Raw genomic sequence first — 72,089 nt, forward strand, 5'->3', positions numbered from 1 at the left:
AAAGTACAATTCCAACTGATGACTTTTTAGGTGATTTAACAAATGAATTGCTCGAATATGGTAAAGAGGCCTATATTTCAGAATACGTCTCAGCTCGACCAAAGAACTACATGTTACGAATTTTTGATCCCAGTACGTAGAAGGAGTTTCAAGTATGAAAGATACTGGGCCTTTCATTAAACTATGAATCATCTAAATACCTAAATTTTGATGTAATGAAGAAAATGATAGTAGAAATGAAGAGGAGACAGAAGAAGAAGAATCTCGTCCCACTGAAGTTAAAATTACCAATGAGAAAAAAATTGCCGCAGGAAGGACCATACTATAGTCAGCATGCCCCAAAACATAAGTTTATAAGATTAGTTATACAAAACGAGGTAGAATAACAAATTCATATGATACTCTTCCTTATGGCTACACTACTTCCAGCAAAAAGAAGAGAAATGTAATAAGGAACTTTATAAATATACGTATGAAGAAAGAATGATCATACTTTTTAGAATGGATACAACGAGGAAACATCCCTTTTCATGTATTGTTGCCGGCCCAAGCGGATGTGGAAAAACTTCCTTTGTAATACGATTCTTGTCCAATTTATCACGTGATTAATACATCGTTTCGTCATATTTATTGGTACTATGGAGAATGGCAAGATGCATATACAGAGAAATTTAGACAAAAGTAAAATTTATTGAAGGATTACCTCGAACAAAAGACTTTTTACCTGAAACTGCACCACATCTTATTATTATTGATGATCAAATGTGTGAAGTGAACCGGAATAAAGTTGATTTCTTTACAAAGGGTTCTCATCATAGAAATCTTAGTGTACTATTTATTACAAAAACATATTTCATCAGGAAAAAGGAAACAGAGATATGAGCTTGAATTGTTCTTATGTCTTGTTATTTAAAAATCCAAGAGATAAATCACAAATTAAAGATTTGAGTTATCAACTAACTCCTGAGAATTCAAAATGTCTTCAAAAAAGTTTCAACGACGTAACAAAATACCATATGGATATTTATTTATTGATTTAAAACAGGATACGCCAGATGAACTTCGTTTTCAAACAAACATCTTTATTGATAATACTTATCACGTTTATGTTCGAACGAAATAGAAGAAGAAGAATGTGTGCTTATAATGATAGTTTTAAACTGTGTTTGTTCATTCTGGTAATATGTCTCCAAGACTAAAACACGAATATCTTCTTTGTACGCTGAGCAAAGGAAATCCTAAATTAGGTAAAGCTATAGTGGCCAATGCAGACTCTTCATTGATTCGTAGTATTTGATAATGTTGTTATAATGTATTAAAAGGGAATGTGCCTCTTACAAAGACACAGAAAGCAAGATTAAAGCGATACAAGAGGACACTCCGATATCTTGAGAAGAAAGGAAACTCCATCCAAAAGAAGAAGAAGCATTTATTTTTGCAGCAGGGTGGATTCCTACCGGTATTATTAGCTCCTATTTTAAGTGGTGCATTATCAAGTTTACTATTCCGCTAGTGCAATGGAACACGCAAAAAAATTATTTTAGTTCCAGCTGAAGTTGTTAATGGTATACAAATACCAGCATCATCATCAACAGCAGCATCCCTGAAGAAACGTGAATCTAGTTTAGATGAAGAAATGCAACATATTTTATATTTATCATCGGTTAGTGATGAAGAAAAGTGGAATCAATATAATAATATTCTTCAAAAATATTTACATTTATTACGAAAACAAGAACCTGTGACACTTTTGATTACGTCAACTAAACCAGAGAAGCCTGAAGTAGGAGAAGAAATATTATTATCTATACCTAAAATGTTTCGTAAAAACCCTGAATTACTACTACATAGAATAAAACATGCTGATAATATCACGTGGGATAATAAAGGAACTGTTTACATCAAAGGCGATAAACTAGAAGGATCTCATATTGTAGATTTAATTTGTGATGTGTCACGACCACGGAAACACAAATCCATCTGGATGGGAAGAATTTTGTAATTATTTATCTTCTAATAACACACCTCAAGAACTAATTGGAAATCCAAAACGTTTGTCATATATTTTACGACAAACTAAAGCATCACCACTAGCATCATCGTCAAAGGAAAAAAATTTAAAACATTTGCAGAAGACGACGAAGAAGAAGAAGAAGAAAAGGAAAAAGTAGTATCTCCTATAAGGAAAAAAACGTACATGTAAACGTCCAGTATGGTCAAGATGGAAACCATAAACAAAGAATTAAGCAAGATTTACTACAACCCTTCACATCCCTCTTCGTTCTCAAGTGCTAAAAACTGTGCTTAGCTACAAAGAAGAACATTCCTATACACTATATAAGAAAGTGGTTAATGAAGAAATAACATATACGTTACACAAACCAGTACGTCGTCGTTTTAAAAGAGATTTCTATGTAGTGAATAATATTGAAGAATAGTGGGAAAGTGATATTAATGATCTTCAATCTCTTCATAAATTTAATGATGGATATCGTTATATTCTTACGGTGATAGATGTGTTCAGTCGATATGCCTGAGCTGTACGATTGAAATCTAAAAGTAAAAATGATGTCTTAAAAGCATTAAAAATTGTTTTCAAAGACAGAAAACCAATTACAGTACGAACAGATAAAAGAAGTGAGTTTACTAATAAAACAATACAAAAGTGTTTAGAAGAAAACAAAATAAAACATATTACAACTAAAAATCATGATATAAAGGCAAGTTTTGTAGAACGTTTTAACAGAACTCTAAAAGAAAAAATGTGGAAGTATTTCACAAAGTATCAAACGTATAATTATTTAAATGTATTATCTCTTGTGAAATCATACAATGATGGTTATTATTCGAGCATTAAGATGTCACCAGCAAATGTTTCTCAAAATAAGCTATTATAAGTATTGCATAATTTGTATGATAATAAAATAAAAAAGAAGAAAAAGAAGAATCAGATTTCTCAAAACATCTTAGGATTGGTGACACAGTGCGAATTAGTAAAACTAAACGTATATTTGATAAAGGATACATGCAAAACTGAACTTGGGAAATATTTAAAGTGAAGAAGATAATATCAAGAGATCCACCTGTTTATGAAATTGAAGATTTAAACAAGTAGCCACTGGATGGATTATTTTATAAAGAGGAATTACAACCTGTGACGTTAGCAAAGACCTATTACATAGATAAATTCATACGTACAAGAAGAAAAGGTAGCAGAAAAGAATATCTTGTTCATTGGAAAGGATATCCTTCTTCTTTCGATTCCTGGATACCTGCATCATCCGTAAACAAGATTGAGAAGTACAATGCAGCCTGACGAAGATTTTTACGTTACGCTTCCCGGTAATAGTTCTATGGAGTATTTTCCTGACAACACCTTAACATCATAAAACTACTAAACTTCATCAAAGAATGGAATGCCGTCAAAAGTAGGAAGTGGCTATTGTTGAGATTCATTATCCTCATCCAATATTAAATATTAATGAAGAAAGTAACAAATTTCTTTGCAAACCTGCAAAAAGTGATGAATGGAAATTTGTATTTATTCCTGTACGTTATTACACTGACATTTCAGAATTGATAAAGCTAATTAGTACGTACAACAGATTCACAAATGTACATATCACTTACACTCGCGAGAGTAATAAATTTTTTACATTACGTCTTCATAAAGACATAGATGTAGACGTTGCATTATCACCAAGTGCGATGTTGTGATTTGATCCAAGCGTTGATTTAAAGGATATGCAACAAGACCAAAGCATTCCAAATTTACGTTTAGGACTTCCATCTACAATGTATATGTATTGTGATGTAATTCAATCCGTATTTGTTGGAGATACAGTAGCACCATTATTACGTATCATAAATATGAATCCTGTGAATCATACATTTGGAAGTAGTGTTATAGAAATTTTTAATCCTCCACATTATGTGCCTATAGAGAAAATGCATCTTGATGACATCAAAATAGATATAAGAGATAGTAAAGGCTCTCCACTGGCATTCAGTTTCGGAACTGTATGCGTTAAACTACATTTTTGACCAGTGCCCCAACATCAACAAATATGAATAACCCATATTTACAATATTATCAACAACAAGCTCTTTCTGGAACTGGAAACGTTTATGTTGGATCACTTTATCAAGTTGGATATGGTATTGGAAGTTTCCTTGGAGGATTATTTCGCTCTGTCATGCCATTAGTAAAACAATGAGATGAAACAATAGGAAAGGAATTATTAAAATCTAGAGCATTAATAATGTTATCATTGATAAACGTTATTAATAATGTCATCATTGATAAACAACCTATTAAGGATTCCTTTCATCAACGAATGGGAGAAGCGAACTCCATCTTACAAGAAAAAGCTAAAAATAAAACGAAATCTATGCTAGGATTTGGATATCAACGAAGGAAAAGAAGAATTACACGTCATTCCATCTTTAACCCTTCATCATTACACATCATCAAGCGCAAGAAGAAGGGCAAGAGGAAACGTACGCAGAGAACGAAGAAAAATCAGTCCTATGAGAAGACGAAAGTATCACACGATATCTTTGATTAAATCATAACCATCATGGCTTTCTTACATCATCAATCCTGCGAGTGTGTAAAAAGTGAACTAGATATTTTTTCTACAAACCCAACGCAAACCAGTATATTCAATAATCATGTTGTTACATATAAACCAATCAGTTTACTAGCTGATAATGCCCCTATAAAATTTGCCATCCCAGGAACAAGTGACGAATACATAGATCTACCACATACTCTTCTTTACACTGAAGCTCAAATCGTTAAGCCTGATGGATCAGCATTTGGTGAAAGTGATAAAGCTGTGGCTCCTATTAATGACTTTAAATTCTATGTTTAGTGAAGTGGAAGTGTATTTAAATAACAAATTGATTTCATTTCCATCTCATAATCGTCCATATCGATCATACATCGAAAAACTGTTAAATTATGATGATACTGCTAAAAATACACATCTTTAATATGCATTCTGGTTTCAAGATACTGCTGGACATATGGATGCAACATCTAGTGGTAATAGAAGATTTCAACAACGTTATGAGTTAACGAAAAGCAGTGCAAAATTCGACATGCTTGGACATCTTCATTGTGATATTTTTAATCAAGATAAATTTTTAATCCAAGGAGTAGAATTGCGCCTCAAGTTATTTCCTGCAAAGCCAAACTTTTGTCTCATCACTAGTCATTCGTCTGTTGAGGCTAAAGTGAATATTTTAGACGCTGTTTTACATATTAAATAGATTAATGTTAGTCCTACAATAAAACTAGCATATAACAAGCTTCTACAATCAACAACAGCCAAATATCCTCTCACAAGAGTGCAAATGAAGTCATTCGTCATTTCAAAGGATCTTCAATCAAAAAAAAATCGATAAAATTATTTATGAGAGTATTACCAACTAGAGGGATTTAGGCGTTTACTCAAAATGATGCCTATACAAGTACGATAACTTCAAATCCATTTCATTTCAAACATTTTGGCGTCAATTTCTTCTCATTATACATTGATAGGAAACCTGTACCTTCAAAACCTTTACAACCAAATTTCGAAAACAACCACTATGTTTCCTCATATCATACCTTATTCTGTGGATCAGGTATTCACTTTTCCAATCATGGCAACAATATTCGTCGCCTTGCCTTTCCTCAAGGATACACTATCTCTGTTTTCGACATTACTCAAGATGGAGAAGCCAGCGCGGTGCAGCATTGGAACCTTATACATCACGGATGTGTTCGTCTGGAAGTTCATTTTAAGAATCCTTTACCAGCACCTGTGTCATGCATCACATATGGCAAGTTCCAATCTCTCTTAGAAGTGGATCATCAGAGGAATATTATCATGGATTTTTAAAGGTACGTTATAATTTTTATTATTATTATTATTATTATTATTATTATTATTATTATTATTATTTAAATACCGTATCATATATGTACATGTCATGTACATGTCATATTTTTATACATGATGTCCTATACACAAGATTTATTGAATACTTTGCAAACAAATTCTTTATTTCACAATCATTTCGTTGGCGTATATGCAGCCAATCAATTACGAACACATGTTCCACTACCTGCAGCTATCATCATAAATACATACCCCTCAAACAAACTTGGCACACACTGGATTTCCGTATATATTCATACTGATGGACATGCCCACTACTTCGATACATTTGGATTTCCTCCATATGTAATGCAACATATTCAATTTCTACGTAGAAATTCCATTTCTTATACATTTAATAATAAATAAATTCAAAGTGTAAAATCGTCCCTGTGGACATTATTCATACCTTTTCCTTTGCTTCAAACCTAAAGGAAAGTCCTTAAACGAATTCCATTACACTTTCTCCAGAATTTCATTACACCTCATTACACATCAACTCCAGAAAAAAATGATCGCCGCTTGCTGTATTCACTTTCAGAGCTAATCATTTCTTTTGTATACATATAATCATGTCCTCATTCTTCTTCTTCTTTTCTTCGTTTCTTTTGAATACTTTTCATTGTAAATAATATTCTAGCTATTGATATTGCAGATAGTCATTTCTTCTTCTTTTTCTTCTTTATTATAATGGGTTTCTATATAATATCATTTGTTTTTTTATTTGTTCATGATTATAGATAAAATACATTTTAAGTTATGTTTTTCATTTTTTTCATTTCAGTGAATAAAAGATCTTTAACGTGTGTATGGACCTTATCATTGTACATAATAACGTTTATCTACGCTTCATCATCATCAACAGCAGTAGTATCATCTGTAAAGTTATCATTAATTGAACAATGAACTGTGTATGTGTAAAAACAACACAACTGTGTACGTGTGTATGGACAGCATCAGTGAACAGTATATTGCAACTGTGAAGTTATCATCAACTGGACAATGAAAAAATCTAACGTACTGTTTTTAAAAATGTACTATACTTATCGTCGTTTTAATTGTGTAAATATCATCATCAACATCAATAAATACTTTGTATTCTTCTTTTTTCTCTTTGAAAACAAATGTATTTCTTATTTTTTTCATTTCCTACTAAATATGTTTTATTATCAATTATATAATTAAATACACATATCATAAAACATATTTTTAAATCATCGAGTTAAAGAATTTCATATTGTTTTTTTTAAAAAAGAATCTAAAACTGATTTTGGATTCAATGATGTAATCACATAACTAAATAATAATAATAATAATAATAATAATAATAATAATAATAATAATAATAATAATATTGAATTCAAATACTTAATCGGTTATTCTTTCGTAAATTAAACCAAGTATGTGAATTCAATATTATCATGGTAGGACTTTGTTTTTAAAAATTTAATATTGAATATTTTAGTTTCTTTTTATAAAAAATAAAAAAGACCTATCATACTTAAGACAGAGTTGTATAACAATAATAATAATAATAATAATAATAATAATAATAATAATAATAATAATAATTTCAAATACTAACTTTTGTTTTAACGTTCATTTCAAGAATTTGTATTCATTATTATTATTATTATTATACATATCACTTGCAGTATACGAGGAAAAATATGTTAGGATTTTTCTTATCATAAAAAAATTAAGACACTAGTTAAAAATCCTATCATATTGAGGTGCATGAAACGAACACAAAACACACACAAATAAAACATTTCATTTTCACTATATATTTTTATTACATTTATTATTACGTTGCTTAGTATACATAAAAAACAAAACAATTTTCTTCTTCTTTATGAAGAGACGTTCACTTCGTTGATACTCTCCGGAGGTTAAGTTTCGGTTTCCCCCCACCATGGCTGTGTCTGTACACTATCAAATAAATCAGTCATAATTGAATCAATGAGTTTTTGTTTACAAAATACTTTCATTTCCAATTTTAATCTATCACCATCAATGTTCACATCATTGTTCTTATCAAGAGAAACACTAGGAAAACTGATGTTCATACCATTAATTATACTCTGTTCATCTACACAGGTATAGATTCCGGCAAGTCCTCTGCATGTAAGACACTGCGATTGTACATGATTGCGAATAGTATCTGTACACAAAGTCAAAATATTCACGTAGCACAACACTACAAACTTTACTGTTTTTCACAACATGTTCAATACACGGTACTATTTCCAAGAAATAAAGCCAATCACTTGAAGTTAAATACACAGTGTTTTAAGGAGCATGAAGTGTTCCTTTCTGCTCTAATATCACTAATTTTTCACCCATTAGTTTTCGCACCACCAGTTCGTTTCTCCGGCCAAGAGATTTTATAAATGTAATTTCCACTTGAGAATTTAAATAGTCCGTAACAAATGGGGTCAAATATACAAGTTTCTCCCACTCAGCCACATTTAACTCAACTCCAAACACAAGTACTTTGCCAACACGAATCACTGGTTCAAATATATCACTATCCAGACCAATACAAATTAATTTGGTTTTCATTGAATTAAGCCCATATTCTACATTTAAAAAGTACTATTTCTTGGTGTCCATAGTTGATGCACAATCACTCAAAGACATGTTACTCCAGTAGCTGATCAACACAGAATAACGGCACTATGCATACAGTTGCCTGTGTATGCATGAAGGGTGGGGAGGACGAAGAGGAAAATTCATGTTTCATCTTGTTTGTACATGTCACCATCAGCGTTACCAATGTGTGTATAATTGCACAAAATGTGTGCAATTTTGTCCTGTTTGTGCATTTTGTGTGTAATGCCAATCTGTGTGCATTTTGTGTGTAATTTGGCACAATTAAAAATTTTGATCATTGATGATTTTTACGAAGTTCCTTTCATTCAAATATTCATTATTTCCACCATTTTTTCCCTGAAAATTGCCTTCTAAAAACTACGAGCTCCAACGCCTGACTCCAGGCCAGCGCAATAAAACCACAGAGAAAATAACAAGTTATTTGTTATTATTGTTAATCTCTTGTTATCTTCTCTATAGTATCATAAAACTTATCTTGCTTCCTTGGTACCTCACTTATTGTTTTTCAGAGGCGGGTGTCATGACATCCCCAAGCAAAGACGGTGCTTTGTTCAAGCAAGCAATGTGAATGAATGTTGACCCTCGATGTTGGCCAAAACATGAGGCAGAGGTGGTAAGAAGTCTTGTCTTCTCACCACTTGTGAAGAAAATGCCATTTTGCAAACCGATGAACGGCAGAGTGGCCGATGTCCAATTAAAAACATTAAGTACGTTGAAAGCAATGGCGCAGACTTTCCAAGATTTATGTGGGTACATATCAATGGCGGGTCATATTAGCCTATATGTTTTCAGGGAAGTCTCGATGTTTGATTTATTTACTTTTAGTTAAATATTTTATGAACATTGTCATAAAGGCCTGTGCTGTGAGAAAGTAAAATATATCGGTACTATAATGATAAATTGGGGCTGCCCTAGCTCAGTCGGTAACACGACTGATTTAAACGCAAGAGAAACTGGTTCAAACCCGGGTTCAAGCTAAAAATCTTATGGGTGCGTCGCACCCTTAAGATTATTTATGTGGGTGCCGGAACCCTGGAGCACCCAAGTAGTCGGCGCGCAGGGTGAGGTGACGGTTTTACAATAATAATAATAATAATAATAATAATAATAATAATAATAATAATAATAATAATAATAAATCAAACGCTGAATCCTTGAACAATGACTGGTCAATGTACACTCATGTTCAAAATGATAACGGTCGGGTTGTGCGAATATAATTGGATAATAAACTCGAAAGATACAGTACTTCTAGTACTGTTACTATGTGTATAATCGGGAAATGTATATTTGTGCTAAATTTCATAGAAAAAATATAAATACGAAAATTAGAATGAGTACATCAAAATGTTGCTAAATGGACAAGAAAAGTTTTTTCGTTATATTGTTCTTATTTACAGATCTTTTGACATGAAATTTACCACATACATGTCTCTGCCGATTATATACATAGTACGTCAAAAGACATAATATACATATACATAGGTAGTTATGTATTGTGTAAAGCTGTGTGCACTGTCTTACAGCTTGTGTGTAAAATTGTGCAATTTGGACGGAAGGTGTGTGTAATTTTGCTTGCAGTGTCTGGCAACATTGGTCACCATACACTTACGATGAGTATACCAGTTCAGTAAATTCAAGGTCGTGCATGTTACGTCCAGATACATTAATCTTCATTCCTTTATATGTTAAACAGACATTTCCACTTTGTAAATACGTTAATAATGCACCATTATCTGCTTCCAATTTTTCAGTACAGCGTCCTGGTAAAATCACTCTTTCGCCTCCTTCAAATGTTGCACATGCCTTCCTACCATATATCGTTCTAATTATCTCACAGTTTACAATGCGAAATGGTACGCCAATCTCCTAATCTCGCATTTTTGTAGAGGGTACCATTGATGGCATATTTAGCTTATCTAATAAATTCATTGTCGATGCCATCTTTAATTTGACGTTTCTTCCTTTGCAACATTTGCTAACGGAATGATCTAAACAAACACATACGTTCCGCTTATGCTCTCCTTCGGAGGGGGTGGGGGTTGGGGATTCAAATTACTAGCCAATACACGACAAGAACACGAAAAAGTCATGTCTCATCTTGTTTCTATAACTGGTAAGCGTCCAAGACTAAAAGCATAGCAAAAGCGGGTTCCCGCAACCAAAATTTTCCCACGGGGCTCCTGGTGGTAGCCCTAAAAGGCTATAAGCATAACAACTAAAGGCCTGTTGAAACTTGCCTTCGAATTCTAGGAAAAAGTATCGAATTCTAAGAACGGGAGGGATCAAATTTCAGCCAAAGTGCCTCATATCTACTACGTGTGGTGTAACTGAGAAAATGCAATCTAAATGCTAAGTGTATGTTCTCTGTGAATCTTTTTGTTGATCTTTTAGAAAATTGACTTAAATATCGATTTTGCAAAACTTCCGTTTGATTTATGCCCAAATCGAAACTTGACAGCAGAAATTTTCGGAAAGTGTTACTATTTTCACTCTTAGCTTCTCACTTTAGGTAGTGTATATTTACAAGGAAGGAGGGTGCTCGTGCACCTTTGCACCGTCTTAAATCTGGCCATATATATATAGTTACCTTGAAATATATATATGTATAATAATAATTATAATAATATATAAGAAACTAACAAGTGACCCTGAAGGGGTCCGTTGCAGTATCTGCCTTATACTTTGAATGTTCATTAGTCCGCAATCGCTAATCATTTAAATGTTTATAATATCTCGCGGTTATCCATCTTATGGTCGAATTTATTTCGTATGTCATGTAGCGGTGCAACCTTAGGATTTTATTGAGCGGGGTAATCAATTTAAAATTGTGAGAAAATTTCAGGAAATTCTATAATTGTAAAGCGTAAATTTGTAATATACCATCCTATGTTTAAACATCATCCTTAGTCTTGTAATGTGATTCACTTCTGTGTGTATATTAACAACTAATATTATCTTATGCGCATGTTGAATGTAAACAAGGCAGGTTATTGTAACTTGTAGCTATCAAGTATATCCTTTATCCTAAGAACCTAAAATCTTCCCATATAGTCTTCCCATTTCACTTGTCATTTACAAACCTTCGAAATCCAAATAATGTTCCATTTTAGTGATTGTGGTCTTGGTGCAAAGTGATCAGCAACATCTGTAATATCATACCAATTATTCTTCAAACGTTATAAGAAACCTCTACGAGTTCATGAAATTGTCATTTTCTTTAAATTGTACTAATATAAATGCAAATGTGTGTGCAATATGGATATAACATGACGATGATTTAAGAGATATTGAGTTTAACGAAATGGCAAACGAAGTAATGAAATGAGTGATTTAGTCACATCGAAGCCAATGACAGAAATTATAGTCTTTCTTCATTTACGATTGGATAAAAATATATAAATAAGTAATGCTGTAAACTGAATGTGTGTTAGTCGTAAATAAATATTAATGCGTGTGTATACTCCAATAAAGACGACTTACCTGCATGGACGCCAAGTAGGTGCAGTATGGACACGTGAAATAAAATGTTATCCGAAACGACATGAGAAGACTTGTTTTACTTTAAAAAAAAAAAAAAAAACTCTTAATATACGAGATACAATTTGGTGTCACCAGTATTTAATCTGTATGTTTTCAATATTTTCCTTTTTAACATTAAATTTAGATTGACATAATTTAACGTCCGATGTATAACAATATACTTATATGTATACTTATTTGCATGTAATTAACAATTTTTTGTGTTTATTCTTGATAGATGTAATAAATGTTATCAAACAGTAAGTAGGTGATAGTTTTCTTCAAAGCGGGGTCGCGGTGGCTCAGTGGTAGAGCTTTCACCTCTGGTGCTTGGGGTCCCAGGTTCAATCCCAGCCTCCGCCAAGTTAACTTTGTGATGGACAAACACCGTGCTCGTGGGTTTCCTCGGGGTTCTCCCGTTTCCTCCCACTTTCTTCATTCCACCATTTCATTCATTACTAATCATCACCGTCTCCTTTAGCCTAACCGGCGTAATCGTGGGACGTAAAACTCAAGGATTTTATTTCATTTTTTCTTCAAAGCAAATCTTAACCTACTTACTTATATCAATACATTGTCCTGTATGTCTGTGTGTGAGAATGAGAGATAACTCTAGCTTTAAATGGTAACTTCTAATGTTAATATAGAATAATAACAATTATTATGTATGTGTATTAGTATAACATGTGGATATCGAATTCATAACCGAGGTCATGAAGGATAACTAATTCTTCCTCCTCCTATAGTGAAGGCATATTCACGATGAATCATGTGATTGACAGATGGATCGTGTGAAAATGCATGACACCTGCAGAATGATTAATCCGATAAACAGGACTGTGCGAAATTGCTCGATAAGGAGCACTGGGTGAAACTGCATCATGAGAAACTCCCCGCTACCGTGCAAAAAGTTTCAAATTTTACCATAATCGTATATACACACAAATACTCTTGATCAAGAGAAAATAGTTGAAAAACACCTGCTGTAGATCTCCAAATAAAAATATTAGCAAACAAAGGTTCATATTACAAGTTAAATAGTTTTTTTTGTGTGTGTGTGTGTGTGTATTTATCTCGAAATGTTGATTTTGTCACATAATCCCTAAAATTGATGTAATGAAATGAAAGATAGGATTTGAAGAATACAGCAGTTCAGTGTACATGAAGTTCTAAGAAACTGACATGGGAGGGCCCCACAACTTGTCGCTAAAATCTGATTGCCACATAGCACATCTAATAGAGCATCATGAGAAATGAACATTAGCAAAATTTAAGGTGCTATGGACCAGAAGGATAGGAGCTAGGGGGCTTCAAAATTTGAGTATCCAAAAAATTATATCAGGGAATTATGTACGTTTAAAGTAAATATTTTGAAAACTGTTAAAGCAATAGAAACAAAAGTTGCACAATATAATAAGAACAAAATGTCCTATCGAAAACCATAAACAGTGTTTTCATATAAGAAACATTGTTGCCAACTCAGCATGAAAATATTTTGTTTGAAATAGCACCATATAGAAATGTACAGACATTTAAAATACACTATTATCACTAAACATAGCAGTGAAGTGTAGTGGTACAGTGTTGCACACTATTGGAGCTACGTGTGCTGAAAATGTACAATAGAGAAGTCTGATATGTGGCAACAAAGGGTAATAAAGGAATGCACTAGAAACAAGTTAGGATTTTGCATTATACTTCGGTAGCTCCGATGAATAAGCAGACAACTCACGATAACAAAATGATACAAGAGAGGAAAGAAACACGTGTTTTCTATTTCTGTAAACTGATTCTCGATTATGTTATCAGTATTTGGAAGAGTAGTTTCTTGGTTTCTGTCTTTCGTGTTAAGTGACATATTCTTTTACTTCCTCTCCTACATACCATATGATTATATTTGTACACTGTAATGTTACCATATTCACATTGGAAATATAATTATTCTATTACTACCTCATTTCGTTTATAGTCGGCCAGGATATCCGTGTTGTCTAGAAGGCTAGACAACCGACATATTAGGCATCGCAGGTTCCAATCCAGCCTCGGACATGTTTTGGTTGTACTTTTCACCTTACATTTCATTGTAATATTACTCTTTCACAGGGATTCGGATCCCACTTTACACTCCTATACCTAGGTATAGATTTGAAGTTGACACAGGACGTAAAAATTGCATCACTCAATTTCATTTTTCAAATACATCAATATTTTGTGACACTGCTGACATTTTGCTATGTTATACTATCTGTGTTATGCATTTAAACTAAATCCATACTATAAGACCCAGATTCCTTTATTACCACCCGTTGCCACATATCAAACTTCTCCATTGTACATTTTCAGCATACGTAGCTCCAATAGTGTGCAACACTGTACCATTAACTTCACTGTTATGTTTAGTGATAATAGTGCATTTTAAATCTGTGCACATGGTAATATTTCAAACAAAATATTTTTATGTTGAGTTGGCAACACTGTTTCTCCTACGCCAAAACTGTTTATGGTTTTCGATAGGGCATTTTGTTCTCATTATATTGTGCAATTTTTGTTTTGATATCTTTATCGGTTTTCAAGATGTTTACTTTAAACTTACATAATTCCATGATATATTTTTTTGGATATTCAAATTTTGAAGCCCCCTAGCTCCTATCCTTCTGGTCCATAGCACCTTAAATTTTACTAATTTTCATTTCTCATGATGCTCTATCAGATGTGCTATGTGGCAATCAGATTTTAGCGACAACTTGTGGGACCCTCTCGTGTGAGTAAAATTCAAAAGTGGATTTAGACCTGAACCTTATGTACCAGAACCTAGAACTTTAAATTTAAGGGGATCACAACTGTATTGTTTGAAGGTCGAAAACTATGTTATCTGTACCCAAACTTAGCAACGCCTGATATCTTTAGCTGCTCTTGCTATTAAACATAAGTTTATTATAAAGCTACGATCTGCATTAAATATACTAAATAAATCTGCAAACCTGTGAGTCCCGCTTGTTACTCCGAATCACAATTTAGCTTATCATGAGGCTTTACAAATTCTACTCGACAGAAATGTGAATCACAAATTAGTATTGCATATTCAACATGATTCGTTTTTCATAATATTCTTAAATAGAATATATAATAGGAGTATAACATATAATAGTTTACTGAATTTCGAAAGGAAGGGCGCAATATTTTAATTCAGCCTATAGGCGCAGAAATTGGAAATCCGGCCTTAGTGATATGAGTTTCAGACATAATAGTTTTATTTGAGAAATATGGAATGATAATGCTATGATGTCATATCTCTGTCATGTTTCTCTTCTGAAAATAACATATCATAAACTCTTCATAAACTGCTCCTTAGTGGTTTCTATGTTCTAGATCGCTATGTTCTATAAATCTGAGTAATGCATTTTGTGTACTTTACAGTTATTCTGAAACCTGTAGAATGTCCACTTCTAGGTCGAATGGTTCCTAAAAGGAAATTTTGTTGATCTCATTATAATCTATCACGTGTTCAAAAACTGAAAGTAAATTTAAATAAACAATTATTATAGTACTTATTTTAGGGGATGAGACAACTATACCCCACCCTTTTATACCTATACATGGTAATGATAACAATAATTGTATATAAAGAGATTTTAAGCATTCACTTAAGCTTATTTCTTTATTTTCAAAGTTTCAGATGCAGCAGAAATCATTATTTCATTATGAAAGCTGTACTATAGTAAGCTGAAAATTTGTTAGAAAGGGGGCCAAGAAATTAGCCTCTAGAAACTATATACATTGAAAGTACCCCTGTCATTCACCCGCTACCACTAACCACTGAAAAAACTGTCCTGGATGCAGGGACGGATACAGAACGGAGTACTGGAGGGGGCGGATAGACTCGAAGGGGGACGTCAGAGCTGGTGGAGGTGAAATATTCGTCTAATGATCTAAAGCCAGGGGCGGATCCATAAACGGACTTCTGGTGGGAAGGTGAGTTGTAATACTCCTACTTAAGAGCTACTTTTAAGAGTTCCAAACTCTGGGATGGGTTTTATTTATATATAAAAGAATAAGGTTTCCTCTTCTGAGGGGGACGATTACATCCCCTGGATCCGCTCCTGCCTGGTGGCTTAACCAGGATGTACGGACTCAAGATTTGAACTCTAAATCTTACGATTAGTAAGTGCAGTGCAAACTGTGTTCCAGATACTATTTGAACGTATTTTCTTCTTAATTAAGATTGAAGGAAATTTTGATAGAACTACTAGTAAGCATTATGTTTAGTACGTAGGATAATAACAAACAGTTTGGCAAACGAACATAACTTTAAATTAAAATTGAACTTCTCTTTCGAATCAATAACAATAACAATAATAATAATAATAATAATAATAATAATAATAATAATAATAATAATAATAATAATAATAATAATAATAATAATAAACCGACTTATTCAGAATATATTTGAAAACTTGGCCCTAACGGCGTCAAACCTCTGGTTCGTGGGGTCCCTGGTTCGATTTCAGCCCGAGCAAAGTAGGCTTTGTTCTGAACACTGTGTGCGTGGGTTTTCTCGGATCCTAGTCTTACCTCCGACTTCCTTTGCTCCAGCATTGTGATCCGTTTCATCCTTCTGTCCTTTAGCCTCGGTGCATAATCATGTTAGGCTAAAAACTAAAATAACGGCGTCAATAGAAACTCGACACTTATCCAATATAACGTCTTGTTTTTGCTTCGTTTTCACCTCGAAATAATTCAGTTAGTACTTTTAGGTTGTGATTTCTTTTTAAAGAAGAGTTGAGTGAATTTATTGTAAAACAGACATTTTATATTGTCAAGTCTTAATTTATGTTTCTTTTTCAGTTGAACTAGTTCAACTATGCTTAGTTTACCATATTTTTAAAAACAACACAATTTTATCTGACCCTGCAACCCTGTGTATCGGGGACATTTCATAATAGCGTGCACCGAAATACCACCCATCCTTTTTCTGGTATTTGCTAGGAATGCAGCAGGTGTCCCTTCTGTTTCGGTTGATGATCATCAGATCAAGAAAGAGGATAACCAATGTAGGAAATGACTCTTGTTTAGAGACTTGAGGAAATAGATGTTGAGCAAATGACCCTATTTCATTTAGAAACACTGGTTATTTTACCAATGGGGTGTACTGAGCCACCGGAACCCCACTAGCAAGAAATGTAAAGTAACATGTGGAATACTAGTTTCTAAGATACTAACAATAATTTCCATCAAGAAATACTTTATTTATTGTCATTATCTTTGTACATACATGATTTAAATCAATACAAATAAATTGTCGTAAATACAATTTTATTCTTTTACCAGCTTTTTCCATTTGATTTATCATGTTTAAACAATAAAATTGACCACTTTTGTCTGGTTTAAAGTTGCATCATTATTGTTAATATTAAAAGAGGTTACAAGCAATAGTAGCAAAAGAATTGTTAATAGTATAGAACAGTACTTTTATTCAATTATATTTTTCATTTTTGCAAGTAATATAATAGAGTTTAATAAGGAAATTTCCAAATAAATTTTACGTATAAATTAATAATTTTAAAGTATAAAATCAAATATGGAGTGAGATTCTAAATTGTCACGCGTTAACCACTTTAAAGTTTAGAATCTTTATTTGAGATTCTTCCCAGAATGAACCGTCATTTGACAAAGCCAGGAACTCAACAGAACTTTTTTTTAACCAAGTGTCTTTGGCTACACTCACGGCCACTGTTGATTACACTCATGACTGCTCGCAAAAAAAAAAAAAAAAAAAAAAAAGCTCTAATCTAGTACTGTCTTACTAACAAGGAGACTTACGGAAGTGTCACTCACCAATTTAAATGAAACTTTGCACACTTGTAGAACATCGAAAAATAATCGACACGTATTTTTTTGTTTCTGCAATGCTGAAGATTTAAGGGTGAAAACCACCCTTTGAATGTTAGAGGTGGTCTCTAAGCATAGACCGAAACAACCACTAAATTTAGAAGAAAACATACTGCCACGGGGATGGATAGGACAGCTGATTCAGAATCTGAAGCCAAAATTACAAACTTCAAAATGGCGGATCCAATATAGTGATTACAATTACAAAATGTCTTCTGGTTTGAAATTCTCTGCACTTAAGCAACAACAATTATAGTAGGCAGGCTTACTACGAGAAGGTTGCAGACCGATTTCAAATCCCTTTCTATTGATTTGAAACCGCTTTATTTTAACGGAATGCTTGGTCGAAATGAGTTTCTGCACCTTTCCCTATTCGCGGTGCTTATTTATAGTGTCCCCTTGTCTCTCACTATGTCAGAACTTCACATATCATCAATTGTTATAATTATGAATTTATTGAGAAAACACTTTACAGTAATGATATTTCGTTAAAAAATGTGTGATGCATAAATATTGTTTACACCAGATTCACCTTATTACAGAAATAACTGTGACAAATCACAAAATGCAGCACAATCTTTTTCCAAATAACTGTTTTTCAAACATGTATATCTAATAAGATTTGTAAATCTGGGAGAAGAAAACTGATTAAGAATCAGTGGTTTGGATTTGGACCTAAATTATATTATTACGGAGATGTAAATTTATGTTATAGTCGTAGAGGATAATATCAATAAAATGTCTCAAGAAGTTATAGCACGGCCAAAAGACGAACACATCAAGAGGCTGAATCCTACCAGTTGTTAGTGCCGAATGGTTTGTATTTTGAGGTACTATTTTGTTCGTAAAATAGGTTGAAAAGCTGATTGTGACCAGTCCACGAATCTAATAAAAAAAAAATGGACTTTGCATTAGAGGCTGGGAGAAATCCTGTTGAAACCATAATCTCACAAACCTTGATGTTAATTTTCCAAAATTTGATGCTTTCAGAAGAATATTTTCAGATTAAAAGAGGTTGTTTCGGACTACAGGGCCAAATGTTCCATTTTTTTCCTGAAAAATAATTAACAACGGTGATAACAGAACACCATTTTTAGAAATTAAAGGCTGTACGATGTAGTTGAATCATAGATTTATTCACTGTGCCACACTTTCTACTGTTTGTGTCTCTGTAAACGCTATAGTGAGAGGTGCAGAGACTCACTTTAATCAAGCATCCCGTTAAAATAAGTACAGAAAGGTCGGCAACCTTCTCGTAGTAAACCCTGCTAACTAATTGTTCTTGGCTACCTGCAGAGAATTTCAAACCATATGACATTTTTGTAATTGTAATCAATATAATGGATCCGCCATTATGAATTTTGTAATTTTGGATTCATATTCGGAATCAGCTGTCCTAGAAAATAACCCAGGCAGTATGTTCTTTTTCTAAATTAAATTGTTGTTTTCGATCTATACTTAGAGACTACCTCTAACATTTAAAGAGCGGATTTTATCCTTAAATCCTCACCATTGCCGAAAGAAAAAAATACGTGTTGATTATTTTTCGATGTTCTACAAGTGTGCAAAGTTCCATTTAAATCGGTGTGCGACACTTCCGTGAGTCTCCTTGTAAGTTGCAGAATCTAAAGAGAAAATCAATAAGATATTAGAAAACTTGAGGAAGGGTTTAGAAGAATATGTGATGAAAATAAACGTTAGAAATACAAAAGCTATGACCGTTGGAAATAAGTGGTCGATGTCTAATATAGAAGTAAGAAGGGAGAAAATGGAACATGTGACTAGTTTTCGATACCTGTGTAGTATTATTAATGATGATATGAAGTGTGAAAGTGAAATGAAAGCAAGGATAGGAATAACGAAAGAAGCCTGTAGGAGGAAAAACATATATTGAGGGACCTTGAACAGAGTTGATTAAAAAACTCATAAAGTGCTTCATATGGAGTATTGTACTGTCTGGGTCAGAAACATGGCCATTACGCAAAAACGACTGGAAGCTTCCGAAATATAGGTATGGAGAAGAATGGAGAGGATAAACTGGCTCGAGCGGAAAACGAATGAGAGCGTGTTACAAATAGTGTGGGAGAAAAGAAATATTTGTGATATTATTAAGATGAAAAAGAGAAACTGGTTGGGACATTGGCTAAGAAAGAACTGTATCATGAAGGGCGTGCTGGACGATATGGTAGCAGGAAAAAGAGAAAGGGGGAGAAGAAGACTATAATTAACAGACGATATCAAAACAGAGAAATGGTATGTCAGGACGAAGAGGCTAGTGGAAGTCCGTGGAGCATGGAAGATTTCATTTGTAGCAAATAACCTGCCAATAATGGCAGAATACCTATGATGATGAAATGTTTGGCTGTAAGAACTTAGATGCAACATTTACTTTGGTGACTGAATAAATGTGATTCATATGTTCTGGCTCAGAATGAAGATGCTTAGATGAAGCATTTGTTCATCCTCAGATGAAAAAAGATGGTTATTGTTAATGAGAATTAGGTAAGTTGTTTGAGAGAATTCCTATACAAAGTGTATTGAATTGAACTGTTTGCAATAAACCGTGGAGATACTTCGACTCTGATAGATGGTTATTAATAAATATTAATCCGTTGGTGCTATTCATGTATTGGAATGTCGTCACTGGAAGTGCGCTGAATTTGCTGATGAAATTTGATTGTTAGTTTAGTCAGAGCAAAACAGTTTTCAATACACAGGCTATATCAGACGTGGACTTAAAGCCTGACGGAGAATCCGAACCACCTGAAATTCGAATCCGGGTCTTTCGGAAGGAAAGCGGACACCCTAACCAAATAGCCACGAGAGAGTTCATGATAATATATGAGTGCCTCGGGTTGTCTCATGCACAGAAACCGTCTATACACATTAGGGTGCATCGAAAAAATCAAAAGTTGTTCAATTAAATAGCACTAGGTCTCAAAGGTTGTGTATTGTCTAGTACAACATTCGTGATTTTTTTCATAATTTTTGTACTTCATCTTCATTCCTCGTAAGGGCCTCAAAATTTTGCATTTTTTAAATGAAAACTTGATTTTTTTGAAAATATTGATTTTTTAAAAAAGTCGCCCAATGAAATCGAACTAGGAGTCAAAAGTTGAATAATGACTAGATTGACTATACCATTAATGATTTTTAAAATAATTTGCATCTTTATTCATTGCAAGGGCTTGAAATTTTACAGTTTTTATGGTATATTCTAAAGCATATTCTACAGCATTTACATGGCTCAACAGTGGGTCCACAGAAGTTCTCGGGAACTATAGGAAAAAGTTTACCCAATTGTGAGGATTTACCAGTCGTTAGTTTTCAAGGAATAAAGGAACTTTCGCGGCCATGGAAGAAAAAACGTCAAACCGTAGCACAGATCAAAGATATATGTGGAATATTTGCCAAGCAATATCTGTTGTTGAGTCTTCACTGAATCTTGCATCAAGAAGTCCTGAAAAATTATCCCATGCAAGATGGATCACTACTACTAACGTAGTGCTTACAGTGTACATAAGAACTACTGACTCATCTTCGAACTTGAAGGAGCTCGTTACATTCATCATGAAAGTGTATGCTTTGATGTGGCTTTATATTAAATGTAACCCTACTATCAAGAATGCTCCTGTGAACTTATATCAAACTCTAGCCTTTTCACGGTACTTAAGCAGTGAACTGAAGCTCATTGTAGATAGGACAATTCATTCAATGTTTTCTTCGCGTATCCGGAGAATCTACTGTTATCTATGCTCGCCGATGATCGACAGCATATTTGAGAACTAGTTATGCGTAGAATCCTTGACACAAGCTCAAAAGCTCAAACCAAATACCTCCTGTAGCAAGTTCAATATTCCAGCAATCCACTTTAGTGCTTAGGCTTACATTGACCTAATGAACTGGCAGGAACGCGAAGTAACCTAGTCACCCCTGACGAGACACTTGTCGGAGGAGTATCTACAGAAATGTGTAACAGAAATCTGTCCTTCCGCCTGTTTTCTATTTGCCGTGTCATACCCAAGCAGTAAAGAGGTGCATTAAAACCGTAACCGAAGCTTCGTCTGAAGTGTTTGGTGTCTTAGCTCGAGATGGATTTATCAGAGCAAGAATTTTGGATATGTCAATTATGCCCAAATTCGAAACAAATTTGAATACAAATGAGTGAGTTAAAGAGATAATTTCCAAAGGTAGGGTGGATGGGATGGGAGGATGGGCGGAACTCTATGTGCAGCCACCTCCTCGTACTGAGTTCTGGGTGCTTCTGGGAACTAGCAAAGAGGTGCATATCAAAAATAATTTCAATGCAAAATTATTAAATTGACATAATGTATCTTAATGTTATGCTCAATGTATTTTTAAATATTAATATGAAACTGCATTTTCAAACTTGTTGAAGGTAACAAAGATGAAGGATTTTTTTTTTTTTTTTTTTTTTTAGAATAATCGAAATCATACTAGTCACGCACCGGGCTTGAAATCTAATAGGATATTGTTTGACAATTCTTAAAAATCGTTAGCGTATTCAATTAATTTTAAAATTTACTGTATAAATTCAAAAATTTTAAGGCTTCTGCAGGTAATAAGATAAAGCACAAAAATTATTTCAAACTAATGGTAGTGGTAGTGAACACAACTCTTTCTTAAGCAAGTGTGAAATGATTTGGCAGATTTTAAAACTTTTTTTAATATTTTAAGTAGAATTTCAAAATTTACCAGAAAAACTGCAAACTTTCAGGACCTTGCGGGGAATGAAGATGCGTAGTCAATCTAGTCATTATCTAACTTTTAACACCTAGTTTGATTTCATTGGGCAGTTTTTTTTAAATTAATATTTTCAAAGAAATTAATATTTTCATAAAAAATTGAAAAATTTTCAGGCCCTTGCGGGGAATGAAGATGAAGTACAAAAATTATGAAAAAATTTACGAAAGTTATACTAGTCAATACACAACTTTTGAGACCTAGTGCTATTTAATTAGACAATTTTTGATTATTTCGATGCACCTTAATACACATATCCTGATCGTCATACAGAGCAAGGTATTGTGGTGGTAACTAAAGAGGGATCGATTTGAGGGATATATAGATGAATGTCTGCAGAAATACAGTAAGTATGACATCGATTTGGGTAGATACATTTTTGAAAATTGTGAATGATTCGTAATGTTCAAGTGCAACAGAGAAATATTAGAAAATTTTACCAACTAGGATTGATAATTGAAAAGCGCATGTATTTGTTGTGAATGATATAGTAACTCTATGACGTCAAGAAGTTTGAGAGAATGACGATTGGCTATTTTTTTATATACTGGCGACATCTCAAGTAAACAAGTATTAAGTACATCAGCAGTTCGGCATTCTCACTCTAAGTTCGGGAATAGCGCATCGCGCGCCCATTGAACTAGGCTAAACGCCAATTTGGCTGCCGTGTCTTTTAATGTCACCGATCAGAAACTGTACATGTTTAACTGAGTGATGCATAACGCATCATTTTACAATGCGATCAATTCTCCCACCACATATCCGCGGGGGTCAGAGGTATAGCGTTCACCTCTGTTGCTTGGGGTCTCGGGTTCGATCCCAGTCCCCGCCAAGTGAACTTTGTGATGGACAAACACTGTGTGGATGGGTTTCCTCGGGGTTGTCCCGTTTCCCCCCACTTTATTCGTTCCACCATTTTATTCATTACTCTTCATCACCGTCTCCTTTAGCCTAACCGGCAATAAACGTGGGACGTAAAACTCAAAGATTTCATTTCATTTTCCGCTAGCTTTTAATTCAGGTAGGATACTAAAAGTCTAAATGATGCCAAAACTTTATTTTGTTTGTTTGTCTGCAGTGAACTGAATGAAAGATTATGCGTATGAAATGCACACACAGCAACCATTCTAAAATACCTGTTGGCAAAGAAGTAACCATGAATTAAAATAATTCTTAAGAAGTTCTCGTGGTACCCTGGGTTTCTGCAGAACGCAAATTGAGAAACGCTACTCTAAGTTTAGCAACATGAGAAGATGAAGTTACATGAATGAGTCACCATAGTTTCGAGTATACTTGTTTTACATCTTTTTAAACATACATACAAAAGGTAAAGCTAAGACTACGAGTAAGGTTAAGAAAGTTCGATATTTATTTTATATTCTAACTCTATCTGGTGACTCAATTCGAAGACTTGTCTCCTCAAAGTTAGCTCCTTGGTTGATGAAGACAGCTCTTCCTTCTTCATGCTGGCTGATCTTGGAGGCTCTCCTCGATTGCCGCGAACCTCTGCGTGACCCCTCTGGGTCAGTGTCCCATGGCTGCCGGGAACCAGAGCCGAATATCAAGTAAAATCCGTTGGCAGCAAAATAGACGCCCGCTGCTATCAGGAATACCTTTCGCCACTGAGCTTGAGTTGGCTGTAAAAGCAAAGATTTTTTTAAAAGAAAACATTATTTGAAATAGGAAATAAAGAAGTTCTAGGTTCAGAATTAAACAACAAATCACTTCGGTATTAGACTTTATAAAGATTATTAAATACAGATAATATATTCTTCTACCTTGCATATTATAATTTGTTAATTCGTATAATCATAATAGCCTTGCTCATAACGTTTCCGTTTTCTCTTAAAAGAATGAAGCCGTATCCGGTGAGTTATTTCTCACCCCTTAAACTGACCTGTTTCTTCTTGACAATTATCGGGAAATTAGTTGAAACTTACATGGAGAAAGCAGACTTTGGTAAATGAACTACGAGTCCATTTTTTGCAAGGTGATAGAGCACATTTAAAGTGTTCATATTACAAACTGGGAGAGTGCAACGGCCTAATATACCAGAGAAAAGGCGTCTTAAAGTTTCCGACTCGCAGCTTATATCGTACGTTGCACAAATTTATCAAGTGCCGGCGTGGGAAAATCAGTAGCATGTGTGACTGAACTGCGACGGGTTTCTGGTTCGATTCCCGCTTGAGTCAACTTCTTTTTTGCTTTTTACGTCTTTTTTCAGTGTCTCATGGCTGCCGGGAACCAGAACCGAATATCAAGTAAAATCCGTTGGCAGCAAAATAGACGCCCGCTGCTATCAGGAATACCTTTCGCCACTGAGCTTGAGTTGGCTGTAAAAGCAAAGACTTTTTTAAAAGAAAACATTATTTGAAATAGGAAATAAAGAAGATCTAGGTTCAGAATTAAACAACAAATCACTTCGATATTAGACTTTATAAAGATTATTAAATACATATAATATTTTCTTCTACCTTGCATATTATAATTTGTTAATTCGTATAATCATAATAGCCTTGCTCATAACGTTTCCGTTTTCTCTTAAAAGAATGAAGCCGTATTCGGTGAGTTATTTCTCACCCCTTAAACTGACCTGTTTCTTCTTGACAATTATCGGGAAATTAGTTGAAACTTACATGGAGAAAGCAGACTTTGGTAAATGAACTTCGAGACCATTTTTTGCAAGGTGATAGAGCACATTTAAAGTGTTCATATTACAAACTGGGAGAGCGCAACGGCCTAATATACCAGAGAAAAGGCGTCTTAAAGTTTCCGACTCGCAGCTTATATCGTACGTTGCGCAAATTTATCAAGTGCCGGCGTGGGAAAATCAGTAGCATGTGTGACTGAACTGCGACGGGTTTCTGGTTCGATTCCCGCTTGAGTCAACTTCTGTTTTGTTTTTACGTCAACCAATAAAGTAGCCACTTGTAGCTAAAAGTAAAATGTTAATTCACCACATGATTATAATTAATTGAAACAATAGAAATATTCAAATCAGTTGTAAAACCCTTCAATGTTAAATGTCAACTAGCAACGAAATATAATATTTTGTTATATATATATACACATTTTTATCTATTCATTTTAATCCAAGCAATATATATATATATATATATATATATATATATATATATATATATATATATATATATATATATATATTTTCAATGTACATAATATTGATGTGAGAGTATAAAACAAAACATAAAATAATTTACAGAAGTGATTATACATATAGATAAAATAGTATTTGAAAGTTAAAGAACATATTAATGTCGGTTCATGGTTGGAAACAAACAAGAAATATTAAATCAGAAATAATTATGTAATTATAACGTCAAAAGAAAAACTATTGTCCAGGAACTGTTATATATAAAATAATTCTTCTCAGAGTATAAACACCTCATCCAGTTCCTTGCCAGGTGGTAAAGTGCCAAGGACCGACGAGACGTTACCACGTTCGATGGAAACGGATATGCGCTGTATTAGATAAGATTTGGAACAGATGTAGACACGTAGCGTCAAGAACATTATTTACACAATGACATTATTTGCACATTATTTACACAATAATATAACTCGTAATATTAATATAGTTACGAAAGAGATTAAATTTCGTTGGTAGTTAACTTGGAACATTCAAAGATTTTAAAACTAATTCAATATTTCTATTGTTTTAATTGATTATAAACATATGGTAAATTAACATTTTACTTGTAGCTACAAGTGGCTATTTTATTGGTTGAAGCAAAAAACAATCAAAAGTGACTCCAGCGGGAATCGAACCCGGAGCCCTTTTCACTTGAGTCACACATAATACTGATTCTGCCACGCCGTCACTTGATAAACTCGTGCAACGTACGACATATGTCGAGTCGAAAACTTTAAGACGCTTTTTCTCTGGTACATTAGGCCGTTGCGCTCTACCAGTTTGTAATATGAACACTTTAAATGTGCACTATCACCTTACAAAACATGTCTCCGAAGTTCATTTACCAAAGTCTATTTTCTCCTTGCTAGATGTTAAGAGGTACGTGCAGTTGTGATTAGAGTTCTCACTTTATCCTTTAAAATACTAGCAAGGTTTGGAAACGTTATGAGCGCAGATAATGGAAAATGAATTCTTTAAAAGATCAAAAGCTGATTTCCTCAACTTCGCTACTCTGTTCTCAAGTTATGGTGCCACAAACCACGACTATGTTTCCACGCTTACTCGTCCTACTATAAAAAAATCAAATGAAATGAAATGTAGGGAAACAATAAGAAGATCTGGTTTATAGATCTGGTGGAAAAATTTGTGACGAAGATTATGCCAAATGAATTAAGTATGGATTTTGTGATGTATGATAGCATTGTTTATGGCAAACTTTATACAATGGCATTACCTTTATGTGTAATGGTTGTGCAAGTGATTGTGACAGCCAATAAAATATCAGATAAATAAATTTTGAACAGATCAAGGACAAACAGAGGTGTCACGGAATAACCAGAGCTGTCACGGAGTAACACAAACTATCACAGAATTATCACGAAATAACCAGAACTGTCACGATATAACCAGAATATTTCATACAACACAAGTTTTATATATTTGTATTCAAATAACTTAGTGTAATTATTGTTCCAGTGTTTGGCCTATTCGTTACAGCCTTGATTCGTTTTTATAAGTAATACATGTTACAATTTCACATTCAAATTGTACAATTATCACGGACTGACTAGAGTTTATCCAATATCGGTTTCAAAACACGTAGGGATATAATGCCGTTTATAGCAATTTGATATCTCAGGCTGTAATGGTGATATTAAAATCATTTGTATAGTTTATCAGTGGCGTATTTAGGGGGGTGCTTCCGGGCTTAAGCCCCCCCCCCCGAAATCTTACTTAGTATAGTAAAGTAAATGAAATATCTTGCAGAATTTTCACATTTCCAGGCAAAGTCTCCCCGAAAGTTAGCAAAGCCCCTCCCGAAACAAAATCGTAAATACGCCACTGTTTGTTATACTTGTTAAAAATAACGTTTTCTGCGGAAAAATTTTAAGATGATTATTGCTTCCTTTCGCTTCTGTAACATCAACACTTCTTGGTAGCTGTTGTTACAACAACTTCTCGCAATTACATACTTAAAGAGGAAACCTATTGACAATTTAGCTATGCTGGAATTGTGTTTGTTGAACTAGTTTCAATATTTAATAATTTTTATTAAATCATACTTACTCTGCCATGAATAATATGTCCCGCTGCCAAGGGCGCCATGAAACCTGCAACATTAGCTGTGAAGTTAGTGAAACTCATTAAAATTCCGGCGAATCTTGGAGATAAATCTAGATGATTAACCTTGAAGCCTGAATAGATACCTCCATTTAGACCCACACCTACGGTTAAAATGGCCACCGTGAGCATCGGATCACAACCTGTATACGCTGCTGCAACAAGAGCAACGGCTGGGCTCCATTGTCCTGTAAATCGAAACCACAGTTGGCATTCAAAACTTCATTTAAACGTAAGTGCAGTTACATATACTTAATAATGTGTCTTATAATATCATTAGCGTACTAAATGATAATTAATGCAATCATTGGCGAGCATCTACTACCCGATTCAACCTGCAATGTTGTAATTGCCTGTTTGTTAATTCCACAAGAACTTACATAAAATTTTCTTCATTTTAATCAGGATTTGATTTCATTGAAGATTAACGGATAACCATATTGATCGTATTTTAAATCCGTGAAGAATTATCAATCACATATTTTAACAGGTCGTTATATCTATATATCAAAAGATGAAAGTAGCTGTGATCGTAAGTTAATAACTCTTGAACCACACGACAGATCTCAATCAAATTTTCAACATAAATGAGATTCGGGCCTGAGATGGCTTTTATCATTTCACTTTGACGCTGCAACTTAAGAGTAGAGGAGGGAGGGTCGCGTTCCCTTTTCCGATGAGAGCATTCTTAGGCCGGTTAGTAATTCTAGATTTACACTCACCTATCCAAAGGTAGGAATATCGAAGGGGTGAATCCAAAATTACTGTCGATGATCATTTTAGTAGTCTAGTGTTCTTATGTAGGGACGTACAATGGTGTATAGTCATATCGATCACCCGATTTTTGAATGCTGTACACTGCTTGGCCATTGTCATTGTGTCGCTGTACACTTTTACATGTGTATTTGGAGGTTCAGTCGGCCACATCTTGTTTATGGATGACAATGCGCGATCGCATCACACAGCGCAAGTGGCGGAGCTCTTGGAAAGAAACGATACTCAGACAGGCCTGCTGTTGCACCAATTAGGATCCTATTGAGCACGTTTACGGTGCTATGGGGAGACGTCTGACAGCACATTTAGATGCAACAACGATCACTAGCCAATGGTCAAAAGGGATGATGAAATAATGGAACTCCATATCACAACAAAGCATTACAAACTTTGTGAGCAGCATGGGAGCACATTGCAGAATATGCATCCATAATGATCACACACACTCCTATAAGGAATATTTGACACCCTCAGTAATGTATGGAGAATATGATGGTCGCAGTGCTTTCAGCGTAAGTTATTGCCTTTGTATAAAAGTGTCATTTTTGTTCATCTAATCCAGTGGTCGCCAAACTTATGAAGCTTTTGAGCTACCGTGCCGTTTTTAAATCCTACTCTGAGCTACCAACCAAAAGAACTACCATTTTTCAAATAAAAAATACATTTGTTTATTGCCTATAAACTTACATTTCTAGTAAAGATGAAATCAACTGATCAAGGTTAGCCAATCGGAGCGTAAACGCGATCTACCGAAAATATCCCCGCGAGGTACTATAGTTCGCGATCGACGGTTTGACTATCACTGGTCTAACCACATGTTTCTTTCTGTTGTTTCATGGATCATACTGTAGCATTACTTGCTATGTGTGATTCTAATTTCATTACTCTAAGCCACTTCGGAGTGGCACAGATTGAGAAACATGCTTTCGTTCTTAAGTTTTGCACACTGAGATAGAAGCTTGTGATCTATCAAGTAGTTTTTGAGACTTGTTGTCTCCGGACGGAGAAAGAATAAAGATATAAAAGTTTTCGGTATACCACATTCCTTAATCACATTTATTTAATAAAAGCAAAAGAAATTACTTACCAATTGTATTGATGATTTTACGAGTTGCTGTGCGGGTGAAATACTGCGTTCTGATCAACCAATCAGCAACGTGGCTTATGGCGTTAGAAAACAACCACATCGCTAGATATGGAAGAGCTGATAAGAAGCCGTTCTGAAAGAAAGAATCACTAATTAGTTCATTAATTCATTAGTTCATTAGAAAAATTAGTTCATTAATTTATCATATATCTAGGTAGCTTAAAGTGGTGAAGGAAACTACAATGCAATTTAGTATAACTAGTTGCCCCCCACCAACTTTTATGCCCGTCTAGGAGTTTCCTGCACGCTAGAGTAGTTTTTGAGGTCAGACAGGAGGCAGGCCAGATAGCGAGAACTACTAGCCTGACTTGAACTATTAGCTTGACTTGGACTGTTAGCTTAACTTCGACTATAAGATTGACTGTGGACTATTAGGTTGACTTGGACTATTAGCTTAACTTGGACTATTCCCTTCACTGTATACTATTACAAGTATGGCTGACAGACTGATGCGTCTTACTTTTATAGTGAAGATATCAAGTGCACAAAAATATTATATATGTAATTATTATTATTAATATTAGTGCCATTTTAAGATAACGGTGAACATGGCGCCTTTCAGGAGCCTTGTTCTCATATTATTAGAATTACGATATACAATAACTCTTGAACCAATGCTAATTTTAAATTTCTGTTTCTTCCAAAAGACAGCTAGAACTAAGTTATTTCGGTCGAGTTTGATTATGAAGACAATCCGTTCACATCATTATGGTAACGAACACTTTAATGATGGCTACGCATACCCCGCTCAAAACCTATAACATTCCTTAGCGTCTATGCAACCTGTATAGTAGCAAAGAGTTGTTGGTTGCCTATATTAAAAGGATATATATATATAGCCTTTTATACTGGAATTATCTTGACCGAGATCCTTGTAGAAGACAATCCGTTAACATCTTCACGGGTAACGATGACTTTAATTATGGCTATCCATATCCCGTTTAACACCTAGAACATTCCTTAGCGTCTATGACACCTGTATAGTAGCAAAGAGTTGTTGGTTACCTATATTAAAAGGATACATATAGCCTTTTATACTGGAATTATCTTGATCGAGACCTTGTAGAAGACAATCCGTTAACATCTTCACGGGTAACGATGACTTTAATTATGGCTATCCATATCCCGTTTAACACCTAGAACATTCCTTAGCGTCTATGACACCTGTATAGTAGCAAAGAGTTGTTGGTTACCTATATTAAAAGGATACATATAGCCTTTTATACTGGAATTATCTTGACCGAGATCCTTGTAGAAGACAATCCGTTAACATCTTCACGGGTAACGATGACTTTAATTATGGCTATCCATATCCCGTTTAACACCTAGAACATTCCTTAGTGTCTATGCAACCTGTATAGCAGGAAAAAGTTGTTGGTTGCCTACATTAAAAAGGATATATATAGCCTTTCATACTGCAATTATCTTCACCGAGATTCTTTTATAAGACAATCTGTTAACATTTTCACTGGTAAGGATGGCTTTAATGATGGCTATCTATATCCCATTTAACACCTAGAACATTCCTTAGAGTGTATGCAACCTGTACAGTAGCAAAGAAATGTTGATTGCCTATAATAAAAGGATATACGAGATATGATCAAAAAATACGGTGAATACAGTAATTTTACAAATAATAAGCTGACATAGAACTTTATTTAATCCCCTTCAAATTACGGTCCTTGGTTAGCAATGCACTTATCCCAACGTTGAAACCATGACTGGAAACATTTCTGAAAGGTTTTGGAAGGGCGTTCAGCTACTCTGTAGTGGCCTTCTCAATGTGAGGAATGGTGTCTGAACATTTTCCTGTAAGCCTGGTTTTAATATTCGGAAAGAGTCAGAAGTCGCATGGAGCTATACCTGGAGAGCACAGAGAATGTAGACAGAGAGCAATATATTTTCGGCCGAAAACTCCAAGATCAAAAGCAAGACGTGGCACGGCGCGATTTCCTGGTGAAGAAGGAATCCATTTGCTCATTTCATCGGCGGTTAAGATGTCTTTTCACGGACCCATATGAGATGTTTAGTTCTTCGGATAGCTCTGGAGATGTCGTTCGCCTGTTTGAACAAATTATTTGTGCCGTTTTTGCATGTTGTCATGTGTTTTTAACGTCGAAAGACGTCTTTATTGTTGCTCGTTCTCAACAGACTTCTTTCAGCTTTTGAATCGCTCATACCATTTGTAAATATATTCGAATGCTACCGTTTCATCGCCATACACTAATTTTGACATTTCGTAAGCTTCTTTGCCACTTTTTGCAACTTAGAAGAAAACTTAATGTTATCGCGCGACAGGCACTTTTAACATGTCCTCACTCTTCTGCTTCTGGAAGCCAACTAACATGTTACAACTCGTTTCAACTCGTCACTGAGTGTACCAAAGGTTTAGGCTGTCGGGCTTACTAGTTGAATTGGATACATTATCGACAGATGTCACTGTGTAATTACATTCATCGTAGTTCTTGATTACACCTTGTCTAGCTTTTCTAATTGCAATTATCTTGATCGAAATCGTTAAGGAAAACAATCTGTTAACATCTTAACGGGTAACGGTGGTTTTAATTATGGCTATCAATATCCAGTTAAAAACCTACAACATTCCTTAGTGTATATGTAATAGCAAAGATATTGGTTGCCTATAAATGAAAAGATATATAGATGTCTAATTGTCACATCATAAAAGTTACACAGCAAACATCCTTCAGTGGCTGACATCTACCGGACCAAAATTGAACTTCTACAAACAGAAATAAACGTATTTATTTATTTATTTGTTTATTTATTGAACAAATTCCCAATTACAGCATAATTTTGCCATTTTACAGAGGGAAATGTTACAAGCAGGAAAAGAAAAATAAACGAAAACAATAACAACAATATCAATAATATCAACAAAGAATGCACAAGTGATATTATTTAGCCAACATGCGTTTGATTGCTCTTTCAAACACCGGGTAGCTCGAAAAAAATGTCCACCTCACTAATTAGATTATTATAATAGTTCAGTATTTTGTGAAAAAGAGACCTCTGTATAATTGTCAACCTAGGGCGTGCAAGATGGAATAATTGGGTATTCCGGGTTTTGCGGGAAGGGATACGTAAGGATAGTTCTTGAAGAAGGGTTTACGATCTCAAGTTCCCATTTATTATCTTATAGAGACATTTCAGATCAGAGTTATTTCTGCGTACTCCCGGTGTCTGAATATATTAAGATATAGCAAAATTTCCTCCTTAGGTAATATTCAAATGCGGAAACACGAAAGCGTACTATTGCAATAAAGAAATTGAGAACAGACTCGAGTCTAGAGAGATGTGTAGATGCGGCCATGGCTCATATGGGAGAGCAGTATTTGATCTTGGGAGATATTATAGTTTTATAGAATGTTATTAATGATGCCTCCGTACGTAGTTCAGTGAATCAATAGAGAAGCCCCAGCATACGTATTGATTTCTTACCTATTGAGGAGATGTGGTCAGAGAACGAGAGTTTCGATTGAAAGATGTCACCAAGATCATTATGACTAGCAGAATATGTTATAGGGCAATCGTTAATATGATATTTGGGGAGGAAGAGGAGACTTCTTCAGAGTAATTGTAATACTGTCACATTTCTTACTGTTAAGTTTCAACTGCCACATTTCACATCAGTCTACAAGATAATTCATGTTTTCTTGTAGGTCAATCGTGTCATGGAAACACGATATTTCTCTATATAATTTGCAATCGTCAGCTAAAAGCAAAAGGCCACTAGGATTAGCTAATAAGTGAGAGTAGAAGTCGTCCATATACAAGACAAATAGCAGGGGTCCTAGTATGCTTTCCTGAAGCACTCCCGAGATCACAGTTTGGGGGTTAGAAGCAGGCCCATGCTGGCCCACCGGGACACCGGGACGTGTCCCGGTGCGCCCTCCGAAATATCACACTATAAATAATGGTATAAGTTTTTAGTAATAAATTCTTACAGTTTTATTGGTAAAGAACTGGTGATAGGTGTAGTGCGCCCTTTACATTACGCGCCCTTCCGAGACCACATCAAAGATGAACGATTTTATTTACTCTTTTGTATAGCACAGTTCTGTACAATAAATACACACAGTTACTGTTGGCGAAGAACCCGTGAAAGGTACAGTGCGCCCTTTACATAAGGCGCCCTATGAAACATCACATTATAGATAAGTGGTTTTAGTTATCCTGTATACCAGCTTTGTTTAATAAATTCAAATATTGACAGGTAGTACAGAATCTGTGAAGAATACAAGGCGCCCTTTACATAGGATGCCCTGCAAAATATCACATTATTATTTTTATTTTATTCTTCTGTATTTCAGTTTTGTATTATAAATTCATATAGTTGCTATTGGCAGAGAACAGGTAAAGAGTATAATCACTTACAAAAATATTATAAAGGTATATAGCTATAAAACGAAACAATGTGATACATCAAGAATAGTTCGGATAGTCAAACTTACGATGCATTTATGTAATACTATACTGACACTAGTCTCTAATTTACAATTTTTACGGCATCGAAGCTTTCACAGTCCTAATATGCATCCATATATGCGAGCATATTGATTGTTCCTGTGTGTTTTAAAGCAGTGTTCGGATAATCAGTACCTGTTGTATTTCTGAAATATAGCTATATTAATTTCCGTAAAATGTGGTCTTCCTATCACCACGGCACGGCGCGTCCTCAGGTTGTGGATTGAGGAGAAGGCCTCTGGGATATAGAGGTTAGCTGCGAATATACTGAGTAAGCAGTCGCGGACAGACAAGGGGTGATAATCCAGCTTGAGAATTTGGTGTGAGGCTAACAACCTCATCCTGAAAAAAAAAAAAGATTGTTCAGATAAGTTCGCAGAATCCTTGGATCAGAACTGATAACTTGGCACGAATTCCGCAAAGTAAAATCGACATAAGATTTGGAACATGAAATGTAAGTAGTCTCTATAGGGCGGGCGCGTTAAAATTTGTAAAAAAAAAAAAAAAAAAAAAAAAAGAGTTTAGAAATAGAGGTTGGACCTAGTGGGATATCAGGAAGTTAGATCATTAGGAAATGAAGGAGTCAAGTCAGAAAATTTTACGTTCTTTTACGGGGAACAAATTAAAAATTACCAACTAGAAACAGTGCTTTTCGTTCACAAACGAATACATAATATCAGCAATTACAAGATTGAATATATTTTCTTTTACTTCTCTTAAGGGTCGGTGGTGTAATATTATTTTAAATGCACATGCCCCAACAGAAAATGGCATGGCGATTTAAAATATACAGTTTTTACGAAAGAATAGAACGGGTATTTGATCATCTCCTGCAATACCATATGAAAATTCTGTTAGGCGGTTTCAATGCGAAGGTAGGACCAGAGGGTATTTTCAAACCGATTATAGGGAATAAATGTTTCCATAAGGAAGGTTGTGACAATGGTGTTAGACTCGTGAACTGTGCAATATCCAGAAACCTTATCGTGAGGATTACAAAATTCCAACATCGCGACATTCATAAATATACTTGGACTTCATCAGATGGAAAAACACATATTCAAACTGATCATGTTTTAGTAGACAGAAAAGAACAGTCTAGCACAAATGATGTTCGATCGTTCAGAGGAGTTGATTATGATAGTAAGAGAGAGACTATCGTTGAATAAAGGAAATATTCAATATCTGAAAACGAAGCTGTTTATTTTTTTTAAATAGAGGAGAGTCAGGTGAGAGGGGAGCCAGATTGAAGTGTCGAATAGATTCTCGGTTTTAGAAGGTTCGGAGTGCACCAGTGTTCACGATAGTTGGTTAAAATTAGAGATAACATTACAATTTCAGCAAAAGAAATATTGGGGCACGCAGAAATACGTAGCACGCATTCATGGTTCAACCAGGAATGTACTAAAGTAGCAGAGAAGAAAAAACAGAAGAAACTGCGTTGGCTACAAAATCCGAACGAAATAAATACATAAGATTTCATTGTCATCTGGCAGTGACTTCTAAAACTTCTAGAACTTTAGAACAAAGAAACGCGACTTTTGAAAGTTAAAATTTATTAACTTGAAGATAATAGTGAAAACAAAAACATTCGGGACATGTATAAATGCATCAACGAACTTAAGAAAGGATATCAACTTCGTGCTTATATATTAAAGAAACCTAAAGGAACAGTTCTCACTGATACAGATAGCATCTTAAATAGATGGAAAGATTTCTTTGACAATTTGCTTAACACATAGCCAAAAACTAATGCGCGTGGAGAAAGTGAAATGCATGCAGCATAACCGTATATTCCAGAACCTAACCAGACAGAAATAGAAATCGCTATCTAAAAAAAAATAAAATAAAATAAAATAAACACACATCTCCGGGTGTAGACGAAATTCTGGTTGACTTAATTTTAACTGGAAGGGGAAAACTGTAGAGCAAGATACACAAACTAATTATCTGGAACAAGGAGGAATATCACCACAAGATTGATGAGAATCAATCATTGTTCCAGTTCAGAAGAAAAGCAACAAAACAGATTTAATAGTTATCGAGACATTTCTCTTCTGTCAACATCCAATAAATCCTCTTAAACATTGTATTAGCAAGATTGACTCCAATACGCAGATGAAATTATTGGAGATTATCAGAACGGATTTAGATAAAATCGATTAACTATCGACCAGATATTTACCATTCGACTAATACTTGAAAAGAAATGAGAGAATACAACATCCTGGCACATCAATTATTGACTTTAGACTCTGGTAGGTGGGAAACATTGTACAACATGCTTACAGAATTTGCAATACCGAAAAAGGTAGATTAATTAAGATATGTTTAAATGAATCCCAATGTAAGGTGCGAGTAGAGAAATTTTTGTTCACGATCTTTTACGTTGAGAATGACCTGAAACAAGGAGATGCGTTGTCGTCATTATTATTTAACTTTGTTCTGGAGAACACGATAAGGAAAATCAAAGACAGCAATCAGGTGTTAGAGCTGAATTGTATTTGCCAGGTTGTGGAGTATGCTGATGATGTAAATTTAATAAGTAATGATAGAATAATAGAAAGGAATGCAGAAATCTTAATTAACGCTTGCAGGGATATAGGCTTAAAAGTAAATGCAGAGAAAACTGAATAAATGGAAGTTTGTCGGGATCGTAATACTGCATTTTATTGATGTGTTAAAATACCAAATAATATTTTCTTTCGACAAAGTGGATACTTTCAAATATCTAGGATCATTATTAACAGACCAAAACCATAATCACTAAAAAATTTGATGTCAACTGAAAGCAGGGATTTCGTGCTATTATTCAGTTAAAATTCTTTTGTTGTTGCTAATTCTGTTGAGGCATTTGTAGCTCAAAATATAAAACCATAATCATGCCTGTTGTGCTGTATGGTTGCGAAATATGGTAACTGACTGAGGGAAAATCGCAGACTGAAAGTGTTTGAAAACAAGATTCTTAAACCAATATTCGAACTCCAAAATGAACGAGAATGCGGAAAGGCGGAAACCTCATAAGGAGAAACCTAATTGTGTACCGTTTACCAAACATTGTTAGGGTCATCAAGTCTAGGAGGCTCAAATAGTCATTTTATGTAGCCACAATGGAAGAAATTAGAAACGCTTTCGAAGTTGTAACTGGAAATCCAAATAGGAAAATGGCCGTTAGGAAGACCGAGGCGCAAATGGGAGGACAATATTAAAATGGTTCTCGCAGAGATTGAAATATAAAATAGAAACTGGGTTCAGTTTTCTAAGGACAGAAATCAATGGAGAGCTTTTGTAAACTCGGCAATGAGCCTCCTGCGTCCATAGGCATGCTATATTAAGATGTTGATACATTTAACTTCTTTTTATTTGACAGAAATGTTATTACAGGAACTAAAAAGTTTTTCTGTTGTAAAGAGGATTTCGATTCGAGGTTAGCTATTTATGTTAATACTAAAACAAATTTGGTGATGATTTAATATAAAATGGCACCCATACTTTCTTTCAAAGTCTCTCTCTCTCTCTCTGTATATATATATATATATATATATATATATATATATATATATATATATATATATATATATATATATATATATTCCAGTTTGTATAGGCGCCCTTTTAGTAGACTTGTCCACCGCCCTCATTAGTATCCCAGCATGCCCTGGTTAGAAGTCGCCCCTGAAAGAACAATTTTCTGTTTACGGTCCTTCAGGTAGCTGGTGATTAAACAGAGAAATTTCCTTGTACATTAAACCTATTGGAAAGCTTGTGCAGAATAAGAGTGTGACTGACAGAATCAAAGGCCTTCGAGAAATCAAAATAGATTACATCTAATTGAGTATTGTTATTCATCCATTTAACTGCACAGGAAAGAAGAGTACTTAAGTTTGTGAGGCTTGAGCTTTTCGGTAGAAAGCCATACTGAGAAATGTGAATGTAAGGCGACGTCAATTTGAGTAGCCTGTCTTTGATTATTTTTCTCGCAGATAATAGATATTACAGAAAGAAGAGATATTGGCCTATAAGAGGATACTTGATCTTCAAATCCAGATTTATATATTGGGGTCACGTGAGCTAGTTTCCAGCTGGTGAAATAATATCCTTCTCTGAAGCATCTATTGAATAGGATGGATAGAGGAACTAAAATAGCGGAAACAGTTTTGTTAAGGTAGAGAGAGCCTAAGCAGTATTTATTTCAGAAAAAAAATGTTCTTTGGGAGTACACTTAGTATTTGGAAGGGCACATATTATTTTCACACGGTACTATTCTATTTATTATTATACTATAGACGTAATATTTTGGTCTCCTGCGGGGGGCAGTGCCCCCTTTGAAACATGTCTGGAAGAAACACTAAGAATAAGGATTTGACTTTGCAAAGGTCTCTTGATTTTTTAGCTGATCTTTTGAACACAATCTCCAGGTTGAGAATTATGGATTTGACAGATGGCTGTCGGAAGCGAAGGTTAATGTTAATTTGATAGATGTGGAAGATCAGTTCAGAGAAAAGTGTATCTTGAAGAAGAAGAGAATGTCAGGAGAGTATGAAACAAGACTTTTTACTGAAGAGGGTCGCCTTAGACAATCTTTCTTCAGAATTCTTGACCTCTTACGGGAAGAACTCTTTAGTAGAATGGACAGGCTCAAAGAAGTAAGCAAGGACTTCAGCTTCCTCAGAGGAAGCTCATTGTGTCAAATGTCTTCGGAGGACCTGAAAAAATCGTCTTTAAACACCAAGACAATTTGAATGCTGTAAAATTATGTGTAGAAATTGAGTCTTAATGACTACGCTGTTGTATTCTTGTCGGATCTCAAGAAGTCCACCCCAAGGAACATACGCGACATGATTACCGAAAAGGGAACTCAAAGTGTCTGTCCAAACGTATCAGTGACTCTTAGAATTTTTCTTATCCTTCCATGCCGTGTGACAACTTGTGAATAAAAGTTTCGTCAAACAAAAACTCATTAAAACACACTTTGGATCATCCATGGGATAGAAAAGGCTCTCAGATTTGGCTCTCAGTTTTGGAAGGTTGCTCAATCAACATCTTATGAAAAAATTATTGAGGACTATGCCTAAAAGAAAACCAATAAACTATTTTTGTGTGCGCATGTTACAAAACGAGAAGGGAATATAGAATACCGTTATTAATAAATACTATAAATAAAAGTACTTGTTCTCTATATTTATTGTAACATATAAATGGGTGTAAAACGTGAGTAACTATCTACCTTAAACTTAAGCATATTACTAGAAGAATTATCTACATGCAGGTGGAAAGATCACATATACAGTGAAACCAATATACACATGCGAGGAAAAAGCAATGTGGACACGCAGAAATCCAATATACACATGAGAAAAGCAAATATCACTTGAGAAAATCAATATACACAATTATCTTCATACAGGTGGAAAGCCAGCACATAAAGTGAAGCCAAGCATACAACTGAAAAGCCAATATAGACACACTGGAGGAATCATAAAGTAAGTCAATGAAGAAGAATTACCTAAGCCAATAGAAGAAAAGGAAGTTACAGGTTATCAAGTTAAGTGTCTGAATTTATAAAAAAATGTTTCTAAATATAAAGGTAACCAAGGAAGTTCTGTCGCTTTTTCACCTGACACATTCGAACATCGATATGTCACCTAAGACGTACCTGAAAGATCAAAAATAGTGCCCATCAGCACTAACGACCTTCTACCAACATTCTGGAAGGCCATGGATTCCATCGTAGGAGAACTTGGTGAGCTGTGAAGCGAACAAGGTATCAAGTGCATTTTGCACCTCTACTAGGAATTTGAACTGGCGTACTCTAAGGTTATATAGTCCAAGGAATGGAACGGGTGGTAATTAGACTGTGAAATATCCGGGGAGTAGGTGGATGCAATAGTGTTTCCCATTCAAGACGTAGAATGGTGTCCCGGGATATCGACCCAACTTGTAGTGCTTCCCAAGTTGATGGAGGTGCTGCCGAATGGTTTCTCCACTCACACTGAATTGTAGTCCCAGTTTCTCACATGTCTGGCCACTCTTCGCCTCAATTGCCACCTGAAGATCTTCATTTTTTACATGTGTTGATTTTCCGGTACCTGGTGCATCTTCGAGTGTTTCGTTGCCGTCCTTAAACTTGTTAAACCACTGCTGCATTTTCCGCGTAGTCACAACACCCTCGCCAAAGACCTGGCATATTTTTGCCCCTCTACAGCGGCGTTTGACCCCTGTTTGAAGTCGTACAACATACACCCTTTTATGACGCTCTATGGAGGTCCCATCTTCACTCTGTCCTTACGCAAGTTTAAGGTGTAACTGAATTGCAACAACCAGATAGTATATACCCACACCAACAACCGACCTTCGCCTTTTCTCCATTCGCATTCAACTCACGGTATGAGGGCCAATTGAACACAGACCTCCATAAAAAGCGACATAATTTTCTTGGTTGCCTTTATAGCCAAGTTTATAGCCCAATACAAGTATATAACTAAGTTGTATCCTGTACAACTATGTATTTCTTACTGGGAAAATCTTGAGAATTTCGTTTTCAGTATAACAGAGTATTTTATTTTCAAAATAAATTAGCTCCAACAAAACAATCGGTTTCAGAATTTAAGTTTTAAAAATACCATAAACATTTAATTTAAATAAAACGTGAACATTGCATAATGTATCGGTTTGTGTTTCGACTAAACAATAAAATGACTTTTTAATACTTCTCACGTTATAACTTTTGGATACGCTTTGTAATTGGTTTCAACCAGTCCCGCAACTAGGGTTTCTGTCAACCGGGGCAAACACACAATTCGGCGCCCCTAGGTTCAGTCGAAAAGTATCACTTACTTATGAACTGCAACTGTAAATAACATTCTTAATAAAGCCAGTTATATCGATTTTTAAATACTTGAATCAAAGTTACTTTAACCACAAAAATATATTACATTCGTTATGTGCTCACAAGTTTTCAGAATAATTTTGTACATACATTTTGTTTTAATGTTGTATGAAGAAATCAATACAAAATGAACTAGAAAATATCTGCCACATTATACAGTTATTAATTTAAATAATACATTTAGTTTTAATAACCCGAAGAATAATTATGTACTTACGCTTTCATATTAAAATAAGAAACTAAGACAAAATAAACTTCAAATATCTGGTATATCCTAAATAGAGCAACCCAAAAGCATAAAAAGCATAATAGCATTTTAGACATATGGTTGGTACCTTGAACATGGAAGTGCTTGTCTAAGGGTTCAGAAAAAACTAATTTTAAAAGAATAATACAACATAATTTTAGAAAATAAAGCATAATTTAAAATATATAGCATAATTATTGGAAATTCTATTTAACTGCAAGTTTAACATATACTGTATTAATATTTCAAAAAATATATATTTAAAATGCAAAATCATTGAGAACATAACAATGCAACAATGAAAAGCTTACACTTATTTCTGTAAATTTTTCGGTGTGATCCTTTGATGTGGAGAAAAGAAAAAAAGAAAACTTTCCGTCAACAATGAATAGTACACAAGAACTCCACACTATATTGTTCTGTGTACCTCTCGACCTCGAGCACTTTCTGTACTTTTTGTGCACCTTTCTGTATACTTTCTCTTTCCGTATATATGCACCTCTAAGGTGCACAAAAGTGATAGAAAAAACTGATTCGAGCAAAGCGTATCTCTTTACAGTGCACTGAGTAGAAAGTTCATTAAATATGAAAGAAATTGCTTCATAAAATATTAATAAATAGATCAAGATATTCAGTTTATTTAATGTATAGAAAATATTATACATTATACACGATTAATGTAAAACAATGATTGAAATTAACAATAAAGCATAATTTGCACTGATATATAACAATTCAAAATGCCTCGAAAAGCTCTGAAGCGAAACTAATAGATAAAACTGCATACAACCTTCACTTGCAAAATCCCTTGGTATTTAGGCGTACAAGAAACAAGTAAATACACTGAGGCGTGTAACTTATCTTTTCCGCCACAAAACTGCCCTCTACTTTAAAAACATTACAGCAATTGCGTAACATTACAGGGGGCGTGTCTGAGATAAACAATTCAACCACCAGCAAGCAACAACAATCGGTAACATTTCGCCCTCGCCCCTATAGATAACAGTTTTGTAAACTTCAGAGATGTTCTCAATGGAATTATACAAACAGACAAACAGCTCCTTGTGATAGGAAAGGAAAGGGGGCGGATTCTGTGTGGTCGTCCAAGGCAACAAATGCATGCAATATTAGGTTTTTAATGTATGACACCTAATTAGATGAGACTCTCTCTCTCTCTCTGTCTCTCTATCTATCTATCTATAATCAACGAAAAGAGGTCCCATGGAAAAGGCCAAGCACACTTTTGATTTTTTTAACCTCTAGAATAAGTTCCTCAAGGGAAAGGCTGCGATTTTTAAAACAACTGATATATCTTCTTTCCGGCGCCCCCACTAACCACGCGCCCGGGGCACGTCCCCCCTCTGCCCCCACTAGTTGCGGCCCTGGTTTCAAGCTCGTATATGTACACAAATTGCAGTTAAAGTTATAAAAGGAAGAAAGACGACAAACAGTGTGAACTGTTTAAAATATATACTTTGTCCAAAGATTTGTCCCAAGTAAAGTATTTAGACTTGCGAGGAAAGGGACGCCAGAAAAATTCATTGTCCCGGGTCCAATATTACGTAGATCTGGCCCTGCACCTAATAAACGCAGAGCTACACTTAAAAAAAAAAACTCCACCCAAATAAGTTCACAATTCCGTTCAAGATCCAATCTTCTCTTGTTCTTCCACTTATTAGTTATACAGATCATCACTCCACCTCCACGAGTTATGAGATCTTTACAAAAGATGGAGAAATTATTTGAGAAATTATGTTCATTATCGTCCACTGAGCAACGATTCAGTCACTGCAAGATAATCCAGTTCCATTATCTCGCCTAGGTTGATTGAACATTCGAGTAATTTGTTTTTAATACTACGAACATTCTGGTTAAAAATATTAAAAGCACTAGTGGAGTCTGAACCAGATGGACCAGGGTTTATGTGAATATCACCACAAAGCAAGAGAAGACAAAAGAGAATGAGGTACTGTTTTTTTTTTTTTTTTTTTTTTTTTTTTTTTTTTTTTGTTTCTGAATCTTACCTTGTCACACAGTCACTGTTAGTTCCTCTGTCACTTTTAGCAGAAGCTAAGAAAGCACATGGCGGTCTTCTTGGTATGCAAGTAGCAGCAATGTAATGGAAAGATCTTTCACTACACTTCAGTCCATGTTTCATTGGCAACACTTCACTTGGGAAAGTCAAAGCACCGAAGAAATATGACGACACCAGAGCACGCACACAAACACACACACACACAAAGATGAAAAACATGAGCACCACTTTGCATCGACCTGGAGCCTGACGCCATCTTTATTTATCATAAATGTACGTTTCCTGTGATTCTCTTTACTGTCGTGGACGCGGTAGCTCAGTGGTAGAGCATTCAACTCCGGTGCTTGCGGTTCCTTTTTCGATCCCAACTCGCGCCGTGTGGACTTTTAGGTGGACAAACACCGTGCTCGTGGGTTTTCTCGAGGTTCTCCCACTTTCTTTATTCCACCGTTTCACTCATCTCTCATCATCACCGTCTCCTTCAGCATAACCGTGGGACTTAAAACTTAAAGATTCATTTCATTTTTCCTCTTTACTGTCATTTGACAAACTTTATTTTTAATAATAGAGGAACCAAATACACTAACAGTGCTCGACGTGGACAGTTACAATGTGACATTACCCTAATATTACTTGAAAAAAGTATCATATTTTATTTTTAATAAGTGCTGCAAAGAAAGAACTTACAATTACATCAAGAACGTTAATTTAGTTTTGTTAATTGTCGTTTTCAAAGAACTGAAAAGAAAATGTAACAAACCTTCCTTATTAAATTAACCTGTTTAATGTCGAAATGAAGAACTTGCTTCATATACGAGGGCAGCTCCGTCATTAGAGTTTCGTATCCCCAATTGTGTTCAACATGGGCAACTAAAATAGCCCAAAATGGCATATTTATTTCACTCGTATAATAAAAGTAAAATAAGGCCGAAACTACATATAGTTACAAGCTACAATGGCGAGAATAATCCGCATAATGTCACTAGACTTTTGAAACGAAACAGATAAAAACAATTAATTGTTTTGTATCTAGGGTCATTCTCACCTCCAAAATCTAGAAATAAAAACAACACAGAATTTATTTTATTCATCTAGTAACAAAGACCTGACCTCAGGTTCCATTTTCTGGAGTTAGAACCAAAAAAAAAAAAAAAATCAATACAGCAGCTGGTTGAAGCTCAAAATATACTTGAAATAGAGTAGTCGGGAAATTTTTCGTGGCTTGTTTTAGGGATCTTTTACATTTCCTAAATTCCCAAAAATGATATCAATTTGTGTCACTCACCGAAAAAATGACAGGATCTCAATTTGAACCATCAGCGGTTACAAGCCGAAAAGCAGCACTTTAGATGCTCAACCTGCAACAAGATTATATACAACGATCCAGAATTTTCTCATAGCTTGCCAGTAGAGTTAGCATGATGTCAAATATATATTTCGACGATAGGTTCCAATAAAATGCAAACAAGATATTCTAATCCCGAATGTGTTTGAAATAGAACGATCTAAACTCTCTTTGTAGCTTGTAGCTAGATACATTCTTATATTTTCTCAATTCCGGAAAGGTAAAGCTCGAAATTTACTACACTTATTTCATAAAATTACAAGATAAAAAATTATACATTTCGCACTTTCAAATTGCATCGTTCCAATTAAAAACTACAAGTCCAGAAAACGTTACGAAAAAGTTACCAATCATTCTATTTTAAATGTTATCGAACTTCGAATTTGTAATGGCAGCTTTTCTGCTTTTCAACGCAAAAGAAAAATTTTGAATTTTTCTTATACGTATTACCTGAGTGAAAAAAAAATATTTCCCATAATTTTATGCAATCTACTCTAAAAATATCATAAGGTACCAGCAACAAAAATCTTTTCTTCCTTCTATTTTCCATTTATTCTAAATTTTGACCTGTCATTTACGCCAATATGAGAAACTATCATGAAAGTGTTTCATTTTAAATAATTATACTGACATTTCAGCATGAAACCGTACCAATAGTTCTATTAGATACACGCCTTGAATTTTGAAGATTAATGGCGGATATTCTTTTTTAATATAGGGCACAATTTGAAATCACGCCAACTTTGTTAGACCAATGAAATGGGTGTAACTCTAGATCTTTTCTAGAATCTATAGGAGTGTAAATATCGACCTAGATAATATCTAAAGCTGGTTTTCCATTGCCTTAACACACACACACACAAGGAAACTGGAGGTTGGTTAAACACATTAACTCAACGTGTTGACTCTTGACCGCGGGAGAAAAAAAAACTGGATTATTTTCTAAACATCCGGTTTTTATTCTAAAATTAAGATTTATCCGACATTCGAAATTTTCTATTTTATTTTCCGGAATCTAGAAAGTAAAATTTCCGAATTTTCCCATCCCTAATTAATACTGTAGTCTCCTGTCAAATATGTCTCCTGTCTGCTTGATACGAAAGTGTCCCAAAATTCACGCAAAAAGTAGTTGTTACATTTTGACTTATGCTGAAAATGAGCCTTATCGCCAAATCGAATTAACGCCTTGGAATGCCAACAAGCCAGTACTTCAAGGAAAATGAACGCTATATGATCGAAAGCCAGCCAGATTCATTTAAAATGGTCATGAAAAATTTCAACCGTGTGCGTATGTGGAGGCTATTTACCCGATGTTTTGTTCCATGCATAACCGTATACTGTATAGTTTATGAATGAATAAATAAATAAATACAATCAAGTTTTAAGTATAAATATGTATTTTATGTCAAAATTAATTCTTGCGTGAAGTTTGGGACACTCATTATTAGCGTCCTTTCTAAACGAATTCAGTAGTTTTCTCTGCTCACATTTTTTTCTCTTTTGAAATACCGTTAAAACCAGATTCTAGAAAACAGACAGCAGTTGTATAGCTCCAAAACCAAACGTGTCTCATCGAAGTGAAAAGCCTTAGTCACGATTTCACAACGAAAACAAAAGCTTTTTTTTTTTTTTTTTTTTTTTTACATATAGAAAGAGGTACTTTGCAACGTCATTAAGTTTGGTGCTAAGCCTAAAGTTCAGATCCACGTAAGAAAATTACTTGGACAAAGTTTTCCGGTTACTTCACACATTCTCCGGCTGTCATAAAGAAAGTACAGGTTCCCCACCTGAGATTGCCTTATGAGAGTAGTAGAATATAGTTGTGGAAAACAACCGAAAAATTTTGCCCATGTAATTTTTACGTGGATCTGAACGTTGGGTTAGCACCAAAATTAATGACGTTGCGAAACTAATGCTTATATTACTAATTTTCCCATATAGTTCTATGCAGTTCTAAAAAACTCCAGTATATTTCCAAGGTTTCCAACTCAGTACACATCTGCTATTTTTCAACTCTTCAAATGTTAACTGAATTCACTTTGGAGATCATACATCAACGGTACTTTGCAGCCACTTTATATCTCAGAAAAATAGATTTTAAATTGTTTAACCTGGATGTGTATCTTTGCTCTAACTAACTTTCTCTCCTAAAATACAATAAAAACTATCTAAGAAACATTAACCAACATTATTGGATATTTTTGACCATCTCGTAGACCTTCATGTGCTAATTTTACTATTTCTTTTTCTAAACCAAAATATAGTAAAGAACGACGATCCTGTAACACTTGAGTGAGTATGTTTCGTGGAGTTTGCAAAAGCGTCCTAGCATCTGTAGGCAGATCAGGAAAATGAGGTTTCAGAATCTTCAAAAGTGCCGTTGTTGCATTATTAGGTATATTAAAGGTTTTAGACCAGGAGATGAGCACACAGAATGAATGATGTGGTGCATCCACACTTCCGTTCTCACTACTGTTTGTAACTATAGAAGTTACATCATTACTTCTCTCACTACTGTTTGTAAATATACAAGTTGTTTCAGCGCTTGTTATACAAGGACTGTAAATATTTACATTACTAGCAACACTTGTACCTGAGTGAAAGTTCACAAAATTCGTAGAACATTCTGCAACCTGTTTCTCAACGCAATGCCTCAAGAATGGACCATTCCTCCTTCTTGATTAGTCTCCTCTTGTGTCTCTTGGAAATTGGATGACGTACGCCTTCGTTCTCTTCCTCCATTTCTATCTCTTCCCCAGCGGAACCAGTTCTGAATCCTTTCTTTTTTTTCCTGGTCTGTTGCTTTCCTGGCTATTCTATTAAGACGCACAGCCCCTGAAATGAAAATAATTTCTGAAGTCAACAGAACAATATTAGATATACCAAAATAGAACCAATAGATTACATCAATGCTTTATTATCCGTACTTCAGTAACAATTCGAAAATACTCGAAATATGAACACGCAAATTTACTACAGTGTTCTATGTAACAGACTGGCGTGACTGAAAATAAAACCATTGTCTTAATGATAGTTGATTTTAAAAAAATTACGATTCTACACAATGAAATAAAATCAGAGCACTCACCACATAAAAATAGTAATTTTAACGGCATCACATCATAATATTTGGTTGTAATTAAGTAAAGAAGAAAGATCAAAAATAAAAATAGGTAAAAATCATGAGGGAAATTTCACAACACATTAAGTCAGAATATTGTATAAGCTATGCACGAATACTAGAGATAAGTCACAGTCTACGTAAACAACTGCAAGAATCAGTGCTATGCTTTCTTCTGAGATATTGGCAAAATGAAGAAAATTCGTGCCAAAAAAAAGTTAACTACGTTTAACGTTGATAACAGTTAATTTTTATTCCCAAACTCGGTATCAAGTTTTAATTATTTACAACGTAAAAATTGATGATAATTCATCGAGTTTTTTTTCTTTCTTTTAAGTGGTTTGTTTTAAGAGGGTTGTCGACGCCGAAATTAAATTTCACGCATGATTTTACAAATGATAGTGTAGTTAAAACTTCTCTGCTGAATATTTTCCGTTGTTTGAAAGTTAGGAAATAAACTTTTTAAAGCGAAAAAACAATTCATTCCTCGCCTTTAAATAACCAAAACATTCAGAGGAGTTGTAACTATGCTATCATTTGGAAAATCACATTGTTAAAAGAACAACAACTTACAACTTTTTTCCTCTTTATAAGTTTATAAAATATTTAGGGAAACATTTAAAATTTGCGGCAAATATAATTTCGGCGTCGAGAACGCTATTAACCTTTTTTAAAAAAATGTTAAGTCGTATATATCATCTGCCCGCTTCTCTTTGAAAACACATTTCTTTCTCTGGCTGTAATTTTATTTACTTTTTCTGAAACACAAACAAACTATTTGCTGAGCAAAACAATATATTCACATAAAAAACTACATGCGTGTTACAGTTTCGCCAACTAACATTTTGGCTTCATCAGACACAGTTAGTTGGCGAAACTGTAACACGCATGCAGTTTTTTATGTGAATATATTGTTTTGCTCAGCAAATAGTTTGTTTGTGTTTCAGTATATACAAAGCAAAGCTTCTACTTTTTCTGATTTCTCATCTTCAACAACGGAATTATTTTAGGGTGGCAACTTTTTCTGGATATCAAAATTCCCTGACTTTTCCAGGAGCTTTTTAAGCTTTTTGCCTGAATTTCCTCGGGTTTCTTAAGTGTCTTCTATAAATGTTTATCCAGTTTTTCTTATATTTTTTAACCAACTATAGATTTCCCTGACTTTTTCTGTTATTTTTCAAAATTCCCTGACTTTCCCAGGATAGTATTTTGACCAACTTTAGTTAAATGGGTTAACAATTGTGGAAAATATCAATTTTTGAAAACTCCAAAAAGACCCACATTTTAGAAATTTGGATCCCATCTACCTTGCTAATGAATTTGTCCAAAATATTTCCGATCTTAGTGCCAAATTTCGTTTCTATTCGTTGAAAATTACGGCAGTTACCTCGTTCATCAGATAGGTATCTCATGTAGACGATGTGCCACCTAACGCTGCAATCTCAAATTTTTCGAAATGAAAATTATCAAATCCAGCTGCGCAGAATTGTACCCATGTGTTATATATATATATATATATATATATATATATATATATATATATATATATATATATATATATATAAAGCAAGGGATCCTGCCAACTTGGAAATTTTAAATGACAAGTCAAATGATACCTCGTTTAATACATCTTGGGACATGTAACAACGGCTGTAGAAAATTTTCACAATTTTCAGAATGGCTGCCAAAATGGATGTCGTCCTAATAACTAGTGCCTAACTCTGCAAACTCCCACAGTTTCAAAATGAAAACAAATGTGACAAATCACGTTGGTCATAAATGTGCGTGTCCAAAAATATTTTGAACTGCAAGTACTCTCAGGGCGCCTATCATGGGACCCCGGCGACCAACTTGATAATTTCGAATGGCAACATACGGTAAGGTCGAGTGCTACCTTGTTCGGTAGATCATAAAACATACAACAGCGACTGTAGAAATCATTTGCGATATGGGACACCGTTTTCAAAGTGACCGCCAGAATTATTCACGGGCGGTTAGGAAAACACATTTTGGCGGCCATATTGAAAATGGTGCCTCATAACCCAAACATTTCCTACAGCCGCTGTTGCATGTTCCAAGATCTATCGAAGAAGGTAGCAGTCGAGGTAGATCGCCACATGAAATACTTAAGTTGATCGCCGGCACCCTATGATAGGGGCCCTGGTGGCACTTGTGGTTCACAGATTGTTTCGTACCCTGTCATGAGTACATTTCTGCTCATTTGGATTTGTCAATTTTGTTTTCAGTTTGAAAATATTTGAGGTCGCAGGGTTAGGCACGGGTTATTAGAATGACAAATTTTGAAAATTGTGGCCCATATCGCAAATGTTTCCTACAGCTGTTGTTACGTGTCTCAAGATATATTAAACGAGGAACCATTCGACTTATCTTTTCGTTTGAAATTTCCAAGTTGGGCTCCATGATGGGGTCCTGGGTGCCCGTGCTCCTCACATGGTTACAATTCTGTGCAGCTGGATTTGTGATATTTTTTCAGTTCGAAACTATTTGAGGTCGCAGTGTTAGTTGTTAGGTTCATGCAATATACTTATCTGATTTTTTGAACGAGCTAACTTCCGTAACTTTCAACAGATAGAACCAAATTTGGCACAAAAATCTACTGTATACATATCTTGGACGTGTTCATTAGACATATAGAATATAACCGGCCGGGTTCGGTTTACCATGGTCGGGCTATTGATTTTTTATTCAAAATAAATTTAGTGGTTAGAAGGAACAAGTACTTCACTCTACAGGTGATAGTGATTAGAGTAAAAATCATGCCAACCTCCTAATTAAGTTACAAACCAAAATAACCTTACACTGAAGTTGCACCCTCGCATACCCACCATCCTTGACGCGTCAATGTTTTATGGTTGCAGAGTATACGTAAATGCCTGTACATAACACTAAGAATTCCTGTGGTGATTCATGTAAGCAAAATGGAAAAGATAACTGAAAACAAAACAAATGCATAGGATGTATTTTATTTGATGAAAAAAAGTAATTCACATGTTATATTTACTTGCGTGAACCTTTTATCAATATATTTCTACTGATAAATCTATTTCGATATATTTTCAAAACCTTCTAGCCCATTTTGATATATAATTAAAAAATAAAAAATGACGAAGGATTAATTTGAAATGGTATGATATATTATTGCCGGCTTATTTTAAGATTTGTGATACACGACCACCTAGCACACGTTGGTTCACTGAACACATCACTGCACTACACATCAATAATAGGGGATTTAGGTGGGGGGAACTTAGAGTAATTCCATGTAGAAGAATTCCTTGCAGCTTTGTCTTCTAATTCCGAGGATGATGAATTTCAGCCTCCTTCTGCATTGCATTACCTTGCACCTCCTGCTTGGAGAATTTAAGGTGAAATCATTTGAGATACGATTAAATTATAGTAACACTAATAAATTTCCATCGCTACAAATCTTTTACTATATTTTCAGTAATATTGGGGCAATTTCCTGTGCGGATTTTTTTTCGAACTAGTACGTAGTAGATGTCCACGATGTATAATCACTAAGTTACAACTGAGTCGTGCTTTTATCACATATTTTTTCTAATTTTCGCTAGAATGATAACATTGACAAACTGCATGACTATAGGAGTTATTTATATCATTAATTTCGCTACTCCGTGGAGAATTCTTTGTTTAATCACATACATTGTTCGCACTCTATTTTTAAGTAGGTTCGTTCATTTCACAACGAATGTTCTTGTCGTTTCATTCTAAATTGTATTATTTCATATATATATATGTTGGCGTTCACTAAAAAATTAACTCCTTGAAACTTCACTTACTTGAGAAACTGTTTATACGATATATTTTGCTACAGCATGAAGGATTATAAATTTTGTCACGGATTTCCTTCAGAATTAATATACACGTTTGCTTATGTGAACCATGATGGCGCCCCAATGCCAATCTTCGCGCCTTCAGCACAAAGCGTCTATCTTCTTACGCCTATTAACGACAAGGAGAAACATTAAATTATTAATGAAAAATATTCTTTTATAGGTAATATGCACACTTATGAGTTTTATACTTGTTTGCCATTAAAATAACGTAATCAAAGTACTAAAAACAGTAGGAATAAACATCGATTGCATTAAGGTTCACTGAACTACTTTTTATAACATCATAGCCACATCACACCTCTTTATTTCTTGATCACGTAATGCAAGTCATTACGGCAAAGCATTGCCAACACGTTTAAAAAGACAGCACCATAATATAAGGTTTGCGTCAACGTATAGTGCAGAGAGCCTCTACTTCAGATGAAGCTTAGTGGGGAATTTAAAATGGAATGGGAGTGAGGGAGGACACACGCTCACAAGATCAGATCAAAATTTCTAGAATGGGAGTCTTCTACATTTTTTAAAAAAAATAATTTTCTACAATTTTTAACTTACTGGAACTAAAGTTTCTGAAAATATGTGTGTTATCCGTACATTATTTGTGTGCGAATCAGTGTTGGGTAAGTTACTTGTAAAAATGTAACGCGTTACAAGTTACTTTACTTTCTCTTAAAATGTAACGCGTTAGTAACGCGTTACTTGCCCTCAAAAAGTAACTGTTACTTTCCTTCGAAAGTAACGCGTTACTAACGCGTTACTTTTAGGTCCGAAACTTTAAAAATGTGAAAAAAATATGGCTTCAATTTTCCGTACTATTATTATTATTATTATTATTATTATTATTATTATTATTATTATTATTATTATTACTGCACGTTCTGAATCGCTTTATGTAAATGCAAGGACAAATTTTTACTTGATATATGAACATTTTCATATAATGTAACATTGATAAAATACCATACTACGTTACTCGTAGGGATAAACACGAGCGAGTTTCCTTTGACACTCGATTCGACTAGAAACAGACATCTTTGAGCTCGACCCGAGAACTCGACTCGAAAAATTTCCTCCAGCTCGACTTGAATTGGGGTCGAGTTTCGAGTCAACTCGAGCCAAATCCGGTGTGTAGTTTCGAGTACATTATTATTATTATTATTATTATTATTATTATTATTATTATTATTATTATTATTATTATTATTATTACTGCACGTTCTGAATCGCTTTATGTAAATGCAAGGACAAATTTTTACTTGATATATGAACATTTCCATATAATGTAACATTGATAAAATGCCATACTACGTTACTCATAGGGATAAACACGAGCGAGTTTCCTTTGACACTCGATTCGACTAGAAACAGACATCTTTGAGCTCGACCCGAGAACTCGACTCGAAAAATTTCCTCCAGCTCGACTTGAATTGGGGTCGAGTTTCGAGTCAACTCGAGCCAAATCCGGTGTGTAGTTTCGAGTATATTATTATTATTATTATTATTATTATTATTATTATTATTATTATTATTATTATTATTATTACTGCACGTTCTGAATCGCTTTATGTAAATGCAAGGACAAATTTTTACTTGATATATGAACATTTTCATATAATGTAACATTGATAAAATCCCATACTACGTTACTCGTAGGGATAAACACGAGCGAGTTTCCTTTGACACTCGATTCGACTAGAAACAGACATCTTTGAGCTCGACTCGAAAAATTTCCTCCAGCTCGACTTGAATTGGGGTCGAGTTTCGAGTCAACTCGAGCCAAATCCGGTGTGTAGTTTCGAGTACATTATTATTATTATTATTATTATTATTATTATTATTATTATTATTATTACTGCACGTTCTGAATCGCTTTATGTAAATGCAAGGACAAATTTTTACTTGATATATGAACATTTTCATATAATGTAACATTGATAAAATGCCATACTACGTTACTCGTAGGGATAAACACGAGCGAGTTTCCTTTGACACTCGATTCGACTAGAAACAGACATCTTTGAGCTCGACCCGAGAACTCGACTCGAAAAATTTCCTCCAGCTCGACTTGAATTGGGGTCGAGTTTCGAGTCAACTCGAGCCAAATCCGGTGTGTAGTTTCGAGTATATTATTATTATTATTATTATTATTATTATTATTATTATTATTATTATTATTATTATTATTATTATTACTGCACGTTCTGAATCGCTTTATGTAAATGCAAGGACAAATTTTTACTTGATATATGAACATTTTCATATAATGTAACATTGATAAAATGCCATACTACGTTACTCGTAGGGATAAACACGAGCGAGTTTCCTTTGACACTCGATTCGACTAGAAACAGACATCTTTGAGCTCGACTCGAAAAATTTCCTCCAGCTCGACTTGAATTGGGGTCGAGTTTCGAGTCAACTTGAGCCAAATCCGGTGGGTAGTTTCGAGTACATTATTATTATTATTATTATTATTATTATTATTATTATTATTATTATTATTATTATTATTATTATTATTATTATTATTACTGCACGTTCTGAATCGCTTTATGTAAATGCAAGGACAAATTTTTACTTGATATATGAACATTTTCATATAATGTAACATTGATAAAATGCCATACTACGTTACTCGTAGGGATAAACACGAGCGAGTTTCCTTTGACACTCGATTCGACTAGAAACAGACATCTTTGAGCTCGACCCGAGAACTCGACTCGAAAAATTTCCTCCAGCTCGACTTGAATTGGGGTCGAGTTTCGAGTCAACTCGAGCCAAATCCGGTGTGTAGTTTCGAGTACATTATTATTATTATTATTATTATTATTATTATTATTATTATTATTTTTATTATTATTATTATTATTACTGCACGTTCTGAATCGCTTTATGTAAATGCAAGGACAAATTTTTACTTGATATATGAACATTTTCATATAATGTAACATTGATAAAATGCCATACTACGTTACTCGTAGGGATAAACACGAGCGAGTTTCCTTTGACACTCGATTCGACTAGAAACAGACATCTTTGAGCTCGACCCGAGAACTCGACTCGAAAAATTTCCTCCAGCTCGACTTGAATTGGGGTCGAGTTTCGAGTCAACTCGAGCCAAATCCGGTGTGTAGTTTCGAGTACATTATTATTATTATTATTATTATTATTATTATTATTATTATTATTATTATTATTATTACTGCACGTTCTGAATCGCTTTATGTAAATGCAAGGACAAATTTTTACTTGATATATGAACATTTTCATATAATGTAACATTGATAAAATGCCATACTACGTTACTCGTAGGGATAAACACGAGCGAGTTTCCTTTGACACTCGATTCGACTAGAAACAGACATCTTTGAGCTCGAACCGAGAACTCGACTCGAAAAATTTCCTCCAGCTCGACTTGAATTGGGGTCGAGTTTCGAGTCAACTCGAGCCAAATCCGGTGTGTAGTTTCGAGTACATTATTATTATTATTATTATTATTATTATTATTATTATTATTATTATTATTATTATTATTATTATTATTATTATTATTATAACAACAACATTTTATATAAAAAGAAAGATAGGCGGTTTGTATTTGAATACTAAAAAAACTAGTTGATTGCTAACCTCGGTAGCCGTGAAGTCAAGGAGTCAAGGACATTGTTCACGAGCTCCTGAATTTGGGTTGAGGGTTTTGAGTATTCGGGCTCGAGCCAAACACTATTAAAAGTTATAGGGCACTGGCCAAATATCTTCAAAACTGCTCGGCCTAGGTTTAGAATTGTCAATGACTTGAGCAGCTCGGCTCACAGCTCATTCACTATCGACCCGAACCGAGAAGTGAGCCGAACCAACAGCTCACAAAACCGACTCGGCTAGAGCTCTCGGCTTAGTTGAGCCGAACCGAGCAAATGGCTCATCCCTATCAAGCCAGCTCGAGCCGATGGTTCACCCCAAGTGAGCCGGCTCGAGCCATCTTCTCAGTTGGTCCGAGCCGAGCTGAGCTTGTTATAAAAAAAATCTCTTGTGGTCTCGCTATCGAGACGAGACGAGATGCAAGCAGTGTCCTCTCTCGTGAGCAACACTAAAAGTATTCCATATTACTGTTTAGTTTACATTTCTCATGGCTTTCGTTTTCCAGTGTAATCAGGCCATGATTTCAAGACGACTTAAAACGAACGAGCCATTTATCAAACTCGAATGGACTCGAAACTCGACGCGAAAAACTGAATCGGCTCGGAACTCGACTCGAGAATATTACCCTTGACTTGACTCAAAACTCGACTTGAATTCGAGTCGAGTCGAGTTTTAGCTTGACTCGTGCTCATCCCTTAGCGTTAGGGAAAAAAATGGTTGCTTATTATTATTCTGCTAAACTAATTATATAATAACAACAATGTTGTTATGTAAAATTAAAAATAAAGAATATAGAGAAACATTACACTACTCTATAATTATAAATTATAATCAACGGGACTCTAGGATAAGCAAGCTGATCTGAAAGAACTCCAATATCACATACCATCAGCAAACTATTTTCTAGTAATAAAGTAGGCCTGCTCATCAGAACACAGTTTATTCATATTAACCCCTTACTGTAAATCGTTAATTATGGCACGCTAGTTGTTGATAAATATTTTCCGCCGGGGCACTTCAGACACTTTCCGCCTTATGCAGAGTCGCTTTGAAGTATGATTAGCGTCAAACTAAAGACTTGTCTACTGCAGGAATTATATGTTAGTCAAATTCTTTAGTATGGCTCTAATCAAGCATCAAAACGACTCTGCATACGGCCATTTACTTTTAAATTCTGTCCATCATCCTCAGCTCTTAAGAAAAAAGTATTCTTAAAAGCTGAGTAAAATGTTAAAACGTTAAAATATTTTCGTTCTCCATCTTTATAAAAACAACACCAATCAAAGTAAAATAGACTACCAGTATCATTGCACTCCTAGTTCACTCACTGAATGTATTGATTTGGAGCTGTCAAAATCTACGACAAAATCTTCCAGGTGCTTGCAATCAGTACACGCGATTTCCCTAAGGTTGTCCTCATTTTCAAAAAAACAGCAAGTGACACTACGAACTTATCTGTTTCTCTGTGTGTCTGTGACTGTCGGTCGCTCGATTGTTTTTTTCTGAGAAATTCACTTACAGGAAAGAAACATTTGTTTCGTAAAAAAAATACATATATTGTAGTTACTTATCCAAAATGTAACGCGAAAAAAGTAACGGCAACTAGGTACGTTACTTAAAAATTTGTAACGCGTTACCGTTACAGTTACTTTGGAAAAAATGTAACGCGTTACTAGGAAACGTTACTTAAAAAGTAACGCGTTACAAGTAACGCGTTACTTGCGTTCCGTTACTTCCCAACACTGGTGCGAATATAAGAAATTTTTAAAAGAATGAAAGAATGAAATGGTTGAACTTCTTCAAAAATTCGTAATATCCACAATTAACAACCGATCAGAAACAAACACTTCAAAAATGGGTATTTATAATACCTCAGTTAAAATACTTCTTTTTGACCTAAATTTGTTTCTGATCGGTTACTAATGGGAGAAAATGCGAAGTTTTTAAAAGTTCAACTGGCCACCATTTTTACTTTTTTGATTGATCTTTCTGATTTTCACACACAACTAACAGATGATAAACACATATTTTGACTAACTTTAGTTCCGATCGGTTAAAATTGTGGAAATTGTGAATCGTTGGAACCCTCAAAGGGCGGCCATTTTGAAATTTTTCATCAAATCGCTGCGCCTAACTAACTCATCAAAGATATTTATACAACCAATCTACGTGACAAATTTGGATTCAATCTGCTGAAAATTGCTTTAAAACAACGTAACATTATCGCTACCGACAATGTCCTTTATTGGAGAAACAGGCTATTTCAGATTTTAAGGCTATTAAATGTTCTCATATCATTACTTTTACACCTAGGTTTGCTTACACACAATCTTCTGTACAGTAAATATCGCATAGGGCTACGTGAATATCCCCAAACCGAATCTTCCATCTCCAAATACAATACAACTGTCAGTTCTCATTTTGCAACACTGCTCTCTTCCACATTGAAGAAAATTATTGAAAATGTACAGAACTCCCACCAGTGAAGGCCGGTCTCGCTACTCTTGTTCCTTCTGGTGGTCCAGGCTAGAAGTGGGGGATGAAATGCGAAAATTAGGTTCATTGATTTTGCAGATATGCCCTTTTAACAAGAAATAATTCAAATACATTTCATCAACCTCTGCTCCTTACATAGTAGTATCATTGAATTTTCTTCAGTGAAATGAAAGGCGTCAACACAAGTCGACTAGTGCCACTGCATCAAATTTACGAGAAGTATCGAGATATGGTAATATCGTACCTATTATTATTCTTGAAATGGTCAACTTCTTCAGGGATCTTTTTTTACATTTCCCAGTCCAATTGTACAAGACCGCTACTTCGTCAGTAAAAACTCTTCTTAATATGTTTCTCACGACGTGGCCAAGATTTCTCCCACCAAAAGTGCCAAGGTACGTTTCCAGAAACAGAATTATACAAATAAGAAAAGAAATTAAACACTTCCTTCATGTTGTAAGTCAAGCAATCACAATATACCACTAGTGGATCTACAGACCAATGGCCTCACGTCAATTGCAATAACTATCTGACATCTAAGGGTGGATTTCTATAACACTACTTAAGCACTGACTAGGATGAGGATTGCTTGAAAGTCCAATTTTTGTTGCAAACACATGATTTAAGGAAAGCGACGGTTCAGCTGTCGCTTGAAAGCCCAAGTAATCTAGTTACTGTTTGGAGGTGTTTAGTCGGTAACTAAGATGCAATTTTTCAGAATGAACTGTTTAGTAATCAAATAACTCCGTATTTTTGAAAAGATAAAACATTATTCACAGAGAATAACTGTTCACAGATGAATAAAGGATGATTTCGATCCCATTCTTGCGTACCGGTACAATCATGATTATGTACGGCTCATACATTGAATTTGAAAGCACACAGCACACGAATCGGTTGATCTCCCATGTTTAGAGTAGTTTGACACACGGGGTTGCCCATTGGCAACTGCTCTAAAGCTCTAATACTTTGTGGGAACTACTTATGAACAGGGAGTGCTCAATGAACATCTCACACGCAGATCGCCGTTGTACTTAAAGTCGAAGTTGTAACGTAAAAGATGACGGTGTGCTTCATGTTGAATATTTTGAACCAAGAATACGTGTGCGTGATAGATTTTGAATATGAAGGAAAAAACCTTCTCTATTCATTCCATCCGGTTAAATATTACCAGGGTTTCTTCTTCGTTAAGTGGACCATTGAGTTCGTTTTTTTTTTTTTAAGTTTCTAACCCAACTTACCGAACAACATCCTTATTATCTGAACGTATAATTGTTTAGAAGCAGGGCTGCCACAAATAAACTACAATAGTGTGAACTACTCTGTGGGTATGAGATAACACAATTTGGTACTTCAATGTTTTTAAAGAAGGAACGTAAAAATGAAAATGTGTTTCCTTAGACGAAATTTGAAAGTTGACGTGCTTTTAAGACGCGTAAACAATAAATAATGGTGTTCGGTAAACTTAATTCAACAATTCACGAACGTAGCACAACAAAATGTTAAAGTTCTAGACACGTTTACACATTAAATTCATCTCTACGTATTATTTTTAATTTGCCAAATTCTCCGTTATTCTAATGGAATTTTATTTTAATATAAGAAATTTGAGGCCCTATCCCCTTGGATTCAAATCTTTTAGGTATCCTTCCACCCACCCCCGATTTACTTTAACTGATTCTTATATTCACTCTACTAATTAATTAAATGAATTCCTCTTCAATATTTAAAACGTACTGAATTGGCCTCTTTTCCTTGGGGCGGGGCTCCTTTCGCCGGCAGGATCCCTTCAAGAATCCACATTCGACTTTTATTCTTTCTTTTTAATCAACTTTGGGTTAACACGGGACAAGGAAGGGTGTAAGATAAAAATGACGGGCAGTTTAGTTGCAGGTCTGTTTCTGCCTACTGCACTGTTACCTTACGTGAATAGGTATATTACGACTAGTGCTCTCAAACGGGTCGGGTCAGGTCAGCTCGGGTCGGGTTATCGGGTCGAGTCAGTCGGGTCAGCTCGGGTCGGGTTGTCGGGTCAGGTTATCGGGTCGGGTCAGCTCGGGTCGGGTTATTCGGGTCGGGTTGTCGGGTCGGGTTAGTCGGGTCAGCTCGGGTCGGGTTATCGGGTCGGGTTAGTCGGGTCAGTTCACTTTGGTCAACTGAGTTTAGGTTCAGTTTAAACTCGGCTGGAGTCGAAAGCTGCTGTTTTTCACTAGCTGCCTAATTAAAAATAGCAATTTTCAATTGATTTTATAGAAACCATAAATCTATTTTGAACACTTGCAGCTTTTATGATAAATGCTTATTTTTCTACTTGTGTGTACTTTAATTTTTAAATGTGGAAGATTGATTTTACCAATCGACTGTAATATTAATATCTACGCCAATATGGAGTCTGCATTTAGAAGAAAACTAGAAGTTGATTAAGCAACGCCAAAAGAGATATTGGATATGGACGACCAAGCCCAAGCAGGGCCGCGGTGGCTCAGTGGTAGAGAATTCATCTCTGGTGCATGGTGTCCAGTAGCGTAGCTAGAGTTTTTTCAGGGGGGGGCAATGAAGGGCCCAAGAGGATTTTGAGGGGGACATCTCCAATTATATATATATATATATATATATGTATGTATATATATATATATATATATATATATATATATATATATATATATATATATATATATATATATATGTGTGTGTGTGTGTGTATTCAAAGTGAATGCTTCCATCTTTATTGTTCATGATTTTACTCTTTGGAAAACAGTGAAAATATAAGAATTTAGTACCTCAAACAACTAGGATTCATTAATGCAATTGATTTCTAATATAAGTAAATAGTTATTTAATCATGGCGTTTAAAATATGTGTAGCTGGTTGACTTAAGTGGAAGCAAATACACTTTTATGATAAAGAAAATAACTTATAGGTTCATGCCTCTACTTGAAGAGGATCTTTCTATTCGTGTGGGCAGCAGCAAACATATCCACAACTTGTTAAAGATCTAACGATTTAGCAATTTTCTTCTCAAAATAAAGTAACACTAAGTTTTTCAACCTATCATGAGTCATTGACTTGCGTATACAAGTCTTTAATCTTTTCAAAGAAGATAATGACCTTTCACATGTAGCACTAGAAACTGATATAATCACAGAGATGATACCTAGCTTGTAGGTTTCTAGGAATGCGTTTTTGTAGACACAAAGAAGATCAACGAAATTCGTTAAGGAATCAGCTTTCGTTTTCTTCTCGTCTTCATACAACTTAATTGTTAGAGCAACCCCCATTATGCTTTATTTCTTGTTTAATTATGCTTTTTTAAAATTATGCTTTATTGTTAATTTCAATGATTATTGTACATTAATCGTGTATAATGTATATTTATTATACATTAAATATTCTAAATATCTTGATCTATTTATTGATATTTTTTTGCAACTAGTTTCTCTCATATTTAATGAACTTTCTACTTAATTCATTGTAAAGAGATGTGCTTTGCTCGAATAAATTTTTTCTATCATTTGTGTGCGCCTTACAGGTACATATATACAGAAAGGGAAAGTAAAAGATGCCACCAAAAAGTACAGAAAGTGCTTAAGTTCAAAAAGTAAACATAACAATACAGTGACGACGCCAGAGGGGGGCAAGGGGGCGAGCGCCCCCCTAGTAGCTACTTCTGCCCCCCTGACTGCCACCTAGACTGCCCCTCCAGACTCGTACAGTCTTTAAACATTCTTCACGTAGTATTTTATATCAGTATCGTAACCAATCTCATTGACAAATTGTAGTCTACTTTCCATGAATTTACTATGTGGCAGATTAATTCTCAAGCTTTCTTCTTTGAGCGTCTGGGTATGCACGCATATTACTGTTTTCTAATTTAGCCCCTTTTGAGGTACATTTTAGTTATACTTCTTTCTTATGATTTTTAATAATTGTGCCTAGCGAACAATAGTAGATTTGGTCGACTTGTTTTCTTCTCATTGGATCAACTTCGATTGGAAACAAAAGAAAGGTAAAACCAGTTACGTAACTTGTTTGTATTTATCCAGGTTTGAAGTTTTCAGTTTCATATTTTGTTTTATTTAAAACTTCTTTTTTCTGAAACATTATTCTCGGCTTCCAATATTCAGAGGGTGTGCTTATAACAGCTTAGTTTGCAACTACCAGGGCTTAATTTTTTGAAGGAGATAAAAAGAGTTGTGTTTTCCCTTCCTGTAAATGATAATAATAAAATTATGGAAGAAATTGATTCCCAATAAAATGTATTGTCAGAGTGCTGATCTTTAGTTAGTAATTGGTTTATACTAGTGCTCCTTTACTTATTTTGTTTCAAAGTACTGACGTGACGTCTACCATATTGACTAGGAACTGCTGAAAAATTCGTAGCCCAACCCAGAAGGAGTGCACGTGGATTGGTGAAGTTTTACTTCTTCTCTTCCCCCGAGAGTCAATATACTACCTTGTACAGTGCTCCAGCTTTTGCAGAAAAGTTTTAAAAAATCTAGATTTCCTCGCACCACTGTTCGTAGCACTACCCCTATCAGATCTAAAATGGCGTCTTTCAAGTGTTATTTAAGTTTGGGAAATAAGTACACGTAATAGTTAAACGGAGCTAAATCTGCGGAATAAGAATGATGATCTAGACATTGAAATCCTAGATTATGCAATGTCAGTTATGTTCGCAGGGGCTTGATGGACAGGTGTATATATATATATAGAGAGAGAGAGAGAGATACGTAGCATATAGACGAATGTGTTACTTGTAGCATACGCGAAAGTAATTCAATTTATGTTTAGGCTTCAAAAGTTTCATTGAAAAATATTTCATGTGCACACGTTACTTACTTGTTAGTTACAAATTTTATTTGAAATAAGTTTAATTTATAATCATATAGATCTAACATAAAAACAGCAACGAAATACACAATGTAATGTAAAATAAGTCAAACGTAATAAATATGTCATTTTTGGTATGGCAAATAGCCCCCCCCCGAAAATGTATCTGCCCCTCTTTTGCCCCCCTAATAACTTAAAGCTGGCGTCATCACTGTAACAATATAGTATGGAGTTCTTGCATACTTTTCATTGTTGGCAGAAAAAATTCTTCTTTTACTTTTTCTTTTCTCCACATCAAAGGATTTCACCGAAAAGTTTACAGAAATGAAAATAAGCTTTCCATTGTTGCATTGTTATGTTCTCAATGATTTTGCATTGTAAATATTGGCTTTAAAAAATATTAACACAGTATGTTAAACTTTCAGTTAAAGAGAATTTTCCAAGAATTGTGCTATATATTTTAAATTATGCTTTATGCTTTATTTTCTAAAATTATGCTTTTAACACTAGTTTCCCAATGTGAGTGCATTTTGGCGTTCACCCAGTGTCGTGACCATAGTGCTCTCAAACGGGGGTTGACCCGACCCGACCCGACTCGGATCGGGGCAGTTCGTGTCGGGTTAGGGGTCGGGTCGGGTCAACTCGGGTCGGGTTGTCGGGTCAGGCTACTCGGGTCGGGTTGTCGGGTCGGGTCAACCGGGTCATCTCGTGTCGGGTTATCGGGTCAGGTCAATCAGATCGGATCACGGTTCGGGTCAGTCGGGTCGGGTCAGTCAATTCGGGTCACGGGTCGGGTCGGGTCGGTCTTCAACCCGACCCGACCCGTTGAGAGCACTAATTACGACTTCTTCCCAATATCTAACACGCCCTTTCCTTCCCCTGTGTTCATCCACAGTTGCCTGAAATCCAAAAATAAATTTCGACTCTGGATTCTGTGAGCCCCCCTCCCAAGGAAAAACTAGAAATATCTTCCTACATAAACAATTTACGATATTCCGGAATGAATAAAGTATCAAAAATTGGCAACATGTTCATTAAAGTAGACAGCTTGAATGATATTTAATTTGTCTCCTTAATTCATTTTTTTAATATTGATGCACGGAAACAAAATTAGCGTAAAATGCAAATATACTATTATTAGAACACAGGCTTACCAGCGTCGTTGCATTATCACGTACTTGAAGCCATTCTTCCAAGTTTAACACGTCTTCTACTGATGCACATGGAATTGTGCAGTTTTCCGGTAAGTTCACTTTTGCAGGCGATGTAGAACTTGCCGTTTTTAATTGGTTCTTCATTTTTCATTTCTGCTAAGTGTCTTGCAACTACTGCAAAACCTAGAATGAAAACAAAATGGGAGAACATTAATACTCAAATTTCTGTAATAATTACTCTCAAATATTATGTTCTTGTGTTTAAGCATGACGTGTATGAATTTTTGGATGAAAGAAAATACTTGTTAGAAAAGGTAGGCGGTGGGAAGGGACGGTAGGCCGAAGCGCCAGAATACCATAAACACACCATTTTAGAAAAAGAAAAAGAGATAGTAAATAAATAAAATAAACCTGAAGTACAAAAGAAATAAGTAATTTTTAATTTACTCTCACTCACATCTTGGTAAGTACTTGATTTTTACTGAAATCCTTGACATTAAGTTACGCCTACAATCATGTGAATATGTTGGCCCTACGTCCAACCCCAGAAGATGTTTTCTTAAACAAAGGTACTGAGAGGTTGTAACGAACCCTTGAATGATTTCGTTCCATTTAGGATATTTTAAATTACGTTAGTAATAGTCTAGAAACTTTTATTTTTATTATACTAAATAACATATTATTTATGTTGATAAATTTTACTAAACGTATTTCGCGATTAGTAATTGATAACAATAATTAGTCGAGTTAGTGTCTTGTCATAATATAGAGGTGAAAAACTGCATTTCGGTGCCTTCGAAAAGGAAGAAGAGAATTGTTTTTATTTTCTTCACCACTTTCCATTAATTTTATGATTGTGGCCAATCAGAATTGTGAGCAAATCACGCTTGGTATAGATCAATTAGTAGTCTTCTTCTTCTTCTCGCTCAAAAAGAACGCGAGAGGGGAGAGTGTAATTAATGGCGACGGTTGAAGAAAATAAGATCTTGTAATTTAGATTCCCTAGGTTTTGTTCGGAATCTAGGGAAAGGATGACAGAAAATGTATGAAATCCTCCCCAATCTAAGCGGTAAGTTGTAACGGAGAGAGAGAAACTTCAAGTTGACTCCGAACTATTCTATAATTACCGAAAAATTTAATTTGTGATATTGGCGTTTGAAAGTGAAAGGAAGACATAAAAGGGGTCAACCATAATTCTTTATTTTGGTATGTAACAGAATTTATTATGATAATGAGTGGTTAATTTCCGAATCTCTCTCTCTTCTTCCTCTTCGGGTTAGCACCATAGTTGTAGTAATTATCATTGTATATGACAGCAATTACCTCTTGATATGAAAAGTAAAACAGAGAAATTTAAAGTAATTGATGTTTAAAATTTGTTTTGTTTATTCCGCCATGTTCATTGTTAACTTGCTTGATATAAATGATGATAGTAATTACATAAGATAAGATTTAAACATTTCTTTGAAGCGTGCTTATGTCTTATCGATAAAGAATAACTGTAACACTGTGTGAAAAAAATTGAATTGTGGAAAGGATAAATCATTTGGGATTTCGTCATGTGGGCAATACTGTTTAATATTTGCATAGTAAACACAGAGGATTAGAAAAAGTGCGACGTTTCTGTTAGTAATAAATATGCTATTCACTGTGTCTTATTTTGTTCTGTGAATATTCAGTACGTGCATAATTCCATTGTTGAGTTTGGGGTTATGCAGGCCTTGAATGCCCACCAGTCGCGACCTAGCGTAGTTCTGAGATGTGCTCTCGTGCCGTATAACGCAACAGTTAAACGCAGTTTTCAGTTAATTGTTCTGTCTCAATATTCATCAGCTATATTTAATTATAATAACTATATTTATTACCTGGTATAATTACTGTGTCGAATTACAAGGTGAATGTCTTATGCTGGTTTTTAGAAATTCAGAGCTTCTATATATGAATACAGATACAGCAAATAAGAAATCACTTACTCGTGAATTAAAAAAAAAAAAAACATGTTTACAATAATAGTTCTAAAGCACATCCGGATCTCTTGTACTTTTCCTGGTTACCTCTGTAACAGCAATTTATTCCTAACTAGGCTAAAAGAAATATATATATATATATCTAGAAGACGGGCCCGTTTTTTTCTGTTCTGTAGTCAGTATCGAGAGAGAGTTGAAGTAGGTCCAAAAAAGGACGTTACGATCTTAATTGGTAGTAGATGTTTAACCACGGAATCTCTCTAGTATGAAGTTTGATAATCACTATTTTCAAGCCGCTGTATCAGGTTACAAAAATTATTGTATTATGATATATGAGTGGTGGAAGCTCTCGAATCCTGTTTTTTGTTCAAAAAAAAGTTTTACCGGAGCCTCCCGAGGCCACAGCGTTCAGCGAGCTAGGGCAGGCGAGTAGAGGATATCTCAGTTTGTCAGTTATTGCTTTCTTTTCATCGTTAGTTGGATTTCTTAAAAGTATGACCCTAGCTCACAGTTGATGTTGTGTAACTAAATGTTTTGCGTAGAGTGGGTTTCGAACTCAGATACGTCATAGGGAATTATAGTTCCTCAAAATTTATTTTTTTCTTTCTCTAAATCCCTCTTATTTTGATGCCCCTCGATTGCTGAAAGGTGCCGTGATTTTGAATATTAATGTCTCGTGATATTATCCGAAAATTAATGTAAAACACTAAAGCTATATTCTAATAAACTTTAAAATTCTCTCATCGATGATACTTTAAGTCTGGTGTTGATCTTAAACTGCTACTCTGATATTCTAGAAATAATAATACTGTATTTAACACGAATTTTGAAAACTATGTAACAAATTAATTAGTTTTTCCGTTGGCACTTCCCCGGTAGAAATACTAAAGATAGTTACGTAAATCTTGTAAAAGCTCAGAACTATTGATTCTGCTGTATATTTTGAAACTTCATGAAAAGGGAAATATATATATAAAAACATACAGTCGTACGAATTATTATGATTGAAATTTAAAGTGGGTCGAAATTTATGTTTGTGGTAATTGAGCCATTGCAGGTGGAATTTCGAAATGCGATGCGTTAGTTCAGTAAACGCTGCTGTCGTAGTTATGCGGGTCTTGTGATTTAGATTTTAAATGGCTTCTAGATTTATTGATATATGAGAGATGAGAATTAATCTTCGCGTTTATGAGTAACGCTGTATGAAATAACGTAATGTTAAATATTGTATTGCGACGAATAGATGCAAGAATGTTTGTAATGATACAGAAATATGTTAATAGAAATAATAGATAGTCGACGGAGGTAATATGATGTTGATAAAATATATATTATTCGAAGCCGGAGAGTTTTCTTAAATAGACCCGTACATTAACGAGACTATCCGCTGCATTCTAATGTCATACTAATGTATTACGAAGTTAATGTTGTAATTGTAGGAAAACTTTGTAAGACCCCTCGTGCGTGTGTAAATAATTATCTATAACACCAAGTGATAGAGATGCAGCTGATCAATAGTGTTCCATCGACGCTTTTCTCTGTTTTGTTTACAAAATTGAACAGACAGTTTAGCCACTGGTTGGGGAGTTGAAATATAATCTTTCGTCAAACTTAAACTGTAGTGTTTGGAAGATCATCTTGAATTATATAGGTTTTTCGGAAAGAACGATACCGTTTGTACCGCCTGCTATTTAAGTTAAAAGTCAGTATTATAACATACCAGTTCTACTAGATCGAGAGAGACGCCATTGTAGAGAACAAAAACCATCATCGTAAGGTCATTCAACTACTCTATTGTGGACATTCCCAGTCTCCAGTTTATGACAATCCAAATTACAGTCTCTTTGATAAATCGCTATTCATCAATCCTTCTTGGCAAATAGTGGAGAGGAAATATGATCCACCAAAAATATTTTTTTATTGTTTACCTAGGAAATTTTTGAAAGGAGTAGCACCATCTGAAAGTTAATTGCATGGAAAAGCTATAGTGAAGTGACGTTATCGGAGAAACGACGTATTGAACAGTTTTTCTTTTCATTCCTTACCTGATATTAAAGACAGCTATAACAAACGATGATTATCCACGTAGTGTGACATACCCATGGTCCATCTGTGATTTTTTAAAACTTTTTTTCATGTTAGAAAGGGGAACTTAGTAAGAAAAAAGTTTACCCACTATAAATTTACAACTTATTAATCAAGAACTTGGAAATGACAGTGATTTAGTTATATATCGTTTAAAGACATTTGAAAAATTACCTTCATCTATTTTTTTAATGGATCCTTCTTTGCCTCCTGAAATGTGAGATTACATTGGCCTCAAGAATGGTGATTCCAATATATAATTATTGATATATTCAGACATTCATTTTATTATTGAAAGTTTCATGATATATTCATACTCCTTTGAATAAGTCAGTCTTAAGCTTTAAACAATTGATTTAATATTTTCCTTTTTCTTGATGAAGCTGTAAGTGAAATACAAGTATTTTTTTTCTTTTTTGTTCTCTCTTGAGGGACTTAATGATAGAACGTTTTGTCAAAGCAACACTAATGTCATTCCATGAATGTTACTGTTTTATGAAGTTGATGGGAAAGTTCTTCCGCAACTGATTGTATTTTTTGTTCCTTTTATATTGCAATATGTTTATCCATTTATTTGTCTTGACAACTTCTGTTTTTTGGCTTTTTTTTCTTTTACTCCATGGAGAAATAAATGTATCCTTTTCTATATTTACTATATTTTATTTCAATTTTCACTATGTAATAGTAGTATTAATTGATATAGTACGCTTACTGAATATAAACAAAAACTTTTCGCCTTGTGGAAAGAGAACCAAAGAATGGCCCGGGTGTTTTGATGAGACAAGAACCTGTTTCTTTCAGTAATTTGAGGATGTATAATTATAAGTTTAGAAGTTTTGTCTTGTTTTGTTTAGTAATAATAAATACTAGAATATTAATATATAAATAGAGTTTATATGTTACAGATTGGCGACTGTTGACTTAGGACTTGTCTCATTGGAGACCATGCTATCTTTTGGTTTGAATGTTAGAGTTAAGTTATAATAAGTGAAAAATGGTAATTGCTGCAACTAAGCCCGAAGGAAGAGAGAGAGGGGGACATTTTATAACATAAGAGAAAGTATAATAATTTTCTTGGTATTAAGACTAATTTTCATATTTTGTGGATATTGATGTAAAGAAAAAGTATGGATAATACGGGAGATAGTCTCGCTAGTGTAAAGAAAACTAAAGATGAGTACAGATGTTGTGGAAATGATTCTGATGAGTCAGCCAATAAGTATGCTGCTAGATGTGACCGATGTAACTACTGGCATCATTACAGGTGTCTCGGTCTTCCGAAGACTTCGGAAACAGATAGTAAGATGCAGAATGTAACTCCATGGTATTGTGATAAATGTAAAACGTCCATGTTAGCGTCGGTGCTAACGATGAGAAGGCTAAGAAAGTCAAAGTAAATAATAAGAATGATGAGGAGATACCTGCGGGTGTCCCCCGTGCCACCTCCACCCCTATACGAGAGGTGTCGAGTGAGGCCGTGTCATTACAAGCTTTTAGAGAAATGATGCAACAAATGATGTTAGATATGAGAGAAGGGATACAAAGGGATATAAATGAAAGTAGTAATGATTTGAAGCGGGATCTGGCCGAAACTAGAGAAAATCTCTCGGCTTCGATTAATAATTTAGTAGTACGAATTGATAAAGTTCAAATAGAAGCCAAAAGGGAATTAAAGATAGTGATGGATGAACTTAATGAACATATTGAGAAAACTGACACAGATGTAGCTAATTGTAAAGTAATTGTTGAGAATTTAACATCTGAGGTAGATACTCTTAAGGTAGTAGTTGAAAATCAAAATCGAAATGTACAATTTCTTACGCCACAGGTAAATCAATGTCAATCAGAAGTTCAAATAATGCAGAAAAGGTTAACTGAAAGTTGCAATGGCTTAGAGCAGTTACGTGCAGAGCAAAGGGAAATTCACAATAAGTTGTCTGAATTAGTGACTAAAGGGGAAGTTGCTTGTGTAAATGAGAGAATGGAAAAGTTAGAAATTAGAGTCAATGAATTATACAAAATAGGGACTGCTAATGTAGAATCTCCATGTAAGTGTTTGCATTTAAAAACTTTTGACTATATGGAAACAAAAGCTGCCGAAAAGGGCGTTGATGCGGTAGGAGTGTTTAGTAATTAATCAGCGAATGTGGAATTCGTAAATCCAAACCCTCCTGTAACATTAAAGCCGAGTGTTGAGGGTGGAAGCCCTGTTTTGCAAGACATTTCTGCTAATTGGCCTTATAATGGGGCTGACCTCGGTAATGGGACACAGTATGAAAAACCTATGGATTTCACTTTTATTGATAGAGCCTCCAATGTTGAGTGGGGTAACCTTAGGCCAAATGTGGTGCCTAATTTAAAACAAAATCCACTGGTTAAACCTTGTGGAGGGATTCCAGTTTTATCTGCAGGTGAGAATCCATCTTTGAAAATAATAAATCAACCCATACCCCAAGCGCCAACTAGGCCTATTGGAACTTTTTTCCAATCTGGATTAAAGATGAAAGATTTAAATAGTTTTCCTATTTACCCGGGAGACATCAGTCCCGGTGCCCCTCGACAATTTTTGCGAAAGTTACAAAGATGTATGGATTTATATCAGTTATCAGATACTCATGCGTTGTTAATAGCAAAGAAATGTCTTACTGGATCGGCCGAAGCGTGGTATCGTTCAGTTGCACACGAAATCCACACGTATGCAGATTTCGTGAGGTTATTTAAGGGTCAGTATTGTAATGATAGAATTGAACGTGCGCAGAAACGGACATTGCATGCGATGAGATACGATAAGTCTAGATTTGCTACTCTATTAGATTTTACCTGGTATCTTGTCGAGTGTTATTACAGCATAACGGAATTACCTAATTCCGCCGAGATTATTGATCTTGTAATAAATTGCCTCCCATCTGAAGAATCTCGGTTACTTGCGGCGCACTTATGCACAGATGTAGATGAACTAATGAGTAAGGTAGCTGCTCTGTCAGGACATCTAAAAGAAACATTCCCTCATGTTAAGTTACCAGTTAATAGTCGTAGATTTAATGTTAGACAACTTAGAGGTGTTAAATCTAATAACCGCGTGGACAGTAGTAGCCAAACGGATTTCTTAAGTTATTCTTCGTTGACCTCTGGGAGTAGGAATGGTCGGAGTCAACGTAATTGGACAAACGGTAATCCGTATGCAAGTTATCCTAGTCGGGGACGGCGAGGTTATCAGAATTTTAATCCTTACTGGAGAAATAATTTCCAGAATTTGAGACCTAGAGGACCGAACGATGGTGATCGCCAAGGAGATAATTTAGGTAATGGGAGTAATTCGAGTAATAGTAATAGTTCTAGTTCAAACCCTTTTCGAGGTGGAACCTATGAAAGACCGACTTATAATGGGGGACGAGATGTTGGATTTAATGGTCGTGGCAGGCAGAGAAATCCTAGATCTAGAGGAAGAAGTCTGAATTCCGAAGGAAGGCTAGATAGGGAACCGCCCTTAGATAATCGCAATAATGATACTAATCCTCCTACGGAAGCACTACCCCACAGCTCGGAAAACTAGATTCGCAGTTACTTTCTGCGATGGGAGGTCGTAACTGCGAAAGGGAGAATATTCCCGTCGAAAACTTAAAAAAGATAGTTCTAGAGAATGTAGTTCATCCTTTTCCGACTTTAACTAATTCGGAAATCACCGATGAGCTTAGATTCATTGTTAATTTTGTTATCGAAGATGAAGTGTCAGAAAACGGAGAGCATTATTTCTCTCCGTCACCTGTAATTAAAGGAACAATAGGGGGAGTAAATCTGAAATGTATGATAGACACAGGAGCCAAAATTTGCGTAATGGATTGGGGTATATGGAAGTCTATAAATAGCAAGTTTGCATCTGCAAAACTTCGTCCGTATTCAGGTTTAACTGTTGGAGCTTTCGCAGGTCAGGAGAAATTTTCTATTCAAGGAGTACAGACCTTTAATTTGAATATTCAAGGGCATATTTTTGAAATTCC

At 34.9% G+C, this 72,089-nt stretch overlaps 1 protein-coding gene across 1 annotated transcript; it reads right to left on the minus strand.

Annotated features, from left to right (window-relative positions):
• Positions 1–24,764: 24,764 nt before the first annotated feature.
• On the minus strand, positions 24,765–44,468 carry LOC145681744 (putative inorganic phosphate cotransporter). The gene is made up of 4 exons (XM_081753353.1): positions 44,355–44,468; positions 29,861–29,993; positions 27,946–28,187; positions 24,765–25,057 (listed from the first exon to the last, which is right to left on the minus strand). Exons 1-4 carry the CDS (start codon positions 44,466–44,468, stop codon positions 24,953–24,955), a joined length of 594 nt encoding a protein of 197 aa, XP_081609479.1. The 3' UTR covers positions 24,765–24,952.
• Positions 44,469–72,089: the final 27,621 nt, after the last annotated feature.

Source organism: Thermobia domestica, chromosome 3, assembly GCF_964235325.1.
Source record: "Thermobia domestica chromosome 3, izTheDome1.hap1.1, whole genome shotgun sequence".
Classification (NCBI taxonomy): domain Eukaryota; kingdom Metazoa; phylum Arthropoda; class Insecta; order Zygentoma; family Lepismatidae; genus Thermobia; species Thermobia domestica.

Excerpts from the sequence above, each read along its gene's own strand:
- LOC145681744 (XM_081753353.1), bottom strand. The coding sequence starts at position 44,468 with ATGCCATTTTGGGCTATTTTAGTTGCCCATGTTGAACACAATTGGGGA. Across the intron at positions 28,188-29,860 it reads TAAAATCATCAATACAATTG|GACAATGGAGCCCAGCCGTT; the intron begins GTAAGTAATTTC and ends TTCGATTTACAG. Across the intron at positions 25,058-27,945 it reads GACATATTATTCATGGCAGA|CCAACTCAAGCTCAGTGGCG; the intron begins GTAAGTATGATT and ends TTGCTTTTACAG.